This window comes from Sphaerodactylus townsendi, linkage group LG03 (assembly GCF_021028975.2).
Source record: "Sphaerodactylus townsendi isolate TG3544 linkage group LG03, MPM_Stown_v2.3, whole genome shotgun sequence".
In the NCBI taxonomy this organism is placed as follows: domain Eukaryota; kingdom Metazoa; phylum Chordata; class Lepidosauria; order Squamata; family Sphaerodactylidae; genus Sphaerodactylus; species Sphaerodactylus townsendi.
The window spans coordinates 175,802,787-175,872,286 of NC_059427.1; the positions used below are offsets into that span (position 1 = coordinate 175,802,787).

A 69,500-nucleotide genomic window follows, 5' to 3' on the forward strand; every position below is an offset into this window, starting at 1 on the left:
AGAAAGAAAGAAAGAAAGAAAGAAAGGAGACTTGTACTGTGGAAGGCTTGCTTCTTATTTAATGACTTTCCAGTTTCTAGGCAATGCTTTTGCAAGGTCGAGAAGGGGCTGAAAAGAGGGCTGCAGGGAATCGAACCCAGGAACTCCTAGAGGAAAGGGAATTTCCTCTCCCCCCTTTTCCTGCCTTGCTGCCCTCTTGCACCCGCCCCCTGTCTTCCATCCCATTGGCCCCTCAGGAGCCCCGACTCTTCCTCATCGGCATGCCTATTGGTCGCCCGTTTTAAAAGGGATTATTTCCCCTCTTTCCCACCCCCAACCCGCGTTCCCTTCTCCGGCATCTTTTGCTTGCATTTCTTTGGAAGAGCAAAGAGCCGAAACTGACGCGCAGAATAAAAGGAGGGTGGTGGAGAGGAGGAGGAGGAGAGCTCATAGGTGAGTTGGAAAGAATCCAGTGCCTGTCTCTTTAAGATGCACAGCTGGATGAACTAGGCTAGGGAACATCTGGCCTTAAGGGACGAGGCGGGCGTGGGGGGCGGGCAGAAGCAGGGCAGCGGCGAAGGGCATGGTGCTGCTCTCTCCCCAGGCCTTCTGCAATGCAGGATCAGGGCGAAATCCACAAGAGATTTCTCCCCCTACATCTGCATCCCTCCAGGGCAGAGGTTCCTTTCAACCCCTGCCGCCATCTCATCTGGATGGGCAGGGCCAACGCACAGCGGTTCCCACCAATGCCTCCCTCCTATCCAAGAATCCAGGTCTTTGGGACAGTGCGCCAGTGTCCACTGGGGTTTGTGTGTGTGTGTGTGGGGGGGGGGCTATACTGTAGTGATTGGCTCCCCTATTTAGGCATTGGCTCACGTTCTGAGTCCAGGGGTCTGCAACCTGCAGCTCTCCAGATGTTCATGGACTACAAATCCCATCAGCGTGGTCATGCTGGCAGGGACTGATGGAAATTGTCGTCCATGAACATCTGGGGAGCCCAGGTTGCAGACCCCTGTTCAGTTTCCTTTGTCTGGGTCTGTCTAAGAACCTAGAAAGCTTTGGAGATCATTTTACAAATAAATGCATCCAGTTTCTCCTCATTCCTTCCTGCCGTTCCTCATTTCCTTCTTCCTGTGTCAAGTTGCCCGCTTCCAGGCGGGATTACAGCTGAATTCTAGACCACAGAGTCCTGGTCCCTTTGAGAAAGGGCTGTTTTGGAGGAGGGTGGAGTCTGTGGTTTTGCACCCAGCTGAGGCCTCATCCCTTTGCCAACCCTGCCTTCCTCAGACTTCATCCCAGAATCTCCAGGAATTTCCCAGCCTGGAGCTGGCAACCCTATTCGTGTGTGTGTGTGTGAGTGCTCGCGCACATGCTATTCACTTCAGGGCTGCCCTTCCACTCAAAAGCATTCAGGATTAGACCACTCAGCCGTCTGTTTCAGTATTGCTTGCTCTGACCGGCAAAGGACTGAATATATGAAAACCTATAGCCGTGGTGGCGAACCTTTGGCACTCCAGATGTTATGGACTACAATTCCCATAACATCTGGAGTGCCAAAGGTTCACCACCACTGACCTATAGTAATAAACTGAAAACAATGTTTGCTGGCGCTCTAACCGGAATCACAAGGAAGTGTTACTTAGCACTCACCTGCGCTGAAGGAGCTAACAAAAAGCCTCTCTTCAGAGGGAAGGAGAGGGGGCTGTGCCCCCTGGGTCGCTAGCTCTCACCACCGAGTTAAAGGCAAAGAAGTCAAGCAAAGAAAACCTATCTAAGCACTGGGTGTTTTATAGGTAATTTATTCACCTGATGTTAGCAGCCCTGAGCCCGGAAGATGTGGGCTGGCCTAGTGAGTCCAACAAATTGAATTGAATTGAGAGTGCTCACAATCTACGTCGCAACCAAGAAGATAGCGTTGTGAAAACCCATATACATCACCAAAAACAAAACTCCAGACTATCCAAAAGCAACCAAGTGATAATGCTCAAATGGCTCCATGAACGCTGGCCTCAAAAGCGCCTCCCCAAACTGGGAAGTCGTGGCTGGGTGGCTTCGTAATCTTCTCACTGTTGGAGTGTAAACCCAAGGCAGGGAAACTGCTCAACGAACTGAAGTAATTTAAGTTTCAAGATAAACTTCATGAATCACAGTACATAGATAAGACTTTTCAATGCAATGGAACAATTCATCTTTGGACAATCAGCAATCCTTAGAAGTTCGTTGACCAGTTTCTGCATTATTAGTTTGTTTTTGGTTAGTCGGGAGTTGTTTTTCATGTATGTGAGTTTTCACAACGCTATCTTCTTGGTTAGAGTTGTTTTCAGTTCATTATTATTGGTTTTCAAATATTCTGTCCTTTGATTTTAAAATTTAGGTAAAGTTAAATTTGTATGGTTAATGACTGGCATCAGGCCAGCTTCAAAAGTCTCAGGAAGAGGAGAAAGATGCATGCTATATAAGAGCCTTAACTGATAATACCAGGAATTGAACTTGGAAATAATAATATTATTATTATTATTATTATTATTATTATTATTATTATTATTATTATTATTATTATTATTATTATTATTATTATTATTATGGTAGATTTTACAGCTGCCAGATCTTTAGCTGGTTGTTGGCCTTCATTACAATTTGAGCCTCACCCAGAGACCTAGGAAGTTGTAATGTACACTAGGGCAGCACTTGAAACATCTTCGAATTATTATTATTTATTATTATTATGGTAGATTTCACAGCTGCCAGGTCTTTAGCTGGTTGTTGGCCTTCATTACAATTTGAGCCTCACCCAGAGACCTAGGAAGTTGTAATGCACACTAGGGCAGCACTTAAAACATCTTTGAATTATTATTTTATTGATACAAAAACAGTTATACACAGCAAACAAGATCAATATGCTGGATTTTGTATTACATCACACGTCGGACACTTCCCTAGCATCTAGAACTGTGTGATGAATTATTATTATTATTATTATTATTATTATTATTATTATTAAATGTTGTTTAGTGACACAGCTGCCAGTTCTTTACCTGGTTGTTGGCCTTTCATTGCAATTTGAGCCTCTCCCAGAGGCCCAGGACACTGTAATGTATCAGTGTAGTATTCGCGCCTTCTGAATCTGACAGATGTTGATTTTGTCGATTTGAAGATGTTTCGAGTGCCACCGTAGTGTTTTCAAAAAGGCACCCAGGGTGATAATTACCACTGGGATGACCTCAGTTGGTTTGTGCCATAGACGCTGCATCTCAGTTTTCAAATCATGGTATTTAGTGACCTTCTCATGTTCTTTTTCATCGACCCTGCTGTCACCAGGTACTACTATGTCAATGATGGTCACTTTCTTGTCCTCGATCACTGTGATGTCCGGTGTATTGTGTGCCAACATTTTGTCCCTTTGGATTCAAAGGTCCCACAAGATCTTGACCGTCTCGTTTTCCATGACTTTCTCTGGACAATGTTCCACCAGTTGTTAGCTGTCCTAATGTAATTCTCGTATACATTCCAGTGGATCATCTTGGCCACTGAGTAGTGCCTCTGTTTGTACTCAGTCTGGGCCATCTTTGTGCAGCAGCTGAGGACATGATCTACAGTTTCATCAGCTTCCTTGCAGAGTCTGCACTTTGCATCATCTGAGGATTTTTTTATTCTGGCCTTGATTGTATTTGTCCTAATGGCCTGCTCTTGAGTGTCTAAAATCAGTAATTCTGTTTCCTCTTTCAGAGTTCCAGTTGTTGTTATCATTATTTTGTATATAAAGCATTCTCTGTCACTGACCTATGGGCAGCTGAGGGAGTTGGGGGTAAAATTCCTGTCTACAGATTATGTGCATCACGACTGTCCTGTTGGTAGTTGTTTGGATCCATGGGAATCACTAGGATGGCTTGCAGGAGTTGGGTGTGCAGAATCAACTAATGGCTGTGATCAGAGGTGGGATCCAACCAGTTCTCACCACTTCTCTAGAAGTGGTTACTAATTTTTTCTGAGTGCTGAGAAGGGGTTACTAAAGCAACCTCCTTGCCCAATAGGGACTGGAGGTGCGTGTGTGCAGTGGCGCCACTGTTTGAATCCCACCACCATCGGAACCTGTTATTAAAATTTTTGGATCCCACCACTGGCTGTGATCCTTAGTCCCTTGGAACAGAAGCCTTCAGCTAGATCAGTGATTCCCAACTTGTTGCCCACTGCCATTGTTTCCCAGTTCCCGTTACTTCTCTGACAAAGCATCTCAGACATTCTCAAAGCAAAAGAGCAAATTGTGACTTTCTTCCACCTCACTGAAGCAGGAGGTAATTCAGCAGAACATGGGAGGACCTGATTTTTTTCTACAGGGTGCTCCCATTCTGCCCCCCTAATAGGAAGATGCTTGCCTCCCAATATTTTTGAATCCTCCCAACCTCCCAATATTTTGGAATCAGCCCCAGTATCGACGGTGCACCCTAGCCTGATCTCAGAAGATGAGCAAGGTTGGGCTCTGTTTAGTCCTTAGGTGGGGGAGACCACCAGGGAATTTCAGGGTCACTCTGCAGAAGAAGGCCATGGTAAACCATCTCTGTTTGTCTCTTGCCTTGGAAACCCTACAGTCAGCTGCAAATTCTCCTCCTCGATGACGCGGCTGGCCTCCACTCGGGCCAGGGCCTTTACGGCTCTGGCACCGGCCTGGTGGAACACTCTTCCGCCAGCTGTCCGGGCCCTGCGGGACCTTGGGGAATTCCGCAGGGCCTGTAAGACTGAGTTGTTCCACCGGGCCTTTGGAGAGACCAGCCGCTGAAGGTGCCCCAGCGCACTCCCCTGCTTTCTATGGGTCCCTAACATCGTCAGGACCCATTATTCTCTCTCTATTTCTTTTCAGGAGGGTTATGTAAGGGTTTCGCGGGGCGCTGTTTTAGCTTAATTCTTGCTGTTTATATTGTTTTTATGTTTTATATATGATGTTTTTATACATGATGTTTTCTGTGCACCGCCCTGAGCCCTGCGGGGATAGGGCGGTATATTAAATCTAATAATAAAATAAATAAAATAAATAAAATTGACAGCACTTTCTACGTCCACCCCCATGGCAACCATTTTGTGATTATCTCCTGGAGCGAGTATTTTACAGCAGTGCCCCCATCTCAAAATCCCCCAAATGCCCACATGTTCAACAAGGCCCACAACTCCTGGGCTAGAATGACTCAGACATTGAGAATGGTACAGTGGGTATCCCATGTTTCTGCTCCTGTATGCAAGTAAATGGATGCTGAGTGCCACTGGGGGCAAATTTTGGCAGGCTTTTCCTCATACCTTTCACCCCTCAGTAGCCTTTTTCTTCTCCCTCTTCCAGGCTGTGGCCATGGCCACGTTCACCCGTGAAGAATTCTACCAGCAGCTGCTGAGTGGCTGCGTGCTGCCCACCGCTCAGCAGGGTTTCGAACAGGTTTGGACGCTTCTGCTCTTGTGCCTGGTGTGCCGTCTCCTTTGGAGGTTGGGTAAGTACAGGCCAGTGGTGCAGGTGCAATGGGGACGTCCGGGGACAAATGCCCCGGGCGTGCCCTGTTAAGTCCCGTGGGGGGCTGAAAATCGCCCCCCACACTTCGGGCCGAGAGGCACTCAGGTAGCAGACGACCTGGCCATGGCGTGGAGCAGTCAAGTACTGCCCAGGCAGGCCTCTTAGGGCCTCTGCTGAGCCTGGCAGGGTGAGGGGGGAAGGAGGAGGGGCGTGTCCTTCTTCCCCCCTCGCCAGGCCCGGCAGAGGCAGCTGCATGCGCCCCTCTCTTGGCGTGTCCCATGGATGCACTGACCCCGCCTCCTCCTTGGCGTGCTGGGCCAGCCCCGCTCACACGTCCCTCTCCATGAGAAGTGGGGCTGGCTCAGCGCCAGGTAAGTGGGTGCCCATGGGGGTGGGGTAGAAAATGTGGAGTCTGCCCTGGGCGCAGTTTTTCCCAGCTACGCCTCTGGTACAGGCCATCAGCCCCTTCCCTCTGCTGTCCTCCTGGGCAACCCAATTTGGTCAAGCCTTTCTTCCAGTGAATTCCCAGATGCATACTTAGCAGGCTCTTCCAGAAACCTGCATTGCAATTCCATATTTTCTTCCCGCATTCTGTCCCAATGCACCTGTATCCTCCTCCTGTTTTCTGACCCTGCATTGCATCTTTAGGCTGGCAGAGGAGAAGGTGGGTATGAATCCAGCTTTCTTGTAGACTTGTGAAGCTGATCGCTGCTCTGCAAACTCAGGTGCTGTCATTGATGGATAATCATCCCCCCCTCCCAAACATAAATGTTGGCAGTGTGCATCGTGGGGTACAAAGGCCACAGTTTAGGGTGCATGTAAAGATAATTTTATATTGCTCTTTATATTGTTCACCGCCCTGAGCCCTTCGGGGGAGGGCGGTCTATAAACCTAATAAATAAATAATAAATAAATAAATAATTTGTCAGCAGCATCAACAGAGGGGAAACAAGGCTAAGATTGGGATGGAGGAGGTTGCTGGAACAGGGCACTGATTCAACCAGGGTGCCCGTGGCCACCATAGTATGTGCCATAGTATGCGCCAGCATCTGTCCTGGTGCCCACCAAGTCTTTTAGAAAGTGAGCCAAGTTGGACTTTTTGAAGTTTTACATGCAGGGTATAACACAGACAGTGGTTTTATGTAAGGGATCATTTTTTCCCTTCTGCATAAATACTTTATATGTCTGCAAAGTGAAGAGAGATACTGCCAGATGAGGGTTTCTTAGCTAGCTCATGCTTATTTTTGTCTGCATTCTGGGAGAAATGTGGCTGGTATGAGTCTGGTATTCTGACATTTTGTGGCTGGTAGGAGTCGGGTGGCAGCCATTTTGTGGTTGGGCCCACCGTGCTGTGTCAGAATTCCAAAGGTGCTCACAGGCTGAAATAACTTGGGGTCCACTGGGCAACACTGCTTTAGGATGTGGGAGACTGGGGCTTAAATACCCAGAGTGCCCATGGAGTTCAACAGGAAACCTTGGGCCTGTCACGTCTCCTAGCACTGTTTACCTGTCAGGGTTGTTGTAATGATGCAGTGAGGAAGGGAAAGCCATGTAAACCACTCTAGGTTCCTTGAGGGAAAGGGGATAAGAATGCCCTAGATCAGGGGTCCCCAACCTTTTTTGAGCCTTTTAAATTCTGACACAGTGTGATGGACACAGCTACAAAATGGCTGCCACAGCTTACCTACAGTCACACAGTGAAGACCTTTGTGCTGTGGTGGCAGCCACGGCCAAAGTCAATGTTTTTAAATATCTGCACAGCCAGTCAGATCTCCAGGGGTCAATCAGAAGCCTCGCTGAGCAGAAGTCCCACCTTTCTAAACCCCTTGGTGGGCTCCAGAATGGGCATGGGCAGGTGCTATGGCATGAAGTCCAATAAGAGGGGAACCGCAGACTCTGTTTCTCTGTCTGGATCCCAGCATCTCCCAATCTCTTCATGCCATGTTCATGTTTCCCCTAAAAACCATCTTCCGTTCTCAGTCAACATCCTCCAGATTTCCTTTACCTGTCTAGTTCTAGCTCTTGCCTTTATTGATAATGGGTTGTCCGATGTAGTGGTGAATGACTCTGCGCCGCATTCTCTGTGAGCCACAGGCCACGCAGACACCGCATTGGTACCCGGTAGATTGGGTGGTTGCCAGCAGGGAACTTCCACACAGTTGTCTGCAATGGTAAGAGGGACTATTGACCCTCAGTGTGGAGGAATATTCTCCACAAGTTCCTTCTCTCTCACCGAAGATCAGCAGGGTGCTGGGGGAACAGGGGTGTCTCTGATCGTCCTCCTTCTCTGACCTTCCCCTCTCCTCCTTGGCCTTTCCCGCACAGCTCTGCCCTCTTATGCCAAACACCTCAGCACTGTGGCTGCCGGCTTCTACGTCCTCTACCACTTCTTCCAGCTGCAGATGGTGTGGGTCGTCCTCCTGAGCCTCTTGTGCTACCTCGTGCTGTTCCTGTGCCGCCACTCGACCCAGCGGGGCGTCCTGCTCTCCATCACAATCCTGATCTATTTGCTGATGGGGTGAGTCAGAGGGTCAGGGGCGGAAGTGGGGTTGGTGAACACAAAGGGGCGCTCACAAACAGGTTGGGGTAAATGATCCGCTGCAGGGATGATTTGAGAATGGAGCAGCATACCAAGCTACTTCAGAGGAGACGCATGTAGTTTTGGAACATGGAGGCCTCCATGACAAGGCATGGGGGTGAAAGAAGTGTGGGTCTCATAAGAGGGGCGCAAAGAAGAAAGCCTCTGCTGTTTGCTAGGAATGTTTGAGGCTGAGTCACTATGGAAGAAGTCAGACCAAAGAGGATGACAGGGAAAAAAAATTGGGTCCCAATGAAGAGTTTGTAATTCAAATGATTCAGTCAGAGGCCATTAAAAGATTAAGATGTTGTTATGCCATGGCCAAAAAATCCTTCCTAACTACTATGTCACTTACATACATGTATGTACTTATACCTCATTTTACATCCTTGCCACATCGCAGAGGTGTAGCTGCCAGGGGACCAGGGGGTGCGCATTGCTCCGGGGGGGCCCCACAAAAAATTCAGGTTCGTTTGTGGGGGGGTTGTATTTTTTAGTGTTTTTTCAGTTTTTGCCCTACAGGGGGCACAATTTTTAGGCTAGCAGCACCAACATTTCAGGGATTTTTTGGGAGACTCTCCTGATGATACCACCCAAGTTAAGTGAGGTTTGGTTCAGGGGGTCCAAAGTTATGGACTCCCAAAGAGGGTGCCCCATCCCCATTGTTTCCAATGGGAGTTAATAGGAGATGGGGGCTACACCTTTGAGGGTCCATAACTTTGGACCCCCTGAACCAAACTTCACCAGACCTGGGTGGCATCATCAGGAGAGTCCCCTGACAGCAGGCACCCCCCAAATTTCCCCAGTTTCTCATTTTAAATCCACCTCCTTTGGCATGGATTTAAAGGGAGAATCTGAGGTCCCCAGTTTAAACATTGAAAGTGATGCTGTTTCAGGGTGGGGGAGAATCCACCCTCAAACAGCATCACTTTCACTGTTGTTTAAACTGGGGACCCCAGATTCTCCCTTTAAGGTGGATTTAAAAGGAGAATCTGGGCTCCCTAGTTTAAACACCCTTGAAAGTGATGCTGTTTGGGGGTGGATTCCAACATCACAGTGGCCACCCATTGGGGGGAGGGGGGCAAAACTCAGATTTTGAAACAGGCTCCGTTTTCCTTGGCTACACCTCTGTCACGTCGTCTCCTCTTCCACCAGCAAGACAGCAGGGCAACGCAGCACGTCCAATCATTTGCCACAGCCCAGGCTCACAGGTAGCGGCCTTCCATGCGTGTCTGAAGTTTGTTTTCCCTCAGACTGTGGGCTAAGCAGTCCTGCTCAGCTGCCTGTAACAGCTTCTAAGGTTTCTTGGTTATTCTATTAACTCCGCAGATAGAACAGTTCATTGATGGCTCTGAGCAAGAAAAAACGGCATCAGTCTTGCTTAGAAGCCTTGTGAGGTAGGTGGGGTCAAGGGAGTTCCGAGAGAACTGTGACTAGCCCAAGGTCACCCAGCAGGAATATAGGAGGGAGGAAGCAAATCCAGTTCACTAGATAAGACTCTGCCGCTCATGCGGAGGAGTGGGGAATCAAACCTGGTTCTGCAGATTAGAGTCCTCCTGCTCTTAACCGCTACACCATGCTGCCATCTCAATTTTTTCCCAGAGTGCCACACTGTTCAGTTCAGGAGGCAGTAGCTTATGAACAATCAATATTATTCCATCCTATACACCTTTCCCAGTGATACTGCACAGTGTGTATGGCAGATGAGTATGACAGTAGAGTGTCAAGTGGGAGGAGGTGCGTTGGTAGGGGGCAAGACAGGCGCATGGGCGAGAGGTGAGTGGCAGTGGGTCCCACCATAAGCCCTGGACCTTGGCGGGTGGTTATGCTGGCGCCAGCTCTTTGAGATCAGTGATGTTCCTACTTACTGGAATGTCCACTGGAAAAGGTGTCTGGGGAGGCTGTCTGTTAGGAGAGACTGATGGGGGATTTTGAAAGAAAGAAAGAAAGAAAGAAAGAAAGAAAGAAAGAAAGAAAGAAAGAAAGAAAGAAAGAGCGTTACTGATTGACAAAGATATCCTTTTCTGACTCCTTGCAGGGAGCTGCACATGGTAGACACTGTGACCTGGCATAAGATGAGAGGTATGTTTTTCATGGATTGCTTCTCCGATACGGTGCAGGCTAAGGATTCTGTGTTGGGAGGGTCGGTGTGTCCCTGGGCCAATAAACTTGAGTGCAGAAGAAAGAGCAGAAATGGCTGTTGTGATGTAGTGTTCACATCTCTCTTTTTAAAACAAGTTCACACACATTAACCTATACCAGTGATGGCGAACCTATGGCACGGGTGCCAGAGGTGGCACTGGAGCCCTCTCCGTGGGCACTCACACACAGAATTCGTCATGTGGGGGAGCGGAAAATCACCCCCCCCACACACACATATCTAGGCTGGCCTGGGACACTGAGCACGATGTGCGCGCACTGCGGTGAGCAGGGAGGACTTGTCTGGTGGGCCTGGTGCCTGTGCTCTGGGTGGCTGCTGCCCAAGGGGGGAGGGTGCAGAGGAGGCAGAGATGCTAGAGAGGCACAGAGCAGTGCGCGCGGGACTTGCTGGAGACTAGAGCAGGCTGGCCCCTGCTCGAGCAAGTGGGCTGGAGGAAGAGGGAGCCAACCGGTTTTTTCTAAACTAGAACCTCAGCATTCAGGTTAAATTGCCGGGTTGGCACTTTGCGATAAATAAGTGGGGTTTGGGTTGCAATTTGGGCACTCGGTCTCAAAAAGGTTCACCAACACTGACCTATACAAACACAGTTAATAAAAAACCCAGAAAATAAACAAATATTTCATAGATCCAATCTATCCCTATTGACACTGAAAAAAATAATAATCTGGTTGTATATTCATTCTGAACATGATGGTCTGTAACAAAGAGCAACCGTTTCTTAATAAATGTGTTAGTTTGGGAGTTGACTTTCTTCTGTAATAGCTCACTTTGCAGCAATTTCCAAAGTCCTTTTCAACAGTTCTGCTAATATGGGGGCATGCTTTTCCTTTTCGGCTGCCGGAAAATAGGAACATGGCGGGGAAGCAGGGGACCCCAGCGAGCGTGCTGCCTTCAAGGCCTGTGGTGCCTGTTGAGATGTTTCTTGGTGCCTGCCAGCAGGGGCATAATGCCCATTGGGCAAGGTGGGCAGCTGCCCAGGGCATCACCTTGTGGGGGGCATCAAAATGCAGGGTTCATTTTTGGGTATTTTTAGTGGTTTTCCATTTCTGGCCTGTAGGGGGCGCAATTTTCAGCGTATCATCAGGAGAGTGTCCTTATGCTACCTCCCAAGTTTGGTGAGGTTTGGTTCAGGGAGTCCAAAGTTATGGACTCCCAAACGGGGTGCCCCCATCCCCCATTGTTTCCAATGGGAGCTAATAGGAGATGGGGGCTACAGTTTTGAGGGTCCATAACTTTGGCCCCCCAAAACCAAACTGCACCAAACCTGGGGGGTATCACTAGGGCAGTCTCCTGATGAGACCCTGAAAATTTTGAGTCTGTGCCTTCAGAAATGTCCCCCCCCCCCAGCCTGCAACCCCCATTGACAGCAATGCAGAAAACTCAATGGAGAACAAAGATTCTTGGGCAAATTTCGGGGATGTTCCTGCAGGGAGGGCATTCTTGGACATATCAGCACCAAAATTTCAGGGTATCATCTGGAGACTGTCATGATGGCACCCCCCAGGTTTGGTGCAGTTTGGTTCAGGGTGCAGTTTGGTTCAATAACTTTGGACCCTCAAAAGGGTAGCCCCCATCTCCTTAGCAAAGAATGGGGATGGGGCACCTCCTTTGTGGGTCCATAACTTTGGACCCCCTAAACCAAACTCTGTTCCTCCAAATGGGTGGTCAGCACCACATCTTGTGGAAGTTCCACACAAATACCACACTCCTTTTCCATTTCTGCACAGGAGCCCAGATGATTGTGGCCATGAAGGCGGTGTCTCTGGGCTTCGATCTGGACCGGGGTGAGGTGCTGTCCATTCCTTCCCCAGTGGAATTCATGGGTTACATCTACTTTGTTGGAACGGTCATCTTTGGGCCCTGGTTCCGCTTCCGCACTTATCTACAGGCTGTGGAGAGCAGGAAAATGGTAAGTTCTTGGCATAGCCGGGCAAACAAATCCTTGCTGCCTGGGAGGGTCCAGATTTAGCTGCTTTGATGGATCGTTCAAGAGTTCTGGAGTGCGCTGTCTGTCCTGCTGTGTCCTGAGACTCATCCAGAGAGACAGGACTTCCTTCCTGGTATATTTGGAAACCATTTGGCTGGAAGGCAGCCAAGGTTGAGCAAAATAACAAAAACCTTGATGCAACAATTTAAATTGTTAAATGTAAAGCATATTTCTTCACTGAATTTAATAAGCAGATTCCTCGCCGGTTCCCTTTCAAGACTGTGTGATTCTTGCATCACTTAAGCCAAGGTTGTGCAGCGTGGTGCTCATCGGCCAGCACCTGTCCTGTGCTCACCAAGTGTTTTAGAAAGTGAGCCAAGGGGGGCTTTTTTGAGTGTCTCATGTTCATGATATAAAACCAAGAGTGTTTTTATGTAAATATTTGTTTTCTGGTTTGCATCAGTGTCTAATTAACCCCGGAAATTTGATAGCACGTGTCCACTTGAAACCTGAATAGGAGTCTACTATCAAGTTGTTCTCTTTCCATGAATACCAACTTGATAGTAGACTCCTATTCAGGTTTCAAGTGGACATGAAAAGAATTTACTAATTGTAATACTACTAACTGTGTCTACCTTATTAGATGCCCATGTAATATGGTGTACATTGGCAAAACGACACGCGCGTTTGAATTGAACTGTTCATATCATCATTAATCGAGGCTTGCATTGCCACAGCGGAGCAGCTTGTAAACAGTGACGCTTGAATTTCGCAACGGCTGAGCAGCACTCGAACTCTTTGGCAAGAATTTGCTGGCACCACATTCTGTTAATGGACTTTTGTGGTTTGCATTCTGCTGTTTTTGATACAGAGCACTGAATAAGGAATCTAGCTTCTTATGAACTATACCTCTTTATATTTAAGAATTGGGATGCAATTGTACCAATAGTTTAAGAACTTATGCCAATCAGATACATCTGAGTTTTTGAGACGATAGTAGGTTATTTATTTGACCATAATTGTTTATGTTTTCACTACCAGCCAGCCGGTGTGCTGCGCAATTTCCTGGGTTAATTAGTTTCACGCCGCACACCTGTTTGTGTTCCACCAGACTACAGCCACACAGCCTGGAAAACCCACCAGATCTGGCCGTGAAAGCCTTTGACAATGCTTTGAGACTCCTTGTAGGAGACAAAAGTGGGGTATAAATCCAAACTCCTCTTCCTACTCCTGTTCGTCCCCCTGCTCCTGAGTACTTCTTACAGATCAGTAAATCCAAATCCAAATCCAAAACCTTTATTAGGCATAAAAACCAATGTGTGTCCAGAATTCCAGATGCAATAAGAAGATCATTATTGCACAACTTGCAGTACACAGAGTAAAAATATACTTACCTGGCAGGGGAGACACCTTGATCACAGATCAGTAATTGTTTTGAAATAATGATTATAAGATTGTGAGAAGTCACTTGTGGTTTGTTTGGCACAAGATCTGAAAATGTATAGATAAAATAAGAATGTATATCCTTTGATTGTCCTTGTGCTTGTAAATGAACTTTCCTCCACCCTGAACAGCCACTCTAGACAACTGACCCTACGATGGATTAATGCAAGGGTCCCCAACCTTCTTGAGCCAGTGGGCACCTCTGGAATTCTGACACCACTTGGTGGCACAACCACAACGCGGCTGCCACAAGAGGCAGGGCCAGCCACAAAATGGCGGCCCCAGCTTCTCTTTACTCACAGGGTGAAGACACTCGTGCTGTGGTGTCAGCTGCGGCCAAAGCAATTTTTTAAAAAACCTGCACATCCTATTCAACTCTCTAGTGACCCAGCAGAAACCCTGCTGGGCACATGGCTTGGCCCATTTGCAAAAAACACTTGGCCGGCCACAGGCGAGGCGATGGTGGGTGCCATGGTTCCCACAGAGGCCCCATTCAGGACAAGTGGATGTTTCATGACTGAAGAGCAGCACACATTTTACCGCAAATTCTGAAACATATTGTAAAATAAAAATCAATGCTAAGGACCCAGGGGCATACCTTTGTAAAATTGGGCCAGGGCTTACCCTTGGTGCCGACCATTCCCCGCACAGCGGTGCCCCGTCCCTCGCAACTGTGCCCCGCCCTTGAACTCCCCATGGAATTAGGGGCAGGGGTGCACTTGAATGCCAGCCATCGGGGCTCGTCCTGCCCCCAAACTCCACAGGACTCCACAGGGGTGGTGGGGGCCGTTTGGTGCTGGCCTCAGCTCCCCTGGGTGCAGCTTTAAACTAAAGAAGAAGAAGAAGAAGAAGTAGAAGAAGTAGTAGAAGAAGTAGAAGTAGAAGTAGTAGTCATAGTAGTAGTAGCAATTTGGATTTATTTCCCACCTTTGTCTCCTGTAAAGAGACTCAAGGTGGCTTACAAGCTCCTTTCCTCTCCCCACAACAGACACCTTGTGAGGCAGGTGGGGCTGAGAGAGTAGCACAAGAAGAAGAAGAAGAAGAGTTTGGATGTATATCCCCCCTTTCTCTCCTGTAGGAGACTCAAAGGGGCTGACAATCTCCTTGCCCTTCCCTCCTCACAACAAACATTCTGTGAGGTGGGTGGGGCTGAGAGAGCTCCGAGAAGCTGTGACTAGCCCAAGGTCACCCAGCTGGCGTGTGTGGGAGGGCACAGGCTAATCTGAATTCCCCAGATAAGCCTCCACAGCTCAGGCGGCAGAGCTGGGAATCAAACCCGGTTCCTCCAGATTAGATACACGAGCTCCTAACCTCCTACGCCACTGCTGCTCCCTCCTACGCCACTGCTGCAAGGTCACCCAGCAGGAATGTTGGAGTGCAGAAACACAGCTGGTTCACCAGATAAGCCTCTGCCACTCAGGTGGAGGAGTGGGGAATCAAACAGCCAGTTCACTCCAGATCACAATCCACCTGCTTTTAACCACAACACCACACTGGCTGTCCTGCAGTTGAACGCTCAACCCAAGCCTTGCTGAGGCTGGGATCAAACTGAGCAGCTGGGTTGACTGGCTGCAGCTTTATACCGTTGGCTGCGTGCTCGCACACACACACACACACACCAAGCTCCACTTCCAGTCAGGTGGACCCAACCCAGATGACTCTGTGCTGTCGTTTCTCTCCACGCAGAGCTTTTCCTGGTTCCAGAAGGTCTGCCGGAGCTGTTTCCTCAGCCTCGTGTGCCTCATCATGTCTACCTGCGTGTCCCCCTACCTCTTCTCTTATTTCATACCTCTCTACAGCTACAAACTGCTCAAAAAGTAAGTCCGGCGTTTGGAGCGATTGCTTTGCATCTGGGAATTGTCCCCTCACAGATTCCCACCACTGTCAGTAGTTTGCTGGGAAAAGTGAACCATTCAATATTTTCCAGTTGGGAGGGGAAATTCTGGGAAAACATTAGGAACAAGATCCACCAGACCACGGAGGCCACACAGCCTGGAAAACCCACCACAGCCAGTGGAATCTGGCCGTGAAAGCCTTCGACTAGACCAGGGGTAGGGAACCTGCGGCTCTCCAGATGTTCAGGAACTACAATTCCCATCAGCCTCTGTCAGCATGGCCACTTGCCCATGCTGGCAGGGGGCTGATGGGAATTGTGAATTCCTATTTTATCTGAAGCATGAGTTCTAGACTAGACTATAGAATACAGTTCGACACAGGGCTTATCCTGGATATTTTCAACTTCTGAAGCAGGTCTGTGCAACAGCAGTACTGAAAATGCAAATGAACTACCTGGACATATGCACCACACCTCCCACCCACCTGTGAGGTGCATAAAACAGATAGCCACTCCATACTGTGCGTTGGAAAGAAACATATCTTATGGTGACATGCCTCTGAAGATTTATGGAGGAGAAGTCAATCTATGGCTATCAATCTTGATCCTCCTTGATCTCAGATTGCAAATGCCTTAGCAGACCAGGTGCTCAGGAGCAGCAGCAGCAGCAGGCCATTGCTTTCACATCCTGCACGTGAGCTCCCAAAGGCACCTGGTAGGCCACTGCAAGTAGCAGAATGCTGGACTAGATGGACTCTGGTCTGATCCAGCAGGCTAGTTCTTATGTTCTTATGTTCTTAAGATGCCAGCCACAGGTTCACTAAAACTAAAACTACCACACCACAACCACACAGCCCAGAAAACCCATGACACCTAGTTGATTCCAGCTGTGAAAACCTTTGACAATAAAACAGTGCTTTCCTTAGCCTGAACAGACCATTTGTTAACTATCCAACAAGCTGCAGTATGTGGCTGACACGCTGTGCAGAATGTGGGGCGTGGGGGTGGGGTCAGGGGGGCATTTGTGGACGAGGGCTCCTCTGCCTTTTCACCCATAAGCCCTCTGGCGTGCCTCTTTTTAAGGGCCTGAAAACCTTATTTACCTCTGTAGAGACGGGGACTGTCAGATCCCAAAAGGTGCGGTTCTGTCTTGTAGACGATAGAAAAGCGGTGGTCTTTTAAAGGTGCTGTCGTCCCTTGATGGCTACACTGTCAGATGTCCTAATGAACAACTTCTTTCTCTTCTTCTGTCCTTCCCTTCATCTTTTCTCTCCCTCCCCTTCCTTTTTGTTGGGGATCCTGTCTCTGGCCGTAGAAAGCGCCGAACCAGGTAACAGCCTCGGTGACATTTCCCTTCAGCCACTGCGGCCATCACCTCTTTGCTTTCATTCTTTTCTTCTTTGCACGTTCTGTGGTTTTTGTAGCTGTTATCCGTGGCAGCCCATTTTGCTCAGCGACTGGCAGAATGGCTGGGAGACGTCCCGTTCTGTGACATCACCATCCTCACTCATGCAGTCCATTTTTCTCTGTGGCCCAGCAGCTGACATGTCCTGTGGCTCTCTGGTCCAGTCTCACCGTGGCCCGTTCTGTGACACAGTATGTTTGCAGAGGCCTTTCCTCTCGTTCTGTAGCTGGTGTGTTTGTCAATATTGTTTGGTCTGTACCTCGTCTGACGGCCTTGCTTCGTGCTTCAGTGGCATGCTAGTTTGTGCCTGATTTATCTCTCTGTTAATCAGTGGCTTTGGAGAAGGGCTTGCTCCTCTTTTCCTGGCTGAGGGTCGTAGCGGCTACTACCTGGCTTTGTGGCTCTATCTTAGAAACTTGGGCTCTTTCCTCACGAGCTGAATAGAGCGTCCCAGGGATGGCAAAAACGCCGTCCCGGGGGAGGCGTTCGCATAGCAGGCGCTGCTGCAACACAGCAGCGCTGTGCTCGCGGCGCCCAAGCAGCACGGAAACGCCCCTTTTGAACCTCGCTCCACGAGCGAGGTTTTTCACAAGGGACGCCTTCCAGCCGCTGCCGTGCGAATGGCAGTGGCTGGAAGGCGGCGTTTCCCTCCCGCCTTCCCCAGCCAGCTTACCTGCTCCTGCTGACTCCCATCGCATTGCGGAGGCCAGGGGAAATGCCCCCCTGGCCTCCGTCTCCAGCGCCGTCGCTCTGGCCAGGGGGGCATGTCCCCTGGCCTCTGCAATGTGACAGGAGCCAGCAGGAGCAGATAAGCTGGTTGGGGAAGGCGAAAGCTGTGCCTTCTCCTGCGCCCCTAACGGGACCGTCTGTGCGAACGCACCCCCAGACAGTGCCCGTGCGGAAGGGGCCATAGAGCTGGAAGGGTACTGAGGGGTCATCTAGTTCAATCAAACCTGAGCAAATGCCACTGAACTACGCAGCCTTTTGTGGCTCCCCCCACCCCCCACATGGTTCAAATGGTAAAAAGGCTCCGATGCTCTTTTGATCTCTGTCTTACCCTCTGACTCTTCCTTTCCTTCCAACTTCCCCACGGTGCCAGAAGCACAATGGTAAGGTACGTTTTTCAGGCCTTGGGTCTCCTGCTCTCGGGGTGTGTGTGCATGCGTGCGTGCGTGTGCGTGTGTGTGCACCAAGATTCACTAGATCCTAAGCCTGATTCCCTCTGTCATGACACAGGTGGCTCCGGGCTTATGAAAGTGCCAGTTCCTTCCACTTCAGCAACTATTTTGTGGGCTTCCTGTCCGAAACAACGGCCACGTTGGCAGGGGCCGGCTTCACAGAGGAAAAAGACCACTTGAGATGGTGAGCGATGCCCCAGAAGGGATGGCGAGGGCACCCTGGGATTCTGTCTTTCTAACATCCCAATCCGGATTGGGTGGGCAGATCATAGAATCATAGAGTTGGAAGACACCGCAAGGGCCATCAAGTCCAACCCTCTGCCATGCAGGAACACACAATCAAAGCACTCCCTCTGTTTAGAAACCGCCAAAGAAGGAGACTCCGCCACATTCTGACATTCACAGTTGAACAGCCTTATCGTCAGGAAGTTCTTCCTAATGTTTAAGTGGAATCTCTTTTCCTGCCCCTTGAATCCATTACTCCGTGTCCGAGGTGGACTCCACATGGGCCCAGGGTGCAGCGGGACACTGGCGTAAAAAACACCGGCGTAAAAGACACCTTGGGCCGTTTGCACGCTTGTGTAATTGTGAAAGGGTGGCCCAGGAGCTGCCACGGCCCACAGCAGCACCTCAGCACGAGGCATGCCGCTTTTTAAAAAACTTGCCTCCATGTCCCTGCGTAGCTCCATCAGGATGATGGAGGGGGGCAGAGGGCAGGGGCCTCTGTCCTAATGGAGGGCAGGCCCCTCGTCCTGATGGAGCTACGCAGAGACACAGAGGTAAGGTTTTTTTTAAAGCAGCGTGCCGGAAAACAGCGGCGTCCACGCGCTGCCTCAATTTGGAGGCAGCAGTTGTGGGAAATTTCCCCCCCAAATGGTGTTTTTTCCCAGCTTGCACTGGTGAATTCGCCCATGCAGAATCCGTCTGAGTCTCTGAGGCAGCAGAAAACAAGCTTGCTCCCTCTTCAATATGGCATCCCTTCAAATGTTTAAACATGACCTGTGCTTCTGCAGACTAAACATCCCGAGCTCCCTCTCTTCGTAGGGCATGGATTCCAGACCTTTTACCATTTTGGTTGCCCTCCTCTGGATACGTTCCAGCTTGTCAATATCCTTCTCAAATTGCGATGCCCAGAACTGAACACAGTACTCTAGGTGAGGTCTGACCAATGCAGAGCAGAGTGGTACAATTACTTCCCTCGATCTGGACACTATACTCTTATTGATGCATCCCAGAATTGCATTGGCTTTCTTGGCTGCCATATCACACTGCTGACTCATGTTCAGTTTGTGGTCTACTAAGACTCCCTTTCACAATTACTGTTGTCCAGCCAGGGGTTACACATCCTATATCTGTGCATTTCACTTTTTCTGCCTAAGTGTAGAATCTTACATTTGTTGAAATTCATTTTGTTAGTTTTGGTTCCTGCCCCTGTCCTCAAGGGTATTAGCTACCCCTCCTAATTTGGTATCATCTGCAAATTTGATAAACACGCCCTCTATTTCATTATACAAGTAACTGATAAAGATATTTAATAGCACTTGGGCCCAGGGCAGAACCCTGTGGCACCCCACTAGCCACTTCTCTCCAGGATGAAAATGAGCCATTGGTGAGCATCCTTTGTGTTCGGCCAGTCAGCCAATTACAAATCCATCTCACACTTTGCCATGCTGGCAGGGGCTGATGGGAATTGTAGTCCATAACATCTGGAGTGCCAAAGGTTCGCCACCACTGCCCTAAGCTAACTGGAAGGAGAGTGAAGTACAATGGACTAAACCAGTGGTTCTCAACCTGTGGGTCGCGACCCCTTTGGGGGTCGAACGACCCTTTCACAGGGGTCGCCTAAGACTCTCTGCATCAGTGTTCTCCATCTGTAAAACAGATATATGTTAGGGTTGGGGGTCACCACAACATGAGGAACTGTATTAAAGGGTCGCGGCATTAGGAAGGTTGAGAATCATTGGACTAAACGCATAAATGTCAAGAATCCCCCAGATTTCTGAACTCTGAGATCTAATTTGCACGTTGTTCCCCTGCTTCCTTTCAGGGATCTGACAGTATCACGCCCCCTGAATGTGGAACTACCCCGCTCTATGGTAGAAGTGGTCACCAGCTGGAATCTGCCCATGTCCCGTTGGCTGAACACCTGTAAGAGATTTTGTGTTTACTGTAATTTGAAGTGGGGAGGGTGCTTTAGAAACATTCTGCCTTGAGGGGATCAGCCTTGGATAATTGTGCTTGATTCATCTGGTAATGGGTCCTTCTCAAGGAAGTTTGGAGGTGCGGGATCTTATACAGCAGCGTGTTTCAATCAGTTGGACACATACTACCAGTGGGATGCAGAACTAGCTTGTTGAGAAGCAGGGTTTTTTAAACAGTTACTAATAATTCACTCTTCCTCCATCCCTACTTCTATCCGCAAGGGTGACGTGCCGCCTCCTGTTAACCCTATCCACTATGGACGCAGCTTCCTCAGTAGAGGAACCATGAAACCCAGAAGCCTTTTACCTTTTAGCATGCTACCACTAACTTTGGACACTCGATGTTTTCCTAATTCCCCAATCCTCCTGCCTCCCAGCGAGTTTCTTTGGTGTACCACTGCCTATTGATCCTTCCTGCCAAAGATTATCTATTGTGATTCTCTGATTTTTTTAAAAAACATCCTTAAAACTTACAGCAAATGAGACATATCCTATTATACAAAAGGCTAGCCATGGTGGCAACTACTCACTTCTAGCCAACTGCAACATACAATCTATGCAAATAGGAGTGATCTCCATTCCCAGCTGATTCGCTAGAGAACCAAGGGAGTTTGTTACATTCAGATTATTTGAGGTTGGAACAAAACCGGGAAAATGCTTAGAGAACCAAATCTTGGTGGTGGGTTACCTGAGAACTGGGTAAAGTCACTTTTATATTTTTGCATCTTGGTAGAGGAGGAAGTCTTCATGGAGGCGCGAGGAGCTTCCCAGTTACTAACATATTCTGTTTCCAGATGTCTTTAAGAACTCCCTGAAACTGGGCACCTTCTCGGCAATCATTGTCACCTATGCCACCAGCGCCCTCTTACATGTAAGTATCTCATGTATATTCTATACCAAAACCCAGTTCCTAACCCAGGAGCAGCAGTGGCGTAAGAGGTTAAGAGCTCGTGTATCTAATCTGGAGGAACCGGGTTTGATTCCCGGCTCTGCCGCCTGAGCTGTGGAGGCTTATCTGGGGAATTCAGATTAGCCTGTGCACTCCCACACATGCCAGCTGGGTGACCTTGGGCTAGTCACAGCTTCTCGGAGCTCTCTCAGCCCCACCTACCTCACAGGGTGTTTGTTGTGAGGGGGGAAGAGCAAGGAGATTGTCAGCCCCTTTGAGTCTCCTGCAGGAGAGAAAGGGGGGATATAAATCCAAACTCTTCTTCTTCTTCTTCTTCTTCTAAGTGCCATTGCTTGGTCATATCCTATCAGGACCTTCAACTCCAAGTTTATTAGGTTTGTCATCCTACCTTTTCTGGTGGCTCGAAGCAGCTTACAGGTTGCCATTTAAAAACCCGTGCGATAATAAGAACACAAACTCTCTCAGCCTCACCTACTTCACAAGGTGTCTGTTATGTGGAGGGGAAGGGGCGGTGATTGTCAGCTGCTTTGAGACTCCTTAAAAGTAGAGAACAGCAGGATATTTTAAAAATTCTTCCAGAGCTTGACAGCATCCAATGAAACCGGTGAGCTTCAGGATGAACAAAAGCAAATATTTCTTTACTTAAGGGATTAAACTTTGGAATTCATTGCCACTGGAGGTAGTGATGGCCTCCCCTGAGCATAGGTGGCTTGAAAAGGGGATTAGATAAATTATTGGCAGGTGGTCCAGCCTTAACCCTCTTTTACCTCCGGCTCCACTGGGCTCAAGAATCACCTTGGTGTAGCTGTTAAGGTGCTGGACTTCGATGTGTGGAGGCCCAGGATCAAACCCGCATTTTGCCATGAATCTCACTGCATGACTTGTGCTAATTACTTTCTCAACCTATAACCTACCTCATAGGGTTGTTGTGAGGGTGATGAAGAAGAAGAGTTTGGATCTATACCCCCTCCCCTTCTCTCCTGCAAAGAGACTCAAAAGGGCTGACAAACTCCTTTCCCTTCCTCCGATGTGTGTTGCCTGAGCTTTTTGAAAAAATGGTGGGATGAATATGCTAAATAAAGAAATAGATGAATTGAGCTACAGACCAATTTTCATAACACTTACTTCAAAGTAAGAATGTTTCAGATTGTGCCTGTTAGTTGAAGTGCGCTGACTTGGAAATGTGCCATCAAAGTGAATGGGATTTACTTCCTGGCTTAGAAGAGGGGTTAAATATTTCTGTTTGCAACCTTCTTCCCAGGGACTGAGTTTCCATCTGGCTGCTGTGCTTTTATCTCTTGGCTTCATCACTTACATTGAACACGGTGAGTCATCGCTATGTTTCTGCTAGGGGGGGACATCCCATCTCCCAGTTCCTAGGTGCCATTGCTTGGTCATATCCTATCAGGACCAAAAATCTATGCAGGTGGGAGCCATTTCAACTCCATATTTATTAGGTGTGTCATCCCACCTTTTCTGGTGGCTCGAAGCAGTTTACAGATTGCCACTTAGAAACCTGTGCAATAATAAGAACACAAACTCTCTCAGCCTCACCTACTTCACAAGGTGTCTGCTGTGCAGAGGGGAAGGGGCGGTGATTGTCAGCTGCTTTGAGACTCCTTAAAAGTAGAGAACATTTCCTTCCTTCTACCCAATCAGTTTCTTTCCTAACTGGAAAACTTCAAGCACAGGTTTCAACAAAAATCACTTTAAAAGGGGTGCATTTAAAACTTTTTGAGGCTACAAATAAAATGTTTGGGGTGAAAACCATGTGGAACTCCATGGAGGGAACGTCTAAAAAGTTTTATGCGGAAAGAGCAATTATTGTACCTGATTTGACTCTCAAAAGCTCACGCCCTGAAAATCTTGTTGGTCTCTCTGGTGCAGCTGCCATCTAGCCGTTCTACTAGATTACAGGAGATCGACGTGGCTGCCTTGCAGAGCCTTGCAGGTCTTGCAAAGTGTGAGACGTGGCTTCCTTTCTTGAGTCTGTCCGTCCCCCGATGGGTCTTCTCTTTTGCTGCTGCCTTCCACTTCAACATCCCATCTCGCCCATTCCCTCTCAAGATGCAAATTGCTTTGGGCTTTGACACAGACCTTCAAATACCTTAACTTGCATGTATGTGTGGGTTTCCCCTAGTTCTTCGGAAGCGACTGTCAGTCATATTCAACGCCTGCATACTCTCCAAGAAGTGCCAGCCAGGGTGCTCACATCGCCACAACACGGTGAGGTTTGTCAAAAGTGCCCACGGTCAAAGGATGCTGTTGGTCCAGCCGTTCACCTGGCTGATGTTTCCTTTCTTGGTATCCCAAGCACTTGGATAGAGAGAACCAGAGTGGTGTAGTGGTTAGAGGGCCAGGTGAAAATTGGAGTGGCCCAGGTTAAAATCTCTGCTCTGCCATGGAGGCTTGCTGGGTGTGCTGCTGGCAGGTGCGAAGGTGCGGTCAGGCAGTCCAGAGTCGAGGCAGGCAGCAAGCAAAGGCTCAGTCAGATGGTCCAGAGTCAAGGCAGAAGGGCAGGCAGGCAGGCAGGCAAGCTGAGAGCTGGAGGTCAGAAGGAGATCAGGTACATGGAGCTTACCAGAATGTGCACCCATTACACCCAGGCTGAGCCAAGCCCAAGGCAGGGCTTAAGTAGAAGGCCCCTGCTAATGGGGCCTGGCTCTTGCAGAGACTTGGTTCTCTTTGGAAGCAGACGCCTCCAGCTCATAGACCTTTTTGCCATACCAAGCAGTGATATGGGCACTTCTCCTTTTACTGGGTAGCTGCAGCCTCTGACTTTGTCTCCTTCATGCAGCTCATCTGAAATGACTGATTGCTCTCCCAGCTGTACAGCACCAGACTCTGCCTTGACTGGCAGAGAAGGGCTTGGAGCTGGCTTGGAGCAGTCAGTTCTGGATCCATGAAGGGCTTGGAGCAGTCAGTTCTGGATCCATGGTGTCTTCTATGTCAGAGTCCTCATCACCCAGGGACTGGCAGATGATACTCGATCACCCGCTCCCAGCCTAACCTACTTCACAGGATTTATTTATTTCCCGTTGGGTTGGGAAGAGTGTGGTTTAATAAAATAAACACATACGTATTTGGTTAAAACATTTTTAGCCCCCTTTCTCCCTTATGGAGCTCAAGGCAGCTTATACATTCAGAGCATAAAAACCAAAATTGAAATCACAACTCAGGGCTGCCAGCAAACCTAAGAAAATGCCGTTGTTGTGAAGATAAAATGGAGGAGACGAGAATGATGTGGAAGGCTTTGGATCTCAGTAGGGAGAAAGACAAGGTATAAAGGAAGTGAACAAATTTTTCTTAGCTCTGCCTCCCGAAATCATTTTTTTCTGTAAATGGTTGGAGTGGGGAGGAATCGCACATTCCAGGGCCTGAGGCAGGAAAAAATATATTCTAGCTCTTCCCCCCGCCCTGCGGTCTGGAGGGGAAATCCCTGGCCACCCAAAGCTTGAGCCGTTGTTTCTCCCTCCACAGGATCTTTGGGTTCGCCTCCTCAACTTGCTCTTTGGGGCTCTAGCAGTCTTTCACCTGACCTACCTCGGGTCCCTATTTGACATGGACGCCGATGACTCTGTGGAAGAACAGGTAAGGTTGGTGGGGTATAAACCAGTGGTGGCGAACCTTTGGCACTCCAGATGTTATGGACTACAATTCCCATCAGCCCCTGCCAGCATGGCCAATTGGCCATGCTGGCGAACTGATGGCTTGTCGTGTAGTCCATAATCCACTATCCTGGAGATATAGAGCGTCACAATCAATGGAAAACTCATGAAAAGAGCTCCATAGAGGAAATGTTTTATATCCTACCTCAAAAATGTTTTAAATTAATTGTGAGGAAAAAACATCCTTTCTCTTTGTTAAGCTTCCGTTCCCATCGATCCCTCCTTCCTGCCCCATTTTTGTTTTTATGTTTTTGTATGTATCTTAGCTTGGGTATTAGTCTTTATTTGTTGTGACCACTGATCAGCCAAGATTGACAAACACACAGTCGTCAGCACATCTGTACACAATAAAATTTCAGGGACTGACCATAAGCTTCAGTAGTGAAGACATAATTAATAACAGTTAATAACCAACAGCTTCCTTGTTGAGCGTGCCAAAGCAAAGGGCAACATTTGCCCACCTTAACAGATGGTTTCCTGAGAACAGTCTGAGAGGAGGAAAGTATAAAATTCATCGGGTTTGCCTGGGAAATTTAAGATCAAAACTATGTACAGACACCAAACGCCCCAGAGCAAAGGACGACGTATGAAGTCCAATCAAGTTAACTTCCAACCTATGGTGACCCTATGAATTAATGACCTCTAAAATCTCCTAAGAAAGCCAGGGTGGTGTCATGGTTAAGAGCAGTGGACCGTAATCTGAAGAACCAGGTTTGATTTCCCATCCTCCGCATGAAGCCTGCAGAGTGACCATGTACTAGTGACAGTTCTGTCAGAACTCTCTCAGCCCACGCAGAGGCAGACAAGGGTAAACTGCCTCCAGTCGTCTCTTGCCTTGAAAACCTTTTATTTGTTTGTTTGTTTGTTTGTTTATAATTAGACTTCTGGGCTGCCCTTCCCCGGCTGGCTCAGGGCGATGAACAGTAAAGTAAATAATAAAACAATCGTAACAAACATTCAATATAAAACCGATTAGAATAAAAACATTAATCATAAAACCATAAAAATAGAACCAGCAATACTGCAACAAATGATGGCAACTCCCACCCCCACCCGTGCCCACCAGAGGCCTGGATGGAATGGGGTTATATGGTCAGCCCGGCTGGCCAAACGCCTGGCAGAACAGGTCCATTTTGCAGGCCCTGTGGAAACTCTGCAAGTCCCACAGGGCTCTGGTCTCTCTAGGGAGCCTGTTCCACCAGGTGGGGGCCAGGGTCGTAAAAGCCCTGGCCCTCATAGAGGCCAGTTGTGGTCTTTTGGCCCAGAGACCTCCAGTAAGTGCACCTCTCGTGGAGGAGCGGAGCCTAGTGGGGCAATACGGGGAGACACGGCCCCTCCGATATGCCCGTCGCCTAGACGGGGGTGCAGTAGCATCAATCCGAGCCTTTAGGACATAGTGGTCAGACCACGGCACTCTATCCATGGAGGATAAGCCCACATACGCACCTGCCACGAAGCTCAGATCCCAAGTGTGGCCCTGCTGATGTGAGGGACTCCCAACGTTCACAAGGGAGAGTTCACCTGGCCTCACCATGGGTGACACTAGATGAACGGCTGCCGCAGAAGAGGTCGAGTCAACGTGAACATTGAAGTCACCCAACACTAATAGGTTGGGGTACAGCAACACCCAGAGACAACCTCAAGGAGTCGTGACAGGCTGTCTACCAGCGCGCTAGGCGACTGGTACACCAGAAGAACAGCCAGTCTCTCCAAGGAATCCCAGCGAAAGCCTAAACACTCCAATCCATTGATCGACAGGACAGGGGACGTCCTGAAGGAGATGGAATCTCAGACAAGCATCACCACGCCCCACCCCGACCCCGTGTCTGAGGCTGCTGGGGTGAGATCATTGAGGTCAACCATCTCCCCCCCACCCTCACTCGGGTTTCCGTTCTACATGCGAGGTCCACGGCCTGATGTCCAATCTAGTCCCGGAGGACGGCAGATTTATTATTAATGGACCTCGCAATCAACAACAGCAACCTCGAAGCAGAGTCAAAGACCCCAACCGCACAGCCTGCAGGGATAGGCCATCGGTCGGCCAGACAGTGAGCGGGCATCATCGTATCTCCCTCGATGTCTCTCATTTGGCCTAGGCTTCCCGTCATACCTCCCATGCCCCGAAATCACAGGGATCCTTGACCCTCCCCTCGGCCACTCAGTGGGCACAGACAAAAAAAGCCATAGTAATCCAGTCTATCTAATACTAAGTGGCATCAGCCAACCTAGCCTAACAACTAACACTGAACTAAAGCATTCCACCAACAACAAAACCTACTACAATTGTTAAGCTAACTAACAATCAACTAATCTAGTGCCCCTCAACTGCTACAACAGGACAAAACTATCCCATAGGGGAACCTACCACTAACTACCTATCCTAACTAATTCCCCTATACAAAACTTACGTAAAATGTACTTTAGGCAACAGTGCTCTAGTCCCAGTGGACACAGGTGATAAAGAATAACCACAAATCCGTGTCCAGCCCTCTCACAGCCAGTGCACCGCCACCGTAGGCAACGGCGCTCAGTCCAATTCAGTGGCCACCGTAGCTGTTAACACTGTCGCTATTTTAGGGCATATCCAGTTGCAGCTACCCAGAAGCTTCTCAGTAAATATTCGGAGGGGGCCTCTGCCACCGAACCCCACCCTTTTACGACAAGTCAAAGGAGTGACTGCTACCACACGAGAGCCTCTGCCACTGGCTCTTGTTACTTTCGTTGCGACCCGCAATACTTAGGTTGCAGCTGGTACTGAAAGGGGATGTTAAGTCACAATCGGGCATGCCCTTCCTTGGCCCCACCGCTACTGTCGTTCGCAAATTGCTGCCGCCGGTTAGAAGCCCCTGCAGGCTCCACGGCCGTCCCAGCCTTCGTCACGTTGGAGTCCTCAACTATCGTTGGGAAGCCTCTGCTGACTATCGGCAGGGGGCCTCTGCCACTGACCTCCCCACCGGGGACCAGGGGGCCTCTGCCACTGACCTCCCCTCCCACATAGTCCACAGGTCCCACCGAGCTCCAAGTATCACCTTGTCGAGGTCTCCATACAACCAGGGGGCTTCTGCCACCAACCCCCTCTCAAAGGTAGACAGGCTTAATTTGAAGCGGCCAGCCAACTCGGAAGCAGCTTGCCAGCACCGTGCACAAACCGTCGGACCAGGAGTGGAGGGAACACAGGCGCCGAAGGGTCTACACACAGCCCCCAACATGGTCTTAACCAGCTCTAGGTTCTCTCCCAAGTTCTAATACTCCGATAAAAAGGATTGCTTGGTATCTATCTATGGGGTTGCCATAAGACAGCTGTGGCTTGATGGCATTTTCCACTACCCCCCACAAAATGCCCTACCATTAACAGCCTTGCACGGGTCTTGCAGACTGTCTGACTGTGGCTTCCTTTATAATGAGGCATAACATCCAGGAACAAGGTTCCGACTGGATAAGGGGAGAAAAAAATTACTGTAAGAGTTGTGCACAGTGGAATAGAGAGGTGGAGAGCTCCGCCTCATTGACTGGACAAACACTTCTCTGGGATGCTCTAGGCTGATCCTGCATGGAGCAGGCGGTTGGACTAGATGGACTGTGTGGTCCCTTCTATGATTCTATCCCAACTCTATGATTCTATCAAGTCATCAATGCCATAACCATAATTGTTTTAATGATGGGGGGTGGGTTGGTTTTAGTTTGTTTTATTAGACATGTTTTGACTCAGCCATATTTGACTGTCATGAAGGCAGAAAGGTAAGATATACATTTCTCAAATGAACTAAATGAAAATATGTAACCCTTTGCTTTCTTTCAGGGGTATGGCATGTCTTACACTATCTACAAATGGTCTGAGCTGAGTTGGGCAAGCCATTGGGTCACCTTTGGGTGCTGGGTCTTCTACCGGCTCATCAGCTGAACTTTGACCTCTGTGTGGATTGGAGGAGATGGAACAGGAGGACGAAAGGAGAGGCGGAACTCAGGACCCGCCTTTCCCTCAAAGACAACTAGACGCCATTGAAGACTTGAACACTCCAGATGTTGCATGATCCCGTTCTCTGTGGAATCCTTATTCAAGGAAGGGATCAGTAGCTGGGGTGACCTGAGGTGTATCCTGACCCATTGCCCTCAAAAAGAAGTAAATTAGGTCAAACAAAGGACTATAGAGAGAGAGAGACGGGGAGAGCGTGCTCAAAGTGCGCTGATGTAAAAAGCCCTCCACCAAATGACTGCCCGGGAAAACAACAGCACATGTGTCTGTCTTGGGGGGTCCCTCTAGTAGCAATCTATAGCAACTGCAACAGCTCTTCTTTTGTCGTGGTTGTATAATAACACCGGTTGCCCTCCTAAATGCAGTGCATGCGCTCTCTCATTCCCTTCTGCTCGTTTCTGGAGCCAGCACCCACTGCAGTCCCGACCCCCCTTGTTTTTGCTGGATTGCTGACCCTTTTGCCGTAACACTCCGATGATCAGCTGGTTGGAATGTTTATCTTTAAAAAATTTTTTAACGTGGGTTTAAAAATATCCCCTTTCCCAGCATGGACGTAAGGCACAGCGACTCTTCGCCAACCCGGCCATCCGGCAATGCAAAATTAAAGTATGCAAATCCAGCAGTTTTGCATAATTTATTTTGCTTCCGGGTTCTCTGTGTTCAGTGCATCCAAACTTTTCATTTAGCAGAGGCAGAAAGAAAAAAAAAGGATATCGGGGACCGGCCTAACGCAGGTGAGAAGGCAAAAGTTATCCGTGCAGGAAGAGCAGAGATATTCGTGAAGCTCTGAAACGCCCCCTTTCCCAGACGTGTGGAGGGAGGACACGTGCTGTCCTCATTTTTCTAAATTAAAGCTGAAATGGCTCCATGTCAGGTTGTGGGGTCCAGGATGTGTGAGCTGTGGGGAGTACCTGCAGCCCAAACATATCATTATTCTGAATTAATTGATTCACTATAATGGTAACGCCCTCTGTTCTGTGCTTATAAATGTGGCTTTTGCCAGTGTGATATCATGGTTCAGAGCGGCGGATTCTAATCTGGGGAACCAACGTTGATTCCCCGCTCCTCCACAACGGCAGTGGACACTTATAGGGTGGTCTGGATGTTTCCCCACTCGTACGCATGAAACTTGCCGGGTGACCTTGGGCTAGTCACAGTTCTCTCAGAACTCTTTCAGCCCCACCTAGCACAAAAGGTGCCTCGCTGTTGTGGTGAGAAGAAGGGAAAGGAGTTTGTAAGCTGCTCTGAGACTCCTTACAGGAGGGGAAAGTAGGGAATAAATTCAAAACTCTCTTGGAGCAGCAGTGGCGTAGGAGGTTAAGAGCTCGTGTATCTAATCTGGAGGAACCGGGTTTGATTCCCAGCTCTGCCGCCTGAGCTGTGGAGGCTTATCTGGGGAATTCAGATTAGCCTGTACACTCCCACACACGCCAGCTGGGTGACCTTGGGCTAGTCACAGCTTCTCGGAGCTCTCTCAGCCCCACCCACCTCCCAGGGTGTTTGTTGTGAGGGGGGAAGGGCAAGGAGATTGTCAGCCCCTTTGAGTCTCCTGCAGGAGAGAAAGGGGGGATATAAATCCAAACTCTTCTTCTTCTTCTTCTTCTTCTTCTTCTTCTTCTTCTTCTTCTTCTTCTTCTTCTTCTTCTTCTTCTTCAGCTAAATAGTATGAGCCTAGAAATGACATCATCGTGTCTGGTCAACACTCTAGAGTTCTACTGAAACTGTACTTTCAGTTGCTAGCTGCAAAAGAGGATTAGGCTCTGTACCTATAATGATGAGGCAGAGCCCTGTCCTTGAGTTACTTCTGCCTACTCATCTTCCTGGGCATGTAAGACCTGCAAGTGTGACTCACCTTCTCTCTGGGTCCCGTGGTCCCAAGCGGGCCAGTGCACAACTCCCAGGACCCCTTTTGCTGTCTTCTACCATAATAAGAAATTGGGGAGTGGGATTTAACGTTGCTGTAGTTTAGAAAAGTCAGAGGGATAGGGGTTTTTATTGTCACTATTGCATTTGGTTTTAAATAAACGTTAAGAAAAGCACTCATGTTATTTTTCTCTGGTTGAGTTTACTCCTTATTTATGATACACACACACACACAGAAAAGACAAAGATGTTGGTTTGTTGGGGGTCTAATCAAGGAATGTGTTATAAACAGCCATACAAAGTCCAGAAAAAGAAACAGAGTCCGGTGGTAATAAATGCCCTTTATTGAAGCCAACACAAAATGGATGCAAAATAGGACACCAGGCCTCCTGCTATAAAATCTGAAGTGACGTAGGGGATATTCTAGCCTTTTGTTAAAACTCTAGGGTAAAATCAAAGGTTTTCGAAACGATAAGAGCATTCTAACTGGTAGCAACAGGCACACAAGCATGATGGGGTGCTCCAGATTCTCCCCCCCCCCTCCAGTTTCTCCTGGGGGTTGCCAGCCGTGGCCTGGCTACTCTAACCCAAAACACTGCAAGCTTTCAAGTTCTATAGAACCAAGCAGATGTTACGACAAATTAAAAATGAAGGAGGTAATTGGCTGGGAGACCACCAAGGGAGAATGCAGAGGCAGGAAATGACAAACCACCTCTACTTCTCACTTGCTTTAAGAGCCCCTTTCTGGGGTTGCCCTAAGTCATTTGCGACTTGACGGCACAAACGTACAGATCTATGGAGGAGAGGTTATCAGCACATCCCTCTGGAGTGAATGGTTGTGCTCATTCCGTGCCCTGTGCCAAGCTGCATCACAAGGTTCTGCCAGTCTTGCTGCAGCTGGCACCTCCTCCTTTGCCACCCACTAGGGAAACTGGGCATTGCTGCCCTCCTGGCTCCTGGCGGTGTTGGTTAAGAGGGGCTCTGGCTTAGTGGCCCAGCATGTGCTTGGCATGTGGAAGGACCCAGATTCCGTCCCCGGGGCCTCCAGTTAAAAGGGTGACGTGAAAGACCTCGGCCCGAGACCCTGGAGAGCAGCTGCCAGTCGGAGCAGGCAATACTGACTTTGATAAACCAACGGTCTCATTCAGTATAAGGTAGTTCCTGTGCAAATGTCGTCCTTCAGCATCTGCACTTCTTGTCCACTGGGAGAACTCGCAAGCCCAAAATATTTCACCCCAAGGCTTCTTCCTGGTCTGTCTACTAGATGAGACCGAGGGGGCAGGCCTTGTGCAACTGTTTTGCTTCCATCCTGCACACTGGATCTGTCTGTCACCTGGTTGCAGATCTGGGAGTTCCGAGCCCTTTACTCATAGTTCTGTCTTTACTGTTGCTTCATCATATGCTTCTTCCTTTGTACAACAGTGTTGTCAGGTCCGGTGAGTAAGTCTTCAGCACTGGCAGTATCCTCCAGCCCACGAGTAACTTGAGCTGGGGACCATCTATCGTCTAAGGTGGCTCTGGGATATACCAGTAAGGCCGTATAACCTGGGCATTATACGGCCCGCGGGCCACATCTGGCCCGCCGGATGACCCTGACTGGCCCCTGCTTTAGAAGAACCTGTCATCAAAATGGCGGCCGGGAGAAGAGGCTGGGATTATTTTTAAAAAGCCTCTCTCGGTCATTCACGCTGGGCTACAAGACTTCCCTTCTTGGGAGCCTGCCTTTCTACGCAGGCGCCGTGTCAGGAACAGACGGGGAGATCAGCGGTGAGAGCTTTAAAAGTTGCAGTTCTTCCCCACTTGAGCCCCGGCCATTACTGGCGCAAGTGCCGGAGAGGAAAAGGTGGCGAGGTATGCAGAGCGAGTGACTGTTACATGCGAATCCGCCGGCTGGGCAAGGAGCGGGAAGGGCTGACCTGAGCACGCCCCCTCTGGACGGGAGGAGGGCCCGGCCCTCCACAATATTTCCTGTTTCTTATGCGGCCCCATGGAAAAAAATAATTGCCCACCCCTGCAGTAAGGCCTTGTATTCCCTGGACTCACGGCTGGTTTCATGAAGGCTTTTACTGACTGTCTGGTCTTGTGACAAGGCAACTGGATTGAGGATAACGGGGACTGAAGGTCCATTGGGGAAACCCCCGTTCTTTCACAAACTGTTTGAACTCTGAGTTGGAAAACTTAACAGCCATTATTGTTAAAGAGTTCACTTGGAATTCCCTGTCTCACAAGCATCACTTTTAAGCTGTCTGTCACTGGCACACTGATCATACAATGCAGAGTACAAATTTCTCGATACAGAGAATAATAGGCGGTAATTCGTCCCTTAGCTGTGAGGTTTTGGGGAGCTTTTTTGCGAATAAGATCTTATAAATCTGACAGGACCTCCCTGCCAACATAAAATGAACTAAAGGCCACTTGGCAGCCTTCAGGTTCTGTAACGGACAATTTTGACCAATTTCCAACAAGATGCAGTGGGTACAATCCTGCCGGTCTTGGCCAGTTTGGATGCAGGGCAGGTTCCCCTGGGAAGCATTATTAATCTGTCCCGGAGTACAGGGACCATCCCTGAGGGATTGAAGGAGGCAGTGGTGAGGACTTCTTTGGATCCGCTAGATCCATCTAACTACCACCCAGCGTCCCATCTTCCTTTCCTGGGTAAGGTATTTGAGGCAGCAGCTGTGGAGCAGCTCCAGGGTTTCTGGAGGAAACTTCAGCCTCGGACCCATTCCAATCTGGTTTCCGTGCTGGCCATGAGATGGAAATGCCTCTAACGGCCCTCAAAGATTACCCCCAGAGACTCCTGGACCAAGGCAGGTTGGAGCTGCTGTTACTGCTTGGTCTGACAGCCGTGTTCAACTTGATTGATCATGAAACGTTGACCAACCGCCTTGCCAGTGCTGGGATCCATGGGACAACCTTGCTGTGGCGTAGGAGGTTTTGGGGATGCTCCTTCATGTATCCCTGATCTATGCTTTGCACATGCTGAGCTGAGTTGAGATAGAGACTGAGTTAATTTCTGTGTGTGTTGAACTTTGTAATTGCTGAAGAGTTCTGTATAGCTTGATAGTCTTGAATAGAATAGTCTTGTGTAACCTTGCAACTGCTAAAGTAAAAGCCTTCCTATGGAAAGAACATCTTGAGTGGAGAGTGTTCTTTTCCAAGGGTGATAGAAGGTTGCAGTGAGTGCAAGAAGACTAAAAACTTCTCATCTTACCAGAGTGACTCTGCTTTAAACTCTGCTGATAGATATCTCCTCAAAGTCATAGAACCCACCTTCCAAAGCTGCCATTTTGTCCAGGAGAACTGATCTTGGTTGCTGTGGGATGAGTTGTAATTCCAGGAGATCTCCAGGTAACCTTACCCAAGATGGCAGCCTCATTGGGCTTCACTAAGGTGACCAGATGGTCACCTTTCTGGCCCGGGACGGGAAAGCAGGCCGGGCAGGGCGATAAAGGCTGCCGCTAGGCCGGGCAGGATATCATCGGGAGCTTGCAGCCAGCTACGCCTCTGTGACAGGGGCTGCAAACGGTAAGCCTTCAGAGTTCAAGGCAGCGCCGTCAGTAGAGGGATAAGGTTGTTTTATGCTGGCGCCCCGTCAGAAACAGGGAAGCGCTTCCGGAAGGGCACTGGGCGGCAGCCGAGGCCTTCTGGGCGCTTCCCGTTTCTGACTGGGAGCGCCACAAAAGGCAGGTGTTACGCGCCATTGTCCTAATCGACAATGGCATAAGCTCCAGTGGGGATCGGGACACTCTACGCAAAAGCGTGAGTGTCCCGCGAAAATCAGGACGGATGGTCACCCTAGGCTTCACAGTAGGGTGTTGGGGCAAACTGTTGCAGCACAAAACCATGCTGCAAAGAAAACTTGAACCTGAACCACTCCCCTGATCCATCACAGATGCACACGTGCCCTATTCAACAGTCCTCGGCAGCTGAAGGTGGACTTGGCCCCGTTGCCAAGACACCTGTTAAATGATTAATTCAGTGACTAATGATGGGAAAAAGAGGTGATCGATTGGGGATGGGGCAGCTGGAGACACCTGCTCTGGAGAGGGCAACATGGGCCGTGCCTCAAACTGCTCCTTTTCCAATGGTCAGTTCCCTTTGTCATCTGAGATCTTTCAAGGTAAGCACGGAAGGGAGCCCAGAGGAGGGCAGAAAACAGCATCTAGGAGGGATATTGGAGGCGATCAGGAAGGGCAGCCAGAGATTAGAGAGAGGGGGAGACACGAGGGTCTGTTCCAGCCAGGGTTCACTGGAGTTGCTGTCCTTGTGGGAAGTCATCTTTGGGATATCACAAAGTGAAAACAGCGTGTCCTTGACCATGTGCAGAGTGCCTTCTCCTCAAGCCAGCTATCACTCCGATATCTGGGATTCAAAGGAAGGACTTCTGCTGAGATTCAAAAGCGTGCCAGGTAGGAAGAACTAGAGAGCAACTAGAGAGGCTCCTGGTCTCCTGACCCATTGCTGCCCCTTGCAGTTATCAAAGCTCAGATCTGGATCTTCTTGGTCCCGGTTGCCTTGGGCCTCGTGCAGGTCGGCCTCTTCCTGGAGGAGATGGGCTTCTTCCTGCGCCAGGGAAACAGTTCTCGCCGCACCACGCTCTCACTCTGGATCCTGGGCGTCTATCCGGTAAGAACAGGCGTCAGGACTACGCCATCTTATCCCCCTCAGTCCCAATTTCTGAAGGGGCAGCCTGAGGAGGCGGACCTACTAGGAAAACTGTCGGAGTATTAGGTGAGCAGAGGGCTCACGGCACAAATGCAGCGGAGTTTATCTGGATGGGGCGTGCTGCTAAGAAACAAAGTTCCATACGGAGCTTCTTTATCTTTGCACAATGAATGAGTTCTTTGTTGCATGTGACTCCATTCTAGGCAGGATAGAGAAGAGACAGGATTCTTAATCTAGTCTTGCCAGCTTGGATGGAGATGCAGGAGACACATCCTGCTGTCACAGTGCCAAGATGGAGAAGACAGAAGGGGTCAACAGGAAGGAAAGAAGCTTCCTTGAGAGAGCCAGCGTTGGGTAATGGTGAAGAGCTGTGGATTCGAATGTGGAGAACCAGGTTTAATTCCCCGCTCGTCCGCATGAGCGGCAGACTCTTATCTGATGAACTGGATTTGTTTTCTCCACTCCGATATTCCTGCTAAGTGACCTCGTGCTAGTCACAGTTCTCTCAGAACTCTCTCAGTCCCACCTGCCTCACAAAATGTCTGCTGTGGGGGTAGGAAGGGAAAAGAGTTTATAAATCGCCTTGAGTCTCCTTACAGGAGAGAAAAAGTGGTGTATAATAACCAACTCTTCCTCCGATCTGGAGAACCGGGTTTGTTTCCCCCCTCCAACCCATGAAGCCTGCTGGGTGACCTTGGGCCAGTCCCAGTTCTCACAGAACTCGCTCAGCCTCACCTTCCTCTCAAGGTGTCTGTTGTGGGGAGAGGAAAGGAAAGAGTTTGTAAGCTGCTTAGAGACTCCTTACTTACAGGAGAGAAAAGAGGGGTATACAAACCAAACACCACTTCTTCTAAGAGGAGCAATCTTCTGATCCAAGGGATATCATCAGAGCAGTAGAAAGGAAAGACATTCAGGGTCCTAAACTGTATATTTTTTTCGGAATCTCTATAGTTCCTCTTTGAAGTCTAAGAAGAGAAGAGTTTGGATTTATATCCCCCCTTTCTCTCCTGCAGGAGACTCAAAGGGGCTGACAATCTCCTTGCCCTTCCCCGCTCACAACAAACACCCTGTGAGGTGGGTGGGGCTGAGAGAGCTCCGAGAAACTGTGACTAGCCCAAGGTCACCCAGCTGGCGTGTGTGGGAGTGCCCAGGCTAACCTGGAATTCCCCTGTAGACAAGCTCTTCCACAGCCTCAGGGCGGCAGAGCTGGGAATCAAATCCGGTTCCTCCAGATTAGATACACGAGCTCTTAACCTCCTACACCACTGCTGCTCTAAGGCTAAGAACAGTGCAAAGTCAGTCCTTCACTTCCACAGAGAGTACCGTTGAATCTCTGCATCAAGCAGATGTTTCTTCAACAGCAGCAGGGCCAAATCAAGAACATTTGGGACGGAACATCCGTATAGCACCCTTCCATTTCCTTCCCTGAAATGAACTCCTGGAAATTCCTGGAGATTAGGCGGTGGAACTTGGGGAGGGCAGGATTAGGGGAGGGGGTCCTCCTTGCAGTATAGTACCATCCGATCATCTATTTTCTCCAGGAATGTAGTCTGTAGTCTCCAGGAATGTAGAATGTAGTCTGTAGCCCCTCGGGGATAGGGCGGTATAAAAATCTAATAAATAAATAAATAAAAATAAATAAAGTTCCGGTAAATCTCCAGTCCTCACCTGGAGGTTGGCAATTCTACCTGCAATGCATCTCTGGCCCACCTTCAAATTCATGGGCCTCACACAACACTCTAATATTATTAAAAGATATCTGTAATTTCTCCACCCCACAGAATAAGGCAGATTAAAGAATCTAGAGCACAGGTGTCAAACTTGTGGCCCTCCAGATGTTATTTATTTATTTATTTATTTTATTGAACTTATAGGCCGCCTTGTCCCTGAAGGGCTCAAGGCAGCTCACAATATGGTGATGGCAGGGGATGATGGTAATTGTAGTCCATAACATCTGGAGGGCTGCGAGTTTGACACCTATGATCTAGAGGAAAGGGCAGAACGTTGTTCACAGAACCAAAAGTTCTGCCTGTCCATCTGTTCCTCACACTTGAATCCTGTTTTTTCTCCAGAGCGCTAAGCATAACGTACACGGCCCGTCCCTTTCCTGTATTATTCTCACAACAACATTGTGAAGTAGATTAGACAGAAAGAGCGTGGCTCACGCAACTGTCTTTATGGCCAAGTAGTGACCAGGTCGCTATAATCCTGGGTTGGTGCTCTGACCACTACCGCCCACTGTCTCTCTTCATGGTGCATGATTGGAACAAGTCAAAATGGAAATGAGGAGCCAATCTCCAGCGTCCCAACTCTTCTCCTCTTCCGACAGGTGTTCAGCATCACTTCCCTCATCAGCTTGTTCGTTCCTCGAGCATCCTTCGTCTGTACCTTTGTAGCCTCCATGTGAGTTCATTTAATTACTTCATTGTGTTGCTAATTCTCTGGTCAAGAGCAGGTATGGCTCCTACCTAGGGGGGGACAAGGGTATTGTTCTTTGGTCACCGCTACGGGGGCGATAATGGCACCCTATGTGACCAGGACTTCCTGCTGCCTTCGAGTGCCCTTGACCCCACCCATGTCACCATGGACAGGTCGACAGGGAGCGGTTCTTGAGACTTGGATCAGCATTCTATCAGTTTCCTTCCAGCATGGCCAATTGGCCATGCTGGCAGGGGCTGATGGGAATTGCGGTCCATAACATCTGGAGTGCCAAAGGTTCGCCACCACTGGTCTAGGGTGCCCTCCTCCCTCCTCCTCCCTCCTCCCATTTCCTTCCCTGGCTCATCCAAAGAGTTTCCCACCTGTTCCGAGCTGCCTTCCTGAGACCCCACTGCTTTGGGGAAGAGGCACCGCTTGATTTCAACCTCCAAGGTCACCCAAAGAGTTTCCCACCTGTTCCGAGCTGCCTTCCTGAGACCCCACTGCTTTGGGGAAGAGGCACCGCTTGATTTCAACCTCCAAGGTCACCCAAAGAGTTTCCCACCTGTTCCGAGCTGCCTTCCTGAGACCCCACTGCTTTGGGGAAGAGGCACCGCTTGATTTCAACCTCCAAGGAGAAGGGAGGGTTTGCTCCCTGAGCAGCTTTGGATAGAGGCTGCCAAGCCCAGATTCCTGGGAAAGTCTGTGGCCAAAGGAAGGAAGCGACACCCTCAAGCACAGACACTTTTCCAAACAGGCCTCTGCAGACACACGGGGGGCCAGACCAATCGGTGGCTACTGGCCTTCCCATTTAAAGGTAGTACACTGCTGTGTACCAGAAGTAGGAGGCAATATCAGGGGAAGGCCCAGCCTTTTTGGCATGTTGTTGGTCCTCCAGAGGAACTGGCTGCCCGGCGTGTGAGATGAGATGCTGCCGGACAAGATGGAGCACTGGTCTGATCCAGCAAGACTCTTGTTACATTTTGTCGAAAGTTTTCATGGCCAGAATTCACTGGCTGTTGCAGGTTTTCCAGGCTGTGTGGACGTGGTCTGGTAGTTCTCGCTCCTAACCCTTCTCCTGCATCTTCTTATGTTCTTACGGCGCATGGTTGTGATGCGCTGGTTGCTTTTCATTTCCACAAAACATATGCTGCCATTGGAGAGTCAGCTGCTAGGGAACCACCCTACATTTTTCTGTCCAAGACCCCTGGAGCAAGCAGCCAAGTGCCGGGAATTGCCTGGCATCCTTGCGCCAGAGTAACATGTGTACCTTGGCTTCCAGGTTGGTTTGGGAAAGCAATCTTTGCTTGTCCTGCCTGCTGGGCGGGGCAAGAACCAGAACAATAAACCTGCGCAACACAGCAGTGGATTTGGCTACAGTAAGCAACCTAGATAGCGCAAAGACATGCCATATCCAATGGACGCGCTGTTGACGACCGAGGCAACGTGTTTGACTAATACTGCCATTTCTGGGTTTGCAGCTACCATTCCATCACCCTTTGGAAATTCCTTGCCTTGGACTGTGATTTCCTTCAGCGTCTTGACCAAATGCTCCGCTAGTGGGGGCAAGCGGTGTCCCCAACCCGCTCCTGCATGTTGCTGTTAAGCTAGCCTTCCTGAGATCGCTGCCACCCGGTAACTGCTGATTTTGTGCCTGGAAATTAGACAGTCTCTTTGCACCGTGCCTATCCTTTGCAATCAGTGTTGCCAACTTCCAGATCTCACAGAATTCCAATGGATTTGCAGGCTGCAGAGATCACTTCCCCTCGAGGAAATGGCTGTTTTAGAGGGTGGCCTCTGGGAAATGATACCCTCCTAGGGTCCCCCAAATCCCCCACCCTCAAGGTGACAATCCCATCTGCAGCTGATTCAGAACTCCTCTGCTAATGTGTATATATTTTTCAGTTCCTTAAAGTTTTACACAGCACCAGTTCCATGTTCTTCAAAAACTTGTCTTTCAAGAAAATTAAAGATCTATACACCCTTTCTTGTGTTTCCTCCCAGAGTATATCCTGTCGTTTAAAAATAAAATTAAATACCATTATGGGCCAAGCTAATCTCTGTGACCTCCATGAAGTACAGAAATTGATATGCCAATTTTATATAATTTATCCTGTTTCTACTACTGGTAGTGAGACGAGCTAGCCATTGAATCTCCACCCCTTGACCTCTAGGACTGTTGAACAACGCATTCTGAACTTGACATTAGTCAGGAAAGGGTGGGGGATCACATTTAGTAAAATAAATTTAAAAATACATTATGGGATTCCAGCAGGAATTGTTGGCATATTTATTTGTTTTATTTATTGTTTAGATTTTTATACCGCCCCATCCCCAATTAGCTTTGCAGCCTTGAGGTCTAAAAACTTACCTTTAAAAACAAAAGCTGAAATGTTTAGGTTGCTTTTTTTTTAACTTTCTACAAATGTGACTACATCCTTTGCCAAATCCATCAGTTGAAGATGGCTCCAGTGTGGCAACTGTGCCAATACTTCACAATACACGTGGGGAGGGGGATTTTTTCATGTGGGGAGGAGACAGATTCTGCCGTGGAATGCAATAATAGCGAATCCATCGTTGAATGTACGTAGTTTGGATTGAGTGGGATTTTGACTGCGACTAGTTCTGTGTTAGGTGATGTAACAAGGGTAGATTTTAGAGTTGGTGGGTTGGGCTAGGCCCGGAGTGGCGAACCTATGGCACTCCAGATGTTCATGGACTACAATTCCCATCAGCCCCTGACAGCATGGCCAATGGGCTAAGCATGTTCGGCCACCACTGGGCTAGGAGGAGCACCCTTTCTCCCTCTTAACCAATCCATCTCTTTCCACTGCTCTCTTCCCCCTTCTACAGGTCAAACTTAAGTATATAATGACCATGGCAGTTTTACCAACTCTCTCTCTTCATCTCGACTCATCCTCTTCAAGGTTCTGTCACCTTGATCCTTTGGACTGATGAGAAATATGATTATGGTGATGTAAGTTTTAAGGCTGGAAATAAAACATTTTGGGCTAAAAAACCATGCGGAACTCCTCGGAGGAAATGTTTTATTTCCTTACCTATGCTTATTTCTGGCTTATTTAAGACATGTGAACCCTGTTTTTTTAATTTGCTCTAGAAGGCTGAAAATCTTGTTAGTCTCTTGAACGCTATTGGATTCAGATCTAGATATTCTAGCATGTGTTTGAGTAGACAACCATAAGTTTGATTATCTCGTCTAGTTCTGTACAAAGATGTCAAGGAGGATTCCTGGAGAGGTAATAATGTTGATATCTGTGCATTTTCAAAAGGGAAATCTTCACCGGCTGCTCCAGAGAAGCAATTTGATGGATTCTGGGGGGCCTGGTCAAAAGTCCAGCTTGGCCCCCCCTTTTCCCCCAACCTACCCCCTTTGAACTAACATAAAATGTCCCAAGCTCATAATGCATGTTTTTAAAGAGAGGCTGGATGGCCACCTGTCAGGAATGCTTTGACTGTGTGCAGTGGCGTAGCTGGGGAAAATGGAGCCCGGGACAAAATCTGAGTTTTGTGCCGCCCCCCCCCCCCCCCCCCCCCATATGGGCAGCGTCCCTCTACCTACAACGTATCCTTGTAATTCTTGCTTCACCACAAGATGGCTTCGGGAGGGCACTTTGTCCCCTTGGTGATCGCCCCCCATGGTAGCTACGCCTGTGACTGTGTGTAACTGCATGGCAAGGGGTTGGGTCTGATGGCCCTTTTGGTGCCTCTTCCAACTCTCTGATTTGATGATTCTAAAACACACCACAGTTTGTGTTTGGACGTCATTTCCCATCATTCCTACTAGCTATAGGGTCCCACCCATCATGGGACCTTGGATTATCACTCCAGCTTTCCCATAGGTGAGGCTGTCCCTGATTACCAGGAAACATGCTAAGATAGACTGCGCCCCACTCGGGAGAGCCGCAGCCGCCAGCGCCTCTTTCGTTCAACCTTTCTTCTTCCCCAGGTGGGCTCCACCAACCTTAATTCCTACATCAATGCCATCATAGGCCTCTCCACCTTTGTCTCCTTCTACGGATACCTGCTGTTCTACAAGGCTACCAAGCCGGCACTGGTTGGCTACAGCTTGCGCTCCAAGTTCGTCTGCATCATTTTGGTCCTTGTCCCAGCGCCTGCAGAGCCGGAATCTTGGAGACCATGGGGGCAGTCGGGGCTATCCCGTGCAACCCACCTCTCTCCTCTGACACCCGCTCCCAAAGTAAGTTCCCTTCACGGGGTGGGCAGGGGAAGTGGTTAAAGTGTTGGGGCTGGGACATGGGAGATCCAGGTTGAAAACCCTGCTCTGGGGGATCTTGGACTAGTCACACTCACACCATCTGACCTACCTCGCAGGGTTATTCTAACAGTAACAAGGAGGAGTGGAGACTTGAGTCCCCTGGCAGATGAATAAAAATTTAATAAATCAGCATATACCTAGGGGTAGAGAGATGTGCCTAGGGTCCACCCTATCAGCTCATACCAGCATGGCCAATGGCCATGCTGACAGAGAGGCTGATGGGAATTGTAGTTCCTGAACATCTGGAGAGCCGCAGGTTCCCTACCCCTGATCTAGGGATAGCTCTGTGGGGCATGTTGGGGTCAAACGATGGTTGGACCACTCTCTCAACAATCACACCTTTAAAAAAATCATGCTTTTCCTCCGAAGCGCGTAGAACACACCTTTCTTCATTCCCCCTAGGAAGCATCCCCAGAGTAAGCTCCCTGCGCGAATATCGTGGCCGAGTGTGGATTCCAACCCAGGCCCCGCTGTTACGCTGCTCTTCCAAACGAGCTGTCTCAAGTGCTGGAGCTTTTCCCAACTCTCTCACTGCAAAGGGGGTTTGGGACTGGCAGGGACGGAAAGAATGGAGGAAGCCTTACAGGGCCACAGGGAAAAGCAGAAACTAGCGGGGACGCCAGAGAGACAGGGCCCCACTGGCATAGCCCGTATGGCACAGAGGTTTCATGAAACAGGGTCAGATGCCAGCATTGAGGAACAGTGTTCAGCAGAGCCAGAGGAAGGACACCTAGAAGAAGAGTTTGGATTTATATCCCCCCTTTCTCTCCTGCAGGAGACTCCAAGGGGCTGACAATCTCCTTAGTTCTTCTCTCACAACAAACACCCTGTGAGGTAGGTGGGGCTGAGAGCTCCGAAGCTGTGACTAGGCCCAAGGTCACCACATGCAGTGTGGGAGTGCACAGGCTAATCTGAATTCCCCAGATAAGCCTCCACAGCTCAGGCGGCAGAGCTGGGAATCAAACCCGGTTCCTCCAGATTAGATACACGAGCTCTTAACCTCCTACGCCACTGCTGCTCCTAAGAGGAACATTGGCTCCCAACCAGTTAGTATCATTCTATGAAGAAAAGCTGGACTCTGTGACTGATAGAAGCTACGCGCATTAAACGAAGCCACACAATTTATTCTGATTTTATTAAGCCAGCCTGGTGTAGTGGTTAAGAGTGATGGACTATAAGCTGGAGAACCGGTTTTGATTCCCCACTTCTGTACATGAATATTGCACTTATCTGGTGAACTAGATATATCTCTGCTCCCACACATGGAGCCTGATGGGTGACCTTGGTCTAGTCCAGGGGTAGGGAACCTGCGGCTCTCCAGATGTTCAGGAACTACAATTCCCATCAGCCTCTGTCAGCATGGCCAATTGGCCATGCTGGTAGGGGCTGATGGGAATTGTAGTTCCTGAACATCTGGAGAGCCGCAGGTTCCCTACCCCTGGTCTAGTCACAGTTCTGCAGAACTCTTCCAGCCCCACCAACCTCACAAAGTATCTGTTGTGGGGGAAGGAAAAGGAGTTTATAAGCCTTCGTGAGACTTCTTACAGAAGAGAAAGGCAGGGTATAAATCCAACCTCATCATCTTCTCTTCTCCTTTTTCTAAGGGTGGGGAAGAAAGCATGCAGGGCCCCGAAATACTTCTCCTTAAACTCTGACAAACGCACTCAACCATCCCTGTGATTGCTAATTGCTCAGCAGGCATGTGGATGGCAGCTACCGGATTTATTGATGATATGGCTTGTGCCTCCCATATACAAATGTTTAAAAAACATTTATACAATGAATCTTAAAGCCCATTTCTAAAAACCACTACACAATATTACTCAGTCAGATACAATACAGCAAAATAAAAATACAATAACTAAAAACATTACACAAACAGCCATGCCAGGCCATGACCTATAAAAACAGGACACAGAGAGATGAATTTTGGTCTCCTATCTAAATCAGTTATTTATTCAGTTTTGTTGGTACGTTTGATAATTCCCAGACTCCACACTTCTAAGAACAATGAGGGCGTTCTTCATTGGTTGGACCTACTGGAGATTTCTTTGGGCAGAGATTTCTGATTGCACGGTGGGACTCCCCTTCCCTACCATGGGGCTGTGTGCCCACGTAACGCTTTGCCTAGGGGGAGAACCCCTCAGAACAGCTGGAAGTTCCAAGAGAAAGTCAGTGAAAATTGCATCCTCTTCTTCTTAACTTTTAATTTTTTTAATCTGAAATCGTAACCATTTGACAGCACTAGAGGTCTTTTTGTGGACATCCTTCCGCCAACGGAGAGTCTTTTTCCACACCCTTTAACGCAAACTTTTCAACATTTATCTTGCAGCCATAAGGACTAGAAACTCTTTTAAAAGAATAAAAATGAAAACTGAGACCTCCAGCTAGCAGAATTCTGCACCCAGGGCCACATTCTGTGTTTTTTGTACTCTTCGTGAAACAGAAACATATTCCTAGCCCCGTGCAGAAAGGACACTGTCCAACTAACAAACCTATCCTGTAGTGGGGGGCAGAAGAAGTAACTCTCCTTTTAATTTTGCAGTGATCTACTACTACTCCCTGGCTATTGAGATGTTCTTTATTAGCCTATTTGCCCGTTACTCTTTCCGGAGAACTGAGCCACAGTTGGGTACGGGCCCGCACATCTCTCAGACGGAGACAGCTGCATCCAGCCCCTGCAGTCCTGGAGAGAATGCCACCTTGGAGCAAGCCAACGGCGGCTTCCTCTGCGAGGAGGCTTTGTGTACAATTGAACACTCCCCTTTGGATCGGTTTGATTTCAGCACCGGGGAGCCAGTGGACAAGCGGCAAGAGAGGGGCGTCCGGGGCCAGTCCCGGATGGGGGCTTCAAGAGCTAAGGAGCGCCACACGGGCTTCTCTCAGCAAATAGCTGCAACTGAAGCGCCGTCCATCGGACCCCAGGGCCAGATTGTCACAGCCAATGCTGACGATGTCACTGTGGTATAAGCCACAAGCTCACGACAGATCTGATCTGTGGAACAAATCGCTGTCGGACAAAGAGGACAGTGGCTTACAATTCCACGCTCGCAGAGCAGCCCTGAGGAACGGAGGCCGGGGGGATTTCAAGCTGCCGAAACCAAGCACTGGTTGTGAAATTATGCAGAAGAATTGCAAAAGGCCAGAATATTGAGAAAACAGGAAGGGAGGCAAAAGGGGCTGGGAAACAGGTGGCACCTTTTATTAAAACAGGCAGTTTGTTTGTCTAGGGCAGTGGTGGCGAACCTATGGCACTCCAGATGGCCCTGCTGGCAGGGGCTGCTGGGAATTGTAGTCCATGAACATCTGGAGTGCCATAGGTTCACCACCACCGGTATAGGGCTTTTCAGCGTGAAGACAACTCCCCAACTTGGTCATCACAATCGTCCTGGGGACAGGGGAGTGGCCGCAACCCACTGTGATCTCTTGACAGTCAAACAGCAACATGGAGCTGGGAGCTCCAAACCCAAGCGCTCTCTGGTGCATCACACGGAGGAAAGCTTTGAACGCTTGCGGAGACCTTATTAACATTGACACTGCTTGATACGTCTTAATGGCGAGGGGGAGGTTTCGAAGCCTTTGAGGCATTAAAATAAAATTTAAAAAACCTCTTATGCGCTGCTGCTGCTTCCTCGTTCAATAAGAAGCCTTTCAAACCAGCAGGGCCAGTATCTGCCGATGGCCAGGCCAGGCTGGTCCTGTAGCAGAGTCACGTGGTCAGCTTCTCTAGAGAGTCTCTGAGTTCAGCCTCGCAGGGACAAGGCAAAGCCCCCTCCTCTTGATGCTGGGGAGGCTCACCGGGGGCAGCGGACACCTGAGGTTGGGAGGCTGACTCCTTGGCGAGGAGGTTGTGTTTCTTTAAAAAGCAGGCTTCTTCGTAAGGCGGGCGGATGGGAGGCTGAGTGGGGGGCACGTAGGCGTATTCCTTCCCAGGCTCCAGCTGGCCAAAGGGAAAAGAGAGAGGCTTGAAGTTCAACAGTCCCGATGCCAGCCTCAGCCTCCATCTCCCCAGCTGCTAAGCTCCTTCTCGGCATGTTTAGGGGTGCCAGGGGGTGTCTTGCAATGGGCTGGGGGGCAGCACCCAGGGTTCAAATAGAAGAAGAAAAAACCTGGCCTGCTTACCACAGAGTTCCTGGCAATGCCTAGAGCAGTGATGGCGAACCTTTTCGAGACCGAGTGCCCAAATTGCAACCCAAAACCCACTTATTTATCGCAAAGTGCCAACACGGCAATTTAACCTGAATACTGAGGTTTTAGAAAAAACAGCTGGCTCCAAGGTGCATCGGGAGTAAGCTTGGTGAAGCAACCGTGCAATGTTTCAAATGGATGAATCACGACCCTAGGAGGGTTTACTCAGAAGCAAGCCCCATTGCCAGCAACCAAGCTTACTCCCAGGTAAAGGATCATGCCCAGGCCAGCCTAGGGGTGTGTGGGGGGGTTGTGATTTTCCGCCCCCCCATTGTTGAACTCTGTGCACGCGTGCCCACAGAAAGGGCTGAGTGCCACCTCTGGCACCCGTGCCATAGGTTCGCCACCACTGGCCTAGAGCTACCCTTGTCACTTTTGGATAGTATTGGCAGGAACTCTATGGCCACAGCTTCCTGTAAGTAGACAAGACCTTCCTTTTCTTTTTAATTTTCCTCCCCAGGATAACTGCCCGTTTGGCCCTCATGTCTACCTGCCAGTCAGGTGAGCATCGGCTGGCAAGGGCTGCCGCTTCCTGGAGATTACCAGTTATAAGCAGACAAAAAGGAACCCTGCTGCCCGTACAACCTCTCTAGGCTAGCAGGCCCGTCCCCTCCAACAATCTCCGTGCTACCAGTTTCAACGACTATCAAGGTTCTCTTTGCAGCAGGTGAAAGTTACTGGGGGCCTCCAAGTGGAGACGCAGCCACGTTACTCTCTGCAATGGCCATGGAGCTGATAGATGGCCAGAGGCCGGGGTTGCAAGATGTCAGATGGCGCAAGAGAATCTAATGAAGCGTCCGTCTTCTTTCATCAGCCTGAGCAACTTGTCACTTTGGCCTGGGCAATGCTCCACACTGCAGCGCACGCAGCCTTACCTGCAAGGGGTACGTCCGGTCTGAGTCGTAAGCACTCAGATCCCCGCAAGCCAGGAAGGGAACAATGACTCGATTGGGGCCCTCCAGTTGGTTAAAATCCACATCTGCATGGGAGGAGATACAGTTAAGTGGCAGAAACCCCCCCACACTCCTGGTCCTGAACAACATCCAATTTGCTGCAACTGTCAGAGCACTACTGTTACCCCTACCATGCAGGCCTCCTCATAAATATTCCCACACTTTGTCCTCCTCATAAATATTCCCACACTTTGCCTTCCTCTCCATTCAGAAAAACACTGACTCTTTCCCAGTGGGGAGCCGAAACAGCTCCCCTTCTACTCCATTTCATTCTCACAACAATCTTGTGAGAATGGCCCAAGAGCACCCAGCAACCTTCCACAACAGAGTGGGAACTCGAATCTGGGTCTCCCCTACCCTAATCTGACATTCTACCAGGGGTCTGCAACCTGCGGCTCTCCAGATGTTCATGAACTACAATTCCCATCAGCCCCTGGCCAATTTGGCCATGGTGGCAGAGGCTGATGGGAATTGTAGTCCCAAACTCCCTGCCAGTCCCAAACCCCCTTTGCAATGAGAGAGTGGGAATTCAAGCCCCACCCCCCACAGTCCTCCACAACCTGAAAAAGTCCCAGCCTGGTGGGCACATCAGAACAAACAAGTTTCCCTGGAAGAGAAGGCAGCATTGCACGGCCTGATCATGGGAGCTGCGTATGGTCAGATGGGAGACCACCAAGGGAGGCTCTGCAGAGGAAGGCAACGGCAAACCACCTCCGCTTCCCCCTTGCCTTGAAGGCCCCTTGCTGGGGTTGGCACAAGTCGGTTGTAACTTGATGGCACTTAAGAAGTTCCCCTGGTGGGAAAAAGCACGAGCCTCTTAGGAAAACTTGGTGTGTGTTTATGTGAGTATTAAGAGCCATCGAGTCGCTCCTGCTTCATAGCTGGCCCTACGTGTGTGCCTGCTGGACTTTGTCGGTTGCCTTGAGCAGGTCTCTCTAGAGAGCTGGCAGGTGAAGCTTCTCCATAAAATAAAATGAACAGAGCAACACAGCGCAAGGTCTGTGGACATCCCGCCCAACACAGGCCAGGAGGGCACCACCTCCTCCTTTGGCTTTAAATTCCAATAAACTCAGCCAAAAAGACTGGCCGACACAGAGACTGTGGTTTGCAACCTTCAGCTAAGGGAACGCCTGCAGCAACTCCCAGTGCCCAGGCTCTTTGGAGGGAGCTAAGCAAAATCCCAGCATGAACTTTGTGTAGAGGTTCAGAGCAGCGGACTCTCATCTGGAGAACTGGATTGGAGTCCCCTCCTCTCCACGTGAGCGGCGGACTCTTATGTGATGAACAGGATTTGTTCCCTTGCTCCTCCACGTGAAGCCTGCTGGGTGACCTTGGGCCAGTCACAGTTCTCTCAGAAATCTCTCAGCCCCACCTACCTCCCAAGGTGTCCGTTTTAGGGAGAGGAAGGGAAGGAGTTTGTAAGCCGCACGGAGCCTCCTTACAGGAGAGAAAGGCAAGGTATTAATCCAAACTTTTCTTCTCTTCTAATTCATGTTCGCCTTGAGACTTTGTAAGCAGGAAGTTCATGTTAGCTTTATGAATAACCATTCTGTGCGGAAGCAGCCGCACACCTCTGGAAAGTCCCGTCTCAGGGACAGCTGCAGACAGCGAGGTGATTGTCCTCTGACTCATTAAAAAAAAAAAGACGTTTCGCAGCTGAACAGCCAGCCAATTGTTTCTCCAGAACAGGCTGCTCAGCTGCTTCGTCCCAATGAGACCAAGAGCAGGACATGGAAGAGGCCCGTCTCGCCAGACAGGGTCTGCAGCCAGAGGGGCACAAGGAATTGCTCGAAGGCCGTCTGGCAACCAGCTGCGGTCCTGGAGAGAGGCAGACAATGGATCTTTTAAAGTCTGCCAAACCTGGCTGTGGCCGGACGGGCTCACTTTTCTACATTCAGTTTGGGGCTGGGGATTTTAGACCGTCAGTGGAACCAGCGATTGAGCAGCTTGTAACTTGGAACCAACAGAGAGGCACAAGCTGAACCAAACCCCACCCCTCACCATGTTAACTCTTTGTCTTCCAGCAAGAGCAGGTCCCACTCAATAGCTTCACTGATCTCTTGGTAGTGTCCCTTAGCCCAGCCCCCGGCCTGTTTTCTCCCTCCTGCCCTCACTGCTCTTTCTGCCTACCCTGCCTTTTCCCCACTGGCCCTTGATTTTCCACCTCTCCTTCAACATTCCTGCCCGACATCAACAATGCATCTCCCCATACTGCCTACGGAGGACACTCTGTTCCTCCAATAGCAATCTCCTGGTGACCCCTGACCCCAAGGACATTTGGTTGGCCTCAGCCAGAGGCAGGGCTTTCTCTGCCTTGGCCCCAGCCTGGTGGAACTCTCTGTCGGCAGAACCATGGCCCTGTGGGACTTTAAACAGTTCTGCAGGACCCATAAGACAGAGATGCTCCACCTGGCCTTTGCTTGAGGCCATCTACAAGTCCGCTTTCATCCAACTTATAGGCTGGCATCCCTTACTGGGTTGGTCACCGTGCGCATCCATTTCCCTCTCCTCCTCCTGATAAACAGGAAACGATTCATGTCAGGATGGGGGCTAACTGAACTTTGGGGCTGGTTTCTATTAAATAACATTGAATGCTACATCTGTTTTTGTGCTGTTTAATTTTACTGTAAACTGCCCTGAGCCCGGTCTTTAAGCATAAGCATTTATTGTCATTGTGCACGCACAACGAAAATTTACAGCAGCATTCCTCGATGCACACAATTTCAGACTCATACCCCATCCTCACTTTCCTCTTCCTCCACCCATCCCTACACAGCCCCAAACACATCAACACGAAGCCGCGGAGTTTAGCATAGCCACAGCTCTAGAGTAGAAGCTGTCTCTAAGCCTGTTTGTCCTAGTTTTTATAGACCTGTATCGTCTGCTGCATGGTAACAGTTCAGAAAGAGAGTGTGATGGATGAGACGGGTCTCTCTGAATATTTTGGGCTTTCTTTAGGCTTCGGGAATTATAGAGTTCTTCCAAGGAGGGGAGAGGGCAGCTGATAATCCTCTGTGCAGTAGTGATCACTTCCTATCTGCCACTGTGCAACTGGAGAACCATACACAGATGCAGTAGGTTAAGACACTCTCTATAGCACAGTGGTAAAAGGACACCAGGAGTTTTCCATTCAGTTGTTGTTTTTTTAACAGTCTAAGATAGTACAGTCTTTGCCAGGAATGGGCGGGTATAAATGTAACAAAATAAGTAAAACAACAACAACAACACACACACACGAAGTTGCCTCATCCTGAATTAGACCCACTGGTCCATCAACTCTGATACTGTCCACTCAGACTGGAAGCCGCAGTCCAGGGTCTTTTGCAGCACCTCCGGCCTGGCTCTTCTAAGTGGGGACGTAGCCGGGGACTGAACCTGGGCCCTTCCGCATGCGAATCAGGCACTCTGCGTCCCCAGCAGCCTTCCCCCCACAGGACTCCTTACCATAACGGTGGTCCAGCAGAGGATTGGACATGTTCGGCACGTAGCCTTCGGGGGGGCTGTAATTTCGGCAGACGACAAAGGCTTCTGGGAGGACAGAAAGAGGGTCACAGCACTGGGGTCCCGTGCTAAAGAGGAATTCTTCAGTCCTCTGCTGCTTTCCCAAGTCCACTAGCATACAGGGTCTCACAAACAGCATATTGTGACCAACTCGGCTGAATAGTTTAGGGAGGGAAAGACTGAATAAATTGTGATCCTTGGAAGATATGGTCAGAGGTCGGAGTTTTCTAGTAATGTCACTATAGGTTTTAGCAAGACTGCACAGGCACTTTACAAGTGTAGTTATATAAACTTTTTAATCTTTTGTCATAATCAAATGTATTTTACCTACTACTTGCTTTTTCGCGAGTTGACCTTTTAGTAAACAGTCACCGACTGTGTATAAGTGCACTTCTCAGTTTGTATTATTATGTGCTGGTCTTTGACTGCAATAAAGAATTTGACTTGACCAACTCCCCCTCCAGTCTGCACTGGAAAAAAGCTGGGTTCTGCACGAGATCCAGATGCATGCGCACAAGCCAGACCCAAGCTTCTGTCGCACACAAAGGATGGAATTTCGCAGAATGGGCCGGACTGTTCTCAAGGCCTCCTGTCAAGTTCTGCAAGATGGAGTCAGTGGCCTAGCGGCTGAGACCAAGCTGGCAAAGGGACCCTGCCCGCAGACAGGAGGGTCCCGAGTGGCTGGAGTCTGCTCCAGGGGCTGTAGCCGTGGTGGTGAACCTTTTTGAAACTGAGTGCCCACATTGCAACCCAAAACCCACTTATTTATTGCAAAGTGCCAACATGGCAACTTAACCTGAATACTGAGGTTTTAGTTTAGAAAAAACAGTTGGCGTTACTCGGGAGTAAGCTTGGTGGTAGTTGGTGGCTTTGCTTTGAAGCAAACGTCCAACTCTTCCAATGGGTGAATCACGACCCTAGGAGGATTTACTCAGAAGCAAGCCCCATTGCCAGCAACCGAGCTTACTCCCAGGTAAAGGATGGTGCTTTAGTTCTTTGCATGAAAATCAGTGGGGTTTAACCATGCTTAACAGGGTTACCCACACTGCTTCCCCAAAACTAGGTCTTAGGTTTAAAGCTAATAATCGACCCCAGCGGCCCAGGCCAGCCTAGGTGTGTGAGGGGGGGGGGAACTCTGTTTGCGTGTGCCCACAGAGAGGGCTCTGAGTGCCACCTCTGGCACCCGTGCCCACTGCCCTCTGGCAAGGGTCTCCAACGAGGTGCCCGTGGGCACCTGCCAACACCTATCAAGTGTTTTTAGAACCTGGGTGGGAGCAGGTCATCTTTGGCCCAGCAAGACTTCTGATCGGTTACTGGCGATCTGATTTACTGTGGGGACTTTTAAAATGTTTACTTTGGCAGCAGCTGCCACCACAGCATGAGGAACTTCACTGTACGGCTGAAGGCAAGCAGCAGCCATTTTGTGGCAGGCAGCCATTTTGTGGCGACGCTCACCACACCGTGTCAGAATTCTAAAGGCACCCACAAGCTCAAAAAGGTTAAGGACTGTGATCAAAAAGAAAACAGTGGGAACTGTCCAGGCCCAGGGAGACCCCCTTGCCTTAGTAGCGGAGGCAAAAGCTGATGACAACAGGATTCCTGTGACGTACAGAGCGGCCCTCAGTGCACCCCACGCCTGGTCCATTCTGCTAGTTCAGCCATGTCCTGCTACGCAGCTGAATGACAAAACAGTCTTCTTCAGTGGCCTGGATTTTGGTGCTGCTTCAGCAAATCAGTCCAATTCGCCTCAAGCAGTCTAAAGTCCTCCGTTCCTCCTCCCCCTGAAATAAACCTGCTTGGAAAGTCCACAGGCCCTTTCCCAAGTGCAGCGACGGCCACCCATTGGCCCAGGTTGCTTTTACCCACGGAAAGGAGAACTGGGCTGCGGTACGTTGGCTGCTTTTGCATTTAGGTTCTTATGGGAGCGGGGAGGGGAAGCTCCGTCCTCTGCACATTAAAGCGTGCCGGTTTTTAAAAAGCCTCCCCCAACCCCACAAGCATCAGGCTAAATCAAAAAGCGGTTTATGAAACTGAACACAAGATAAGAACATAAGAACAAGCCTGCTGGATCAGACCAGAGTCCATCTAGTCCAGCTCTCTGCTACTCGCAGTGGCCCACCAGGTGCCTTTGGGAGCTCACATGCAGTAGGTGAAAGCAATGGCCTTCTGCGGCTGCTGCTCCTGAGCACCTGGTCTGTTAAGGCACTTGCAATCTCAGATCAAAGAGGATCAAGATTGGTAGCCATAGATGGCCGGGATTCCGTACCAGCTGTCGGATTCTATCAGATTTCATGAAAGATTCTGCATCGGGGGATTGGGGGGGGAAGAGGCCAACAAATAGGCCTGGAAGAAGTTGTTCACTCACTCACCGATGCTGGAGTTGCGGCTGCTTCGGGGTTTGGCGCACGTCACGTCGGGGAAGAAAATCCGCAGCTGGGAATACAGTAGGGTGACGTCCTTCCCTCGGAAGATCTGCAACGAGAAACCAAAACTCCGATTGTCACGCTGGGATGAGCTTCACTCTGCTGGTGTTGTCTGTACCCCATAAAAGCTCAGAGCGACCAGGAGGCAAAGGCAGTCACCAGTGACGGTCACGTGGGAGCTAACCCATACCTCATGGGAATACTGAGCCTGTGTCATGGCCCTTTAACGTCTCAGCCTAGGTCCTGCCATAATTCTGTCTACTGAATGCTTACTGCTTAAGCAGGCCTGGGAATGTTTCCCAGTACCAGACTGTCCTCATTTCTGCAGTTGCAGAGGGTGTGTGTGTGTGTGGAAGCTGCAGTGTTTTCATCCTAGTTTTCACTGTCTGAGGAATGTGTGTGAGTGTGAAACAGTACCTTCCCGCTTCAGGGGAGGGAAGAGGGAGCTGTGGGCCTGGCGTATCTGTGCTGGGGGATACAATGCTTCGCCTGTTTTAATGTACTCAGTTCTGACAATGTAAGTCAACAGCTTTCCTATACTTGCCATCAATAAATGAGAATCCTGCTTTCAAAGTACTGATTCCTTCATTTATAGCTTGTCACAACTTGAAAGAAAATTACTATAAGATGATGTATAGATGGTACTTAACACCCCAAAATGGTCTAAAAGTATAAGGGATTATCAAACATATGCTGAAAATGTCAACAAGATGGTTATTTTTTTTCATATGTGGTGGACGTGTAAACTGGCAAAATTATTTTGGGATATGATTTTAAAAGAAATGCAAAAGGTCGCGAAAGGGATAGATGCAGCCTCCTGCCTCACCTCCCCCCTCAGGCAACAGGCACGTCCTGTTTGTCCCTCAGGGTCACTTAGCCTAGTTATCTACAATCGGTGTCAACGCTATAAATATCAGAGGAGGGAAGGAAGGGAGAAGAGAAAATCCCTTTTCATACCCATCAGGTCACACGGGAGTACCCCCTTAACCACCAGACCTCGTTCCTGACAATACAAACCACAAGACGGAATGAACTGAAATGCACAAAAAAGCTGCAGCAGAACAGGCAAGTCCACCAAGTCCAAATGAACAACACTGCAGGGTGAGTATGCAGAAGTTAAGAGATTCTCCACTGTGAGAGGACAGGACAATCTGTTTTGCGGTTCGTATGCTGTTATCACATTGCTTTTGCTTTCTGTTGTGCCTTTGTTCTGGATGCACGTGTTTCCTCTGATTCCTACATACAAGTTGATGCAGCAGCCTATTGTGTGTGTGGTTTTTTTTCTAACCTGTTGTTGAAGAACTTGGCCTTGCCATATCTCCAGGGGAGAACAGGAGGAAGTAGCATCCTGGCTGTTATTGCTTGTAGTATTCATTAGAGCTATGCTATGTCAGAATGTGCAGGCTAATGGAAATGGCTGTCCAAGGGACGGGTGCACCTGGGTTGCCATCTCAGAGCACGGCCTCAGAGAGTTGAAGGCTTGGAACCGGTGGGAAGATGAAAGGAGGGGGTTGCCCAGCAACAGCATGAAGGGAGGGGGTGCAAAGTGAGATTAAGGGGAAGGCCGTGCATGAAAGATTCAAGTGCCTCCTGCCTGAACTCCAAGCAATAAATTGATTTTGGTTCCACCAAGTCTGTTTCCTGGGAGGGAACAAGACAGCATGTTACCCCCACACTGGTTACCTGCAGGACTCACCTTTGCCACAAAAGTGCCTCCTTTTTTCAGCACGTGGGTGGTGATGTTCAAAGCCTGGAAGGAAGGGAAAGAAATGTCAAGGCCGGAGATCACAGAAGGGACATCTGATTTGGCACAGAGCGGCAAGCAGCAAACTTTTCAGAGCGAACATCTCCTCCAGCAGATGAAAGTGGTGAGCAGCCATCCCGGGCCGTGCACAACCCAGAACTGACCAAAAATCCAGGTAACACCTTTTAACGAGGGTCAATAAAATGACACAAACCATCTATCCAGTTCTCCAGAACTCTTCTGCTGGCCAGATGTTACCCCCATAAAAAGGAAGGGAGGAGAAACTTAGAAATTGAAAACAGAAGAGACACAAGTTTGCCTCTTCTCCCTCTTTCCTCCTCCACAGTCCAATTCTCTTGTTTCAATTCTCTTGTGTGCCTCTTTTCCCTCACTCTGGGAGACAGCTTGCAAGTTCAAACAAACCCAAAAAGGCAAGCCTCAAGCCGGTCGTCAGCTGCCAAAAGGTAAAAAGCGGGTGACGGCACTGCTGGCCACCTAACATGGGGTCAGAACCCCTTTACTTTAAGGAAAGTCGGGAAAGATGGACCAGCGTGCCCGTGCTGCCCCCAGACTACATATCCATTTCTTCTCCACCTGTGCACATTCTTCAAACGTCTTCTTTAGGGTGGACCTCAAACAAGCCCAGCCCTTTATTTCAGGCATCAGCCACCGTTCCTAACAAACGGGTCAAATGACAGAGACTGAAGAGCCAAAATAAGAAACGCCCAAAATTATACTTCTTAACGTTACTCATAACTGACAGACTAATTCATAATCCATAAAGATTCTGCAGCCCAAATATCGCAGAAGTTGCAAGTCCTTAATTAAGATGGGGCACACACAAGGCCTCAAGAGAAGTAACAAAATCTACCCAGGTGCACCATGTGCAATTGTTTCAGTGCAGTGGTATAAATCCATGAATGGTGTTAACTTGGATACCTGGCTACTGCTCCCCTCTCCCCTTTCTGCAAAGCAGCTCCAAGATGCCCTCGAGCCCCATAAACAACCTTTGCCTGCCATTCCCTTCACGTACCATTATGGCATCCCACTTACTTCCTGTGGAGAAATTGTTTGTACCACTTTAATTTTCTCCAACCTGTAGATGCTTCAGCTAAAAGTTATACCCAGCTGTAAATTATTTTCTTTGTAATTTGGACTCTAACCATCTCCTTAAGTATTTATACCTGTTAGCAACTATGACTGTTTGCCAAGCTGACTCAGCAAATTGGCCATGCTGGCAGGGGCTGATGGGAATTGCAGTCCATAACATCTGGAGTGCAAAAGGTTCGCCACCATGGCCTTGGGAGGTAGGTGGGGCTGAGGGAGTCCCACCCAGCAGGCTTCATGTGGATAAGCGGGTTAGGTGATACGGAAGACTTCTGCATGATACCCGGCCAGTCTGAGCAGACAATACCGGCAATACCGGGCCGAGAGTCTGATGCAGCAGAAGCCAGCTTCATATGTCCACACGATACTCACAGCAAGAAGCAGCTGGGCCTGAATGTACTCATCTATGTCGTGGAGTCCGGTCACTGCACGGGCAAAGGAAAAGATGGTTGACGGCAGGTTCCCTTGCTCCCCGCAAAGCCACGGCTGGCCAATGTCAGGGTCTGTTACTCCAGTCAACAAACAAAGACTCAGGAAAGTTTCAAGGGCGTTATTGGAACTGTGTCAGCCCAAAGTTCAGAAAGCTAAAGCTACCGTTTTGCTCTCTGAACCCCAGTTTGTACCTGTAAGTTGAAACATTGCTCAACCCATAATTCCCCCCTCCCTCGCATTCCCAAAACAGTGCATAAGAATAGATGGTGAGAACAGAGGCATTGTTTTGAGACAGTCGGTTCCCCCTTACAGGAAATGGCAGATAAGGGGGAATGTTTAAGAACTATTCACTAGTTACATGCAAGCGAAAGAAAACCTTCTCAGCCTTGGGCAGAGATAAGGGCCGGGCCAGGTGTGGCCTTGGGGTGGACGTGCGAGATGCCAGGCCGGGCATGGCGCAAGCCTGACAGCCAGCAGGGGTCTCTGATCCCAGAATGGGACCGGCGGCATCACCTCTACCTACCATCAGGGGCTCCATCGCACACCACCAGGTCAGCTGGTTGCCCTTCAAAATGGCAGATGATCTCCTGAGCTGTAGAGACCTGGCCAAAGAGACAGGATGGAAGCAGCAGAAGGTGAGGTTGGCCAACTTCTCTGGATCCAGGGTTGGTGATGGCCCGGGAAATGATCATTCGGCTGAATCTCTGGGCACATTTGGAACTTTGAGAACAGGGAATGGGCACTCAATCTGCAACCCAAACAGCTGCCACAGGGCAGAGGGAATGACTGCAAAACACTAGGGGGGCTCCACAAAACATCAGGAAGTTCCTAGCCCACAGATCCAAACGTGATGCCTCCAGTGACCCTTTGAAGCAACTCCTGCTCCAATGAGAAGAGGAGGAAAGACTCTTTTTTGCTTTGGGGAAGGAGCAGGTGGAAGCACAGAAATATACTGGGGGATACAGTGGTGCCATGTTGGGGGCACCAAGGTGTGGATCCTTGTAGCACCCTGTATCAGACCAAAAGCAAAGAAACCTGGATTCAGTTCCCCCCAGTCATCCTTGCAGTTCATTGGTGGACCATGTGCCTGTCGTTCCCTCTCAGCTTAACCTGCCGCATCCAGGTGTTGTGAGGACACAGCAGGGGGAGGGGCAACCACGTGCACCACCCTGACAGACCTCTTGGACAGAATGGAGGGAGAAAAACAGACCGAGCCAGTTTGGTTTGGGGACCAGGTACCTTGGTAATGTCGCCTTGGATCTGGATGACTCCTGGCAACGGGGCCATGGCCTGCAAATCGACCGCTACTATTTTAACACCCGAGTTCTTGGTGCCGTCTCCCCTGGGGAAGGAAGCACACGGAGAAAGGTTTGAGGGAACCCGCTCCCTCGGCCCCTTGACTGTCTTCTAAGCCACCCTCCTGGGTTCTCTGGATGGTCTTACTTGAGCTTCCGGCTCAAAACTTGGCTCCAGCTTCCAGGAGCAGCACACAGATCCACTGCTCGGGAGACACCTGGTCCAAACGAGAGAAGAAGAAGAAGAAGTAGAAGAAGACAACGCCATGGCAAGCAAGTCTCGGGCTGCCTCTGTGTCAGAGGTATGGCTGCTGGGTGAGTGGCAGGAGCTCCAAGCCAATCGCAAGAGGCTGTGCTTCTAAACACAACCTTGGCCAGGCTGCCGCATCACATCCCAGTGGAGGGGCACAAGGTCCTAAGGCAGGGGTCTTCAAACTATGGCCCTCCAGATGTTCATAGACTACAATTCCCATGAGCTCTACCATTTGGCCATGCTGGCAGGGGTTGATGGGAATTGTAGTCCATGAACATCTGGAGGGCCATAGTTTGAAGATCCCTGTCCTAAGGTGTAAAACAGCCTTCTGGAGAAGGTGCAAAAGTCCACGTTCTGATTAGATTCCCTGAAAGGTCTTTCTTTTCCAGCAGGTCTCGGATTGCAGCTCTAAACTGACTCACCCATTATCTACCAACTGCTTATCTTGATTCTGGGCTGTGGACATAAGTTTTGGGCTTCATGTTCATAATTTTAGGGCTCTTTGTTTTACATTTGTGCTCTGTCAGCTGCTTTGTGGGAAACGGAAAACTAAAAAAGGGGGTGGTTGTACATTATCTAACAGCATCAGACAATCTCGCTGTACCTGTAACAGTAAATCACTGTGTGTGAATTTATATACTTCATATTCATGCAAATAGAAATAAAACTACATTCTTGCAACTGAATCTTGTTCTTGGTTTTAACCCAAATATAACAATATTACTCCACTAATGACAAAACGCTCTCAACATCCAAAGTAAGTCTAGCCAAAGCTCTGCTATTCAATTCTTCTTGGAATTCTAACCCAAAGAACTTATTTCCAAATGCCTTTATAATTAGAATTCTATCTGCTGTTACATTTTCCTTCAAATGCCTTTAAATTGGCATTCTTATCTCATGCATTGTTACATTTTCCTTGCCTTTAAAATTTACATTCTTCTAATTTTAAAGGAAAATATAACAGTAAGTCGGTGCTGCAATCATATTGTTTAGATAGCATACAAAAGAGACATTTTTATATGTCAATAAATGACAAAAAAGACTAGCCTGTGATCTATTTATTCATTTACTCCATTAGCCTTTCTCCACAAAGGAGACCCAAAGTAGCTTGCATCGCTGTTTTATTCCTATGTTTTAGGTGATTTGTGAGGTAAGGGCCATTCTCTTGATCTTATAGGTACCAGATTCTTGTTTTGTAGGGTTAAGTTTGTTACCTTTTTTTGTTTGTGTGGCACCTGACACCTGAATATTGATGGCATCTGACAGCTGTCTCTTCTTATAGGAAATCCCAGAGAAGAAGAAGAGTTTGGATTTATATCCCCCTTTCTCTCCTGTAAGGAGACTCAAAGGGGCTTACAATCGCCTTTCCCTTCTCCCCTCACAACAAACACCCTGTGAGGTAGGTAGGGCTGAGAGAGCTCCATAGAGCTGTGACTAGCCCAAGGTCACCCAGCTGGCGTGTGTGGGGAGTGCACGGGCTAATCTGAATTCCCCAGATAAGCCTCCACAGCTCAGGTGGCAGAGCGGGGAATCAAACCCAGTTCCTCCAGATTAGAATGCACCTGCTCTTAACCACTGCTGCAGAATACAACATCTCTTGCTTCACAGCCATTTGGGACTCAGTCTTGGCAATAAAATAGGCTTGGGGGTTTAGCTATGGGCACCATCACACAGATTGAATAACTCACATTCGGTCCTCTTCACAACTGGATTTTACTGTGTGAAACAGCAAAAGCCAATTGCAAACCAGTCAAGTGCATTATTTAGTGTGTGGAAAGCGCCCATGTCTGATCTATTAGATCATTGTAAGGCCTGCTGTACCTTGAAAGAGGTGATACTCCTCATCCAGTTGCAGAAGTTTGAATGCACTGCGGGCTCTCCACCCCTCTTCTTTGGCCAGGCGGTAGTAAATGTCACGCTTGTCTTTAGAGGAACGCCCCATTCTTGCTTAACAAAGAAGGTGCTGTGGGAAGAGAGGAGGATGTAGATCTATTGCCAGGTTTCCCACCATCTGAAGAGCAATGTTGGCTTGTTACAACCCATAAAAGTCAGAGACAATGCAGACAGTCATCAAGAACAGGCTTGCTCAACCCAATGAAGAAGAGTTTGAATTTATACCCTGCCTTTCTCTCTTGCTTACAAACTCCTTTCTCTTCTTTTCCCCACAACAGACACCTTGTGAGGTAGGTGGGGCTGAGAGAGTTCTGAGAGAACTGTGACTACTAGCCCAAGGTCACCCGGCAGGAATGTAGGAGTGGGGAAACAAACCCAGTCCTCCAGATTACAGTCCACTGTTCCTAACCACTACACCACACTGCAACATATAACTCAGCAAGCAATTGAAAAGCCTCAGAGAGCAGAAATGTCCCACTTTGGCACAGAAAACTCTGCAAGACTATTTCAAAGATGGGGCATCACCACAGAACAACCCTGCTCCCTCATCAATATTACTATGCTGGTGGACAGATGCAAGAAAATAATCCCTCCAGTTGATTTAAAAGAATGCTGTAATGTAAGAAGAGGATTGTGTCCAATAATGTACATTGGGCCAAACAATTTTAGCCTTTATTGGCAATAGCACCCTGAGAATTACATCCTGCGTCTTCCTCTTTTTCATTCTTAGTATTGCAAACTACTTTTTAAATATGAGAGCCACCAAAAATTAAGTCCCAGTCAGCTGTTCGACCCACTGAGGCCCATCCCTTCTTCCACACTCCAGCTTCCTGCTCCCATTTCTTCCCAAGCAGCAGATGAAATAGAAACCTGTGTGAACCCAGGGGGAGGGGGGGCTCATACACGTGAATGTTCCTCCACACCTAGCACAGGGCCAAATCGAGGCAACAGACTTAAAGTCAGCAAGATGCCTCCTGGCGTGCCCTTTTGCAAAAAGCAAGGGGTCATCTGAACCCCCACCCCACTCTGATGTGGTACATTCCAGGAACAGGTGTGTCCTCTCAGCCATTGCCTGTGAGAATTTAGCTTGAGAGAAACCACTGATCAGTGATGCTGGGTTTAGGTTTATGTTGCTCTATATACCCAGTCTCTTGCAACAGCTGCAAATCAGGCAGAAAACCTACAGGTGAAGCTTTCCCCATATGTACTGATGGAACAACATGTAATCAGGCAGTAAACCTACAGGTGAAGCTTTCCCCATATGTACTGATGGAACAACATGTAATCAGGCAGGAAACTAACAGGTAAAGCTTTTCCCCGTAGGCAGTGATGGAACAAACCATTTCACAGCGTTTCTGCCCGCCATAGAACGAAAGGCTATTTGTTATATAAGGAACTCACGCAGTCCGTACCTTTATTAGCCAAAAGAGGGGCCCCCAAAGAGCAACTAAACAATCCTTCGCGCAAATACCATCACATCTCGGCGCACGCGCGATTTCACAGGCTGAGCCAGGACACATGCGCACCTCGCTCCCTTCCTTACCGCCTGTACGGAACGGTACAGGTCGAATGATCCGTTCAAAGACTCTTTGGAGCGCATGCGCAAAAGCGTTCTAGGACGGCTGAAGTCATGGCGTGAACTGGAACCATGAGGAAAGACGGGTGCTTCTTTGCGCAAGCGCAGAACCGCAATGCCTCCAAGGGGCAGAAGTGTTTGTTTCCTCTCTAGCAGCTCCTACGCCGCTTGTTTCGCCACGCCCCCTGGGAGTTATAGTCATTTTGCTATCCTCGGTCTATGACTGCCCATCCGGATGGCGGGCTTCAGAACTACATTTCCTAGGATGCCACCTGACGGCGGGGACGGGAGGCGAGGAGGGACACAGACGTGAAAGCCCAGGAAAAAAGATGGAAGTGGTGGGGACGGCCGAAACCGAGGGAGTTGAGAAGAAGAAGGCCGTGGGCAGCTCGGGTGCTCCAGTGTCGTTCAGCTTCACGCGGACAACCGTGAGGAGGCAGCTTCTCGCCGCGACGCGGCAAGATGGCGGAGAAACGAAACAGGAGCCTGATTTTCTTCGCTCCGTTGAGGGGCGGGAGTTACAAAGGTGTGGAGGGGATGTCGCGCATGCGCTTAAGGCGGCAGCAAATAGTTCAGCTGTGATGGTGGGTTAGAGTAAAGAGGCCGGGACCATGAGAAGCGCTGGCGAGACCATATTTGCTTAATCCATATATACCCACTTTGTACAGTGGAGACCCAGAGCGGCTCATTTTCATCGCCCCCATTTTACCCCGCAGAACAACCCTGCGAGGTAGGCTAGGCTGAGAGGGTGACTGGTCCAAGGTCACCCAACGAGTTTCCACGGCATGGGTTTTTGTAGATACTGGTCTCCCATTCCTAGCCATACAACCATAGTAGGCATATATTTAGGCTTAACATTTCAAGCGTAAGGAACTTTAAGCATCTGCTGTGGGTGAACTTCATTCCTCCAGTGAAGTGAGATCTGCCTCATGAAAGCTTATTAACATGAGAGCCCATCTGGATCATCTGGTCCTTTTAGCCTTCTGTCTGGCCAACCAGTTTCCCTTTAGAGCCAAAAACAAACGGGGGGGGGGGGGAGCGAACAGAGGCTGAGGTCTTCCTCTGATGCTGCCTCCTTGGTGACTTATTCTGCTGGAATGTGTTCTTGCTAATCTTTACAGTGCCGCTAGATCAGCGGTTTCCAGCATGGTGCCCATGGGCCCCATAGCACCCACTGACCCCTTTCTTGTCACCCATCCCAGTACCATCTTTATTCCTAAGTGGGGGCTTTTGTCCATCAGGGTTTGTGATAGGCCACTGGGCATCTGATTGGCTGTGCAGTTTTTTAAAAGATGCTCTAGCAACAATTAGCATCATTCCATTACTGTGGAAGCAAAAAACCATATTTGAGCAATGTGTTACTTTTAAAAGGCATTCTGTTAAGCAGAACTTCTCCCTGAAATGCTGAAAAGTTGCTATTAATAATCATGGCTAACCTGCCTCCCTGACATTTGCTCTGTCTGAGCAGCCGTCTTGCAGTTGCACTGTGTCAGAATTTCAAAGGTGTCCAACAGGTTCGAAAAAGTAGCGGATCCCTGCACTAGAGTTTAATTTTTAACTAATAGACCAACATGGCTACCTCTCTGAAATCATTATGGTGATATTAATCTGTTCTTTAAATCATATCATTCCAAGGGGTTTAAATAAGTTCATAGGAAGAAGTTCACTTTTAGTGCTACTAATTTTGTAGAATTTTATTGAATCTTTCTCAGTGGCTATTCGCGTGATTTGTTTAAAATGCTAGTTAAAATATTAATGGCTTAAAATAATAATCGGGGGGGCTGCTGTGGGATTGTGAATGGAGGGTCTAATTCCCATATTGCGCTGCAATATTCCTATCTTTTGTACAGCAGCTGTTTGATGGCCAATTCTGAATGTGTTGTAGCCACTGTATGGCATAGGTCGTTTGAGCCTGCAGCTAGCCTTGCTGTGTGGGAGACCTACAGAAGACTGTCCTGAGAGATTTACCATCTTTATTCCCAAACTTTCTAGGGTATTTTAACTTTTTCTTCCTCCAAGGTAGTTGGTATGGCCTGCATGATTGTGTTTTATCTTTCCAGCAACCCAGCAAGTTAGGCTAGGCAGAGACTGGCTGTTCACTGAAAGAGAAACAGTGAGGTAATAGTGGAAGGCAGTGTGAGTTTCTGCAGTGAAGGGTGGCTACTCGGCTCACTAGGAGTAAAGTGCTGTTAGCTGCTCACAACATATGGCAGCAGGAGCAGTTCTGATTCACCACACTCTTCTTTACTCAACCCTACATTCTGCTTGAGCTCAGTGGAAACCAGTCAACCACAGCCAGGGCTTTCTCGGCCCTGGCGGAAAACTCTGTCGAAAGAGGCTGCAGCCCTACATGGCAACCTTGGACTTCCTTGGTGGTCCCCCATCCAATTACCAACCAGGGCTGCCCCCGCTTTGTTTCTGAGATCTGCAAGATCAAGGTAGAAAATGTTTGCATTATTTCAAAACCAGTGTGTATTTATGTTGCTGCAGAATGTCTGAGTGCACAGAGTCTGCATTGGAAACCTTGGGCCCAGGACTTGGCAGCTTATTCTGCTTGTAGTGGTCTTGTTTGCATTCTTTTTTTCCACCACCGTTTTCGTGACGTCAGCAATAATTACATGGATGGGCACAGCTTGTGCTTCTTGTTGAACCATCAGCTTCTGAGTGCGAGCAGATTTTAACGTGTGTGCCTTCCCTTCCTTTGCAGTGTACGGCCAGCGCCGCAGCCCAAAGAGCTTGTGATCCCCCTGATTCAGAAGAACCAATGGAAGAAGCCAGCAGACTCCGCTCCCCGCCAAGACCTGGATGGGAGTGATGGGGTTGAAGCCCAAGCAGTCCGGGAACTCATTGAAGGTGAGCTTAGCCCCGTCCTTCACCTCCTTACAGCCATGACAGCCACTTCCACTCAGAGGGGACAGAGGCAAGACGCTTCCTCCTGCCCGTTTGTCTCAAAGGTAGTTTGGTTAGAGAAGCAGCTGGATCCCGTCCTCCAGCTTTCGGACTTTGTGAAAAAAATTGAATTGGCAAATTTCCCCAAATTCTGATTGGATTTTGTATGTTCATATTGTTTCAAGTGTGGATTAAATGCTACGTTCAAACAAGGTCAACGTTTGATGGGGAAATGATGTTTTATGGGAATAATATTTGAAATTGATTTTATTAATTTGATATGATTAAATTATGTGTGTCCGAGCTCAACCTTGGCTGGGAAAGGGCGGGGTATTAAATTTAATAATAATAATAATACAGAATACAGACAGACAGACACCTGGCACACAACACCCCAGACATAACAGTGGTAGAGAAAAAACATGTTTAGATCATAGATGTTGCTGTGCCAGTTGACAGCAGGGTAGAGGACAAAGAGCTGGAAAAGATCACAAAATACAAGGACCTACAAATTGAAGTTGAACGATTGTGGCAAAAAAGAACAACAGTAATCCCACTAGTAGTCGGTGCTCTAGGAGGAATCCCAAGAAATCTTGAAAAACATCTGGAAAGCCTAAACTTGGACAGAACATCAGTCCACATGCTGCAGAAAGCAGCACTTCTAGGAACTGCACATATTCTACGCAAATACCTCTAATATCCTAGGTCCTTGGGAAGGACTCGATATTCAGAGATGAATTCCAGACACTTGTGCTGTGTTGTTATGTGTATAATAATAATAATCAAAAAACAGTATAGAAGGTGCAGGTAGAAAACACATAGGGTGGGGGCATGCAGGAAATCTCACATACATTCCAAATATGTTACCTGCTCCTGACCTAAAAATTCATTCAATGAGCTGCACCTCTGTGGCAGCTGCAGTCAGCTTTTCCCCTTGGGTATCCTTATCAGCACATCTGTCTCTGTTTCACTCCATGCTCCTTTTCCTTTGGGCAAACCGGGATTGGAGAGAGCTTGCTGAGGGCTGGAGCTGTGCGAGTTTGTTGGTTGGCAGGAGTTTGGCAGGAGTTTGTTGGTTGGCAGGAGTTTGTTGGTTGGCAGGAATTGTATTTGGGAAGCATAACAACGCAAGCGTTAGTTCATTCCTGTAACCAGATACTCATCTAGGATGAGTATTGGCTGCTGTGAGGCAATCATGCTGGTGGGATAGTTGCTATTAATGGTATAAAACCCCAAAGGAAACAGCCAAACCCTGGGTGTTGCTAGTGCAACACTATGTCACAGGTTGAAATCAAAGGAAGGACCAGTTAACTCCCATGTTAGGCTGCGGGTGTCATTCTCTGCCTAAAGGGCTGGAGAAAGAAAACCGAGGCTGCGTATAACTGGACCTGCCCACCGGGGATCCATTATTGTTGGTTTCCATTTGCATCAGGAGGCTAAACAAATATATATATATGTCTATCCCTCCTCCTGGCCCCAGTAAAGATGTCAGTGTCAGGCCTGCGCCATTCCAGGCCTGGCAGTTTGCACGTCCACAGTCCAGCTGCAGATGGCCCAGCCATTATCATCGCTCAAGGCTACGGAGGCCTCCCCCCGCATACATGTAACTGGTCAATAGAGCTTAGCCGTTCATCCTTATCTGCCTTCCTGAAGGAGTGAACTGTCTGCCCAAACAATGCCGCTATTCTCACTGTTCTTTCACATTCTGATATTATGGGAATGTGAGGGTGCGAGGACTCATGGGTTGAACCTAACTGTAAAAGTATACACCAGGGATCAGAGAGCGAAACCCCCAGTTTCAGCTATCTGAGCCTGGGATGACACAGTTCCAATAAAGCTCTTGAAATCTTCCTGAGTCTTGTTGGTGACTGGAGTAACAGGCTCTTACTGTCAGGGGGTTCCTGTTGAGGGAGAAGCTGAGCGCAGGGAGCAGCCTGTGTGCTGCCTTTCTCAGGACGCAAAACTTTGTCCAGCTCAGGCAAAAATATCAGAGAAAGTGACGGCAGGATCAACAAAGTACTTGCCCAAAGTATCCCAAGAAGATGCGTTTGCCCTTGAGATGACTCTGCTAGACATTTTTCCTTGGAGAAGGATGGAGAATCCAGATCATCTGGGCCAGAGTCACCAGCCTGATAGTGGGGTGCAGAAGGCCTCTCCCTCAAACTAAGCAAACGATGCTTAGCACTGTGGCTGAATACTTTTGGATACCTTTGTTCTCGCCATCTTCAGAATCCAAGAAGTCGCAGGAGCAGTGGGAGAGCGGCAGCAAGACCGACCCCTCCTTTGCTATCCCCCTCCTCATGCAGAACCGTGTTCCCGAGGGCTACGAGGACGGAGAGAAGGTGGACGTCAGCCTCCGCCCAGAATCGGTAAGAGGGACAGCGGTGCATCGGGGAGAATGGCCGTTCCATCTCCTGTGATGAGACTGGTTTAACACCTGTCCCACCACCTGTCTTTTTATTCTGCTTTCTCACTGGTAGTCAACAGAGGCCGACTATGAAGAGGTGCCAGTTGAAGCCTATGGCATCGCCATGCTGAAGGGTATGGGCTGGAAGGCTGGCGAGGGCATCGGGCGGACCTTCAAGCAGTGAGTGTCCCCAGGAGGGGGAGGGGTGCTTTTATCTGTAGATCTCTATTCATGCTTGTCTCTGTATATTTGTAAATGCCCCGACTGACCTGTTCGCCCACTTTGGGTGGACAATCCCCCTGCCAGTCCAGCCTTCCCACCTGCCTTTGCATCCAGGCTGACAAGCGAACTGCGGCTCCAGGAATGACACGGACGTTGCATTGGAGTATCACCCGAGGCTCTGCAACATTTCCAAAATTATGGTAGTACCATAGAGTTTTAAGGGAAGTCCAGAGTGTCAGTTGATGTCTTGTCTGCCCCTTTTCCCACCTCCAAAGTATCTGGAGGTGTTGTGTGCCTTGTGGCGGCCTGGCCACCATGTTGTGCCAAGTTATTATTTCAAGTCCCCTGCCTCTGGGAGCTTGAAATAAAAAATGCACCTGCAGTTCCAGAGCCAGGTCTGCCTCAGCCATCCCTTTGCCTGACATATGAGGGGCATGATAGTCTACACTGTGCACTTATACACAAGTATTGGTTCTGGACATCACTTCATCTTTTGACCAGGAGATAAAGGTCATATTTACTGGCATGCAATATAATTTGGCTCTCACTCTCCTTCTATTTAATTGATTTTATATCAAATCATTTTTCCTTTAGGTGCACAACTGAATTACCATCAAAGATTTGTGTACTCATGGCAGCAAGATACTAATTTAGAGGTTTTAGATCTCTGCCTTTGGTCACAGAAGATGATGATGATGATGATGATGCTGTTGTACTCTGTTCCACATAAAGATGACAGTAGATTGTATAGTCTTCCACTACAGAACAAAGCATGCCAGACCTTCTTTGTTGTAGAATGCTCTGCTTGGATCCTGGTGCTTTCCTAGCCCTGCTCCCTGCTTCTGTTTGAAAGTAAAAATACATTTGGGCATAAATGCTTTTGTTTCAAAGTACCACATTCAATAATGGACAAAATAATGGTTTGGTCAAAGGCAGTGTGTGAAAATGACGGATAATTATCTATATACTAATGCAGGAGCATATAATTTTCTCACCTGCTGCTCCTCAACTGACTGAACTATCATCTTTATGTGAAACAGGGCATAGTAAGCATCCTGGAATAAATTTTGTTTGGCATGTTCAAAAACACATCAACTGTTATTATCAGTAATTGTTCTGCTTTTGCCCTTCTTCTTCACAACATTTCACCTTGGTCTAGTTTTGTGATTATTGCCATGTCTGAGGCCCATCGGCATGATCAGTGTTATTTGACAGGAGATTTTAAAAAAGAAAGCCCAGGATGATGCATTGTATTACTCAGATAAAAATTTGCTATGTCTTTCGCCCAAGAGGCTTCTTTCTTAGAAAACCCACTGCAAGGCTAACAGATTCCCCTGAATAATAAAATGCATATTATACCTATTTTGCCTATGCACATTATACCTATTTTGCTGTCAGCCTTGGCCTTATTTTTTTTATCTCCTGTCTTTGATGCGGCCCTTTTATTTCTCCTTAATATCATTTCACCACTGAGGAAGACAGTTGGGATGCTAGCGTGACCAGTCTGTGAAGGAAATGGCAAGCTTAGGCCAGACTTAGATGAAGAGAGGCCCTAGGCCAGTGGTGGCAAACCTATGGCACTCCAGATGTTCATGGACTACAATTCCCATCTGCCCCTGCCAGCATAGCCAATTGGCCATGTCAGCCTGCCATTAAACTCCATCTTAACATGCATGGTTAAGAGAAAGATTTAACCAGGTGTCCCCTTATTGTACAAACTGAAGTCCAAAATTTGGCCACCTTAAAGGTGATTTCCTTTGAGTGATCCAAAAGGAGAAAGGATCTATGAGATTTGCTGGACCTATTTGGAAAACTTGATAGAGTTGGGGTGATGCTTGTCCTTACAAAATGGACAATAGTACATGCTTAATTGTTTCAACAGCATTCAATTGGCAGGGTCAGACCCATTGAAAATAGGAGGTATGTGAGTATCTCCTTTCTAGGAATGCCGGGGTTTATGCTTCCTGAACCTGGAGAGAGAGAGTGTGTGTGTGTGTGGGGGGGGGGGGTGTTGTTTCTTGGTCCCATCTCTGGTTCCTCTCACCTTCCACCACACTAGGGATGTGAAACCACCGGAGAACCGTCTTCGGCCCAAAGGTCTGGGCCTTGGAGCTGACCTCTCAGCGGCCAAGGATTTGGAACCTTCCAGGCCCCGGCGCCCCCTGAAGCCAGGCGAGGAACAGTCGAAGGGCAAAGATGAGCCGTTGGGATTGGTGGCGGGAGGTGCCGTTTTCATTGAGGCCGGACCCCACAAAGAGCTCTATGGAAAGGTGAGACCAGGGAGCTCCAGGAAGTAGTTGACGATTAACTTGTGCTTCCCCAGAAAACCCAGGAAAAGATATCACAGGGCTTTTCTCCACTTGCTTCTTTGTGTCTGGCGTTCTTCCTAGTCCAGGTTCTGTTTCTAGGACGAAGCAAAAGCTGATAACACGCCAGACTGGCGTGACTCTCTAATGTCTTAGCTTGGGTCCTGCCATGTTTTCAGCTCTGAAGGTTTCCCTCTCGAACAACCTGGGAAAGTTCGCCTGTGCCCTGTTATCTCATGCAGCTGCAGGGGGGCAGAGTGAAACCCATTAGCCATTATCACTGTCTGAGGGATGTTGTGTGTATGCATGGGACCGTG

General features: G+C 48.9%; 3 protein-coding genes and 1 pseudogene across 6 annotated transcripts in view; 3 read left to right on the top strand and 1 right to left on the bottom strand.

Annotated features, from left to right (window-relative positions):
- The first annotated feature begins 294 nt into the window (after window positions 1-294).
- PORCN (porcupine O-acyltransferase) lies at window positions 295-30,086 on the top strand. Of its 2 annotated transcripts, XM_048491115.1 has the most exons (15): window positions 295-432; window positions 5,306-5,450; window positions 7,796-7,988; window positions 10,087-10,130; window positions 11,937-12,118; window positions 15,266-15,396; window positions 16,729-16,743; window positions 17,918-17,932; window positions 18,055-18,180; window positions 20,044-20,144; window positions 20,992-21,068; window positions 22,369-22,432; window positions 23,248-23,333; window positions 24,588-24,698; window positions 28,575-30,086. In XM_048491115.1, the coding sequence occupies exons 2-15, from the start codon at window positions 5,315-5,317 to the stop codon at window positions 28,674-28,676; spliced, it is 1,383 nt and encodes a 460-aa protein (XP_048347072.1). In that variant the 5' UTR covers window positions 295-432; window positions 5,306-5,314; the 3' UTR covers window positions 28,677-30,086. The 2 variants fall into 2 exon arrangements, with proteins under 2 accessions (XP_048347072.1, XP_048347074.1); XM_048491117.1 differs by lacking the exons at window positions 16,729-16,743; window positions 17,918-17,932.
- Window positions 30,087-34,667: 4,581 nt separating this feature from the next.
- LOC125428038 lies at window positions 34,668-44,964 on the top strand (annotated as a pseudogene).
- FTSJ1 (FtsJ RNA 2'-O-methyltransferase 1) lies at window positions 43,702-61,686 on the bottom strand. 2 transcript variants are annotated; one of them, XM_048488439.1, is made up of 11 exons: window positions 61,196-61,686; window positions 59,712-59,853; window positions 57,786-57,855; window positions 57,582-57,684; window positions 56,866-56,944; window positions 56,283-56,335; window positions 54,756-54,809; window positions 53,006-53,108; window positions 50,580-50,663; window positions 47,058-47,161; window positions 43,702-45,934 (listed from the first exon to the last, which is right to left on the bottom strand). In XM_048488439.1, exons 2-11 carry the CDS (start codon window positions 59,830-59,832, stop codon window positions 45,704-45,706), a joined length of 1,002 nt encoding a protein of 333 aa, XP_048344396.1. In that variant the 5' UTR covers window positions 59,833-59,853; window positions 61,196-61,686; the 3' UTR covers window positions 43,702-45,703. The 2 variants fall into 2 exon arrangements, with proteins under 2 accessions (XP_048344396.1, XP_048344397.1); XM_048488440.1 differs by having other exon boundaries at window positions 59,712-59,901.
- The window catches only part of GPKOW (G-patch domain and KOW motifs), a 19,448-nt gene continuing 11,354 nt past the window's right edge, over window positions 61,407-69,500 (top strand). For both annotated transcript variants that reach the window (XR_007243826.1, XM_048488438.1), the window contains exons 1-5: window positions 61,407-61,885; window positions 64,067-64,212; window positions 66,478-66,617; window positions 66,729-66,835; window positions 68,937-69,147. Coding sequence is in view for 1 of the 2 variants with exons in the window: in XM_048488438.1 (XP_048344395.1) it covers window positions 61,689-61,885; window positions 64,067-64,212; window positions 66,478-66,617; window positions 66,729-66,835; window positions 68,937-69,147 (801 nt within the window). In the remaining variant the exon portion in view is untranslated. The remainder of the gene's footprint in view (window positions 61,886-64,066; window positions 64,213-66,477; window positions 66,618-66,728; window positions 66,836-68,936; window positions 69,148-69,500) is intronic.

What these genes read in the sequence shown, in the direction of transcription:
- PORCN (XM_048491115.1), top strand. Translation starts at nt 5,315, where the DNA reads ATGGCCACGTTCACCCGTGAAGAATTCTACCAGCAGCTGCTGAGTGGC. An exon ending in CTGTGGAGAGCAGGAAAATG is followed by an intron (nt 12,119 to 15,265) that starts GTAAGTTCTTGG and finishes CTCTCCACGCAG; the next exon opens with AGCTTTTCCTGGTTCCAGAA. An exon ending in GAAAAAGACCACTTGAGATG is followed by an intron (nt 18,181 to 20,043) that starts GTGAGCGATGCC and finishes GCTTCCTTTCAG; the next exon opens with GGATCTGACAGTATCACGCC.
- FTSJ1 (XM_048488439.1), bottom strand. Translation starts at nt 59,832, where the DNA reads ATGGGGCGTTCCTCTAAAGACAAGCGTGACATTTACTACCGCCTGGCC. An exon ending in CAGCCGCAACTCCAGCATCG is followed by an intron (nt 50,664 to 53,005) that starts GTGAGTGAGTGA and finishes CTGTCCTCCCAG; the next exon opens with AAGCCTTTGTCGTCTGCCGA. An exon ending in ACCGGACGTACCCCTTGCAG is followed by an intron (nt 45,935 to 47,057) that starts GTAAGGCTGCGT and finishes CCCTTTGGCCAG; the next exon opens with CTGGAGCCTGGGAAGGAATA.